This window comes from Hypanus sabinus, unplaced genomic scaffold (genome assembly GCF_030144855.1).
Source record: "Hypanus sabinus isolate sHypSab1 unplaced genomic scaffold, sHypSab1.hap1 scaffold_523, whole genome shotgun sequence".
Lineage (NCBI taxonomy): Eukaryota > Metazoa > Chordata > Chondrichthyes > Myliobatiformes > Dasyatidae > Hypanus > Hypanus sabinus.
In genome coordinates, this window is record NW_026781385.1 from 13,239 (window position 1) to 85,033 (window position 71,795).

General features: G+C 51.0%; 3 protein-coding genes across 4 annotated transcripts; all 3 read right to left on the reverse strand.

The window, feature by feature from the left end:
• Window positions 1–8,599: 8,599 nt before the first annotated feature.
• On the reverse strand, window positions 8,600–37,678 carry LOC132389281 (NACHT, LRR and PYD domains-containing protein 3-like). 2 transcript variants are annotated; one of them, XM_059961777.1, is made up of 11 exons: window positions 37,195–37,678; window positions 27,439–27,606; window positions 23,689–23,780; window positions 21,904–22,070; window positions 16,656–16,827; window positions 16,493–16,558; window positions 12,741–14,496; window positions 11,683–11,769; window positions 11,214–11,384; window positions 10,885–11,052; window positions 8,601–10,720 (listed from the first exon to the last, which is right to left on the reverse strand). In XM_059961777.1, exons 3-11 carry the CDS (start codon window positions 23,696–23,698, stop codon window positions 10,633–10,635), a joined length of 2,685 nt encoding a protein of 894 aa, XP_059817760.1. In that variant the 5' UTR covers window positions 23,699–23,780; window positions 27,439–27,606; window positions 37,195–37,678; the 3' UTR covers window positions 8,601–10,632. The 2 variants fall into 2 exon arrangements, with proteins under 2 accessions (XP_059817761.1, XP_059817760.1); XM_059961778.1 differs by lacking the exons at window positions 21,904–22,070; window positions 23,689–23,780; window positions 27,439–27,606; window positions 37,195–37,678 and having other exon boundaries at window positions 8,600–10,720; window positions 12,741–14,683; window positions 16,656–16,728.
• A 6,194-nt stretch (window positions 37,679–43,872) lies between these two features.
• LOC132389276 (uncharacterized protein DKFZp434B061-like) lies at window positions 43,873–52,498 on the reverse strand. The gene is made up of 2 exons (XM_059961772.1): window positions 52,367–52,498; window positions 43,873–46,437 (listed from the first exon to the last, which is right to left on the reverse strand). Exon 2 carries the CDS (start codon window positions 46,129–46,131, stop codon window positions 44,785–44,787), a length of 1,347 nt encoding a protein of 448 aa, XP_059817755.1. The 5' UTR covers window positions 46,132–46,437; window positions 52,367–52,498; the 3' UTR covers window positions 43,873–44,784.
• LOC132389275 (probable G-protein coupled receptor 25) lies at window positions 49,332–50,345 on the reverse strand. The gene has a single exon (XM_059961771.1). The coding sequence runs from the start codon at window positions 50,343–50,345 to the stop codon at window positions 49,332–49,334; it is 1,014 nt and encodes a 337-aa protein (XP_059817754.1).
• Window positions 52,499–71,795: the final 19,297 nt, after the last annotated feature.

The following is a 71,795-nucleotide window of genomic DNA, read 5'->3' on the forward strand; positions in this document are numbered from 1 at the left end:
GACAGTCAGATAGAGAGGCAGAGAGAGACAGTAAGAGACTGACAGAGGGAGGGAGAGAAGGAGAGAGGGGAAAGTGAGAGAGAGACAGAGAGCGAGAGATAAAAAGAGAGAGGGAGAGAGAGAGAGCGAGAGCGAGCGAGCGAAGAGCATTATTATTCCTTGCCGTCGGTCTTTCTGCTCCTTTTCAAGTGTTTCATGGCCAATTTTCGTATCATCATAATACAGTAGAATGTCCATGAAACATATGGGGGAGAGTTTCTGAATTGCAAAACCTTTTGCATTGGGACAGTTCCACTCTTTTGACCTCAGGAGTCCATGTCCAGTGGCACAAACTGACCTCTTTCTTGGTTCCAGTGAAGAACCATGAGTTCATCTGTGTCTTGACATGTCCTTCGCTGTCCGCGGAGCGTTGCAGTACCGGACGCAAACAGATATTCTCATGATCAAAATCACGTTTATTATCACCGGCATGTGCCGTGATATTTGCTAACTTAGCAGCAGCAGGTCAAAGCAAACCATAACATAGCAAAAGTAGATAAATAAGTAAACTAATTACATTGGGTGTAGAGTGAATTTTAAAAATCTTGCAAAACAGAAATAATATATGATAAAAATGTGAGATAGTAAGCACCTGCTCAATGTCCATTTAGGAATCGGATGACAGAAGGGAAGAAGCTGTTCCTGAATCGCTGAGTGTGTGCTTCAGTCTCCTGTACCTCCTCCCTGATGGTAGCAATGGGAAAAAGGTATGCCCTGGGTTACAGGGATCCTAAATAATGGACGCTGACACTTTCCAAGATGATGTCCTGGGAAGTTTAGAGGCTATTACCCAAGATGGAGCTGCCTAAACTTCCGACACTCTGCAGCTTCTTTCGGTCCTGTGCAGTAGCACCGCATTCCACCCCACCCCCCAACAACCCTCCATACCAAATCTCTTCAAACTAAAAATGATGTATAGTCTCTGTCTTGCCGTCTTCATTGCTGCATCGATAGGTTGGCACCAGGTTAGGTCCTCAGATAAACAGACACCCAGGAACTTGAAACTACTCCTCTCTCCACTTCTGATCCCTCTGTGAGGATCGGTATCTGATCCTATGTCTCGCCGTTCCTGAAGTCCACAATCAGCTCTTTCGTCTCACTGACGTTGAGTGCCAGGTTGTTGCTGAGACGTCACTCCACTAGTTGGTATATCCGTTCCCGTGCGCCCTCTCGTCTCCATCTCGTATTCTACCAACAATGGTTGCATCGTCAGTAAGGTTATAGATGGTATATGAACCACGTCTAACCACACAGTCATGGGTGTACAGAGAGTAGAGCAGTGGGCTGATCACACAGCCCAGAGGTGCACCAAAGTTGATCTTCAGCGTGGAGGAGACATTTTCACCATTCCGCGCAGGTTTTCGTCTTCCAGTTAGGAAGTCGAGGATCCAATTGCAGACGGAGGCACAGAGGCCCGGGTTCTGTAACTTCTTAATCAGGATTGCGGAATGATGGTGTGAATGCTGAGCTATTGTCACCAAACAGCATCCTGCACAGGTGTTTGTATTGTCCAGGTGGTCTAAAGCCGTATGAAGAGCCATTAGGATTGCATCTGACGTTGACCTGTTGTGGCGATAGGCAAATTGCAGTCGGTCCAGGTCATTGCTGAGGCAGGAGTTTTCCCTAGTCATAAGCAACCTCTCAAAGCATTTCATCGCTGTCGATGTGAGTGCTACCGGGCGATAGTCATTAAGGAAGCTCACATTATTCTTCTTAGGCACTGGTATATTTGTTGTTGGTGGTTTTTTTGAAGCAGTGGGAAATTCCACCCGTAGCAGTGAGAGTTTGAAAATGTCCTTGACTACTCCTACCAGTTGGTTGACACAGATTTTCACAACTTACCAGGAATTCCATCAAACCTATCACCTTGCGAGGTTTCACTGTCTTTAAAGACAGCCTAATATCCGCCTCTGAGACGAAGATCACAGAGTCACCGCGTCCAGCAGGGATCTTCACAGCTGTAGTTATATTCTCCCTTTCAATGCGCTCATAGAAGGCGTTGGGTATATTTGGCAGTGAAATGTCGCAGCCATTCGTACTTCCGGGTTTCGCTTTGTAGGAAGTCATGTCTTGCAGACCGTGACGGAGTTGTCGTAATCCGATGTCGCCTCCAACCCCGTTCGAAGTTGTCGCTTCGCCCTCCGCAAATCATACCTGGTTTTCTGGTACAGACCCTGGTCGCCAGATTTTAATGCCACAGATCTAGACTTCAGCAGACGATGTACCAACTGGTTCAGCCATTACCTTTGGTTTAGGAATGTACAGTAAATCTTTGTAGGCACACAGTCATCCACACAGGTTTTAATGAAGTCGCCAACAAATGTACCATACTCATCCAGGTTGGAAAATGAATCGTGGATACAGTCCAGCCCACCGATTCAAAGCCGTCCTCTGGGCGCTCCTGCGCTTCCCTGGTCCAAACGTTCTTGGTCCTCACTACTGGTGTTGCTGTCCTCAGTCTCGGCCAGGGAGCAGAAGTACAGCTAGGTGATAAGACTTCCCGAAGTGAGCGAGTGGGACCGCACGGTAGTTGATGGTGTAAGAGTGGTCCAGTGTGGTTTCCTCTGGTACTGCAAGCGATCTGTTGATGGTAATTCCTTGGTGATTTTTTTTCAGGCTGGCCTGGTTAACATCCCCCAAATCGCTGGTGAAGGCGTTAGGGGGCGCTGTTTCGTGCATGTTGATCCCATTTCTTCTTCCTTATGCCACCGAAAGTCGGGTTCCCACCCATGAAGTTTCTGATTGAAATGTCTGTTCCCTCTCTTCTCTCTGACGACCTGAAAAGTAGTGGAGTTACGGTCATTGGTCGCGAACGAATTCCCAACTGACACAGGAGCGACGTGAAACGTCTCGTCCCCTCACAAGTGATCGAGTGTAACGGTCTGACTTTCAGTATCATCTTCATTTCACTTCTCAAAGCGGTCCTGGATTCACATAACACATTTGACCCGATCTACATTGGTGGCACTTCGGCAGTCTTGGGCAATATTTGGGAGGAATTCTTCAAGTATTGCTACTACTTCTATTATTATGCTATTATAGCGATTATTATTCGTATACCTATCTCCGAATTCCACACGTATTCTCACCTCTACTTCCTGCTGACGACCGGGTGTCCTGGTGTGCTGTCCCTGGTATTATGGATTGCCCTACCCGCGATAATGGATCGCTCGTCATGTTATTGTAGGCCTCTGACTCTAAAACAGGTCACGGATTGTATTTATAGTAATCTATGGCACCTTTTATGAGTTTGCCGTTTAGAGCAACATTTTGGTGAATGATGTTTACCACGTGATTGTGTCCGTGTCGGTAACCAGATGATAAGCTCGGGCACGGGAGGCTGGTCACGAAGGGTCAGTCGCTCGGCATTCACGATGAGGTAGTAAATGGGATCAGACATCGGCTTTGTAGTGGAAGCCGGAGAGTGGAGGGAGATTGTCGCATCTCTGACTGGAGGCCTGTGACTCCTCCAGTGCCGCAGGGAGCAGTGCTGGGTATGTTTTTGTCTCTCGTCTCTGTCACCCATCTGAATGATAATGTGGTTTACTGGAAATCTGCGGGTGACAACCTGATTGGAGGTGTCGTGGACAGCGAGGAAGGCTGTAATGACTTACAGCGGGATCCGCACCAGCTGGAGCAATGAGCTGAAAATGGCTGAAGGAATTTAACGCAGACAAATGCGAGGTGTTGATTTTCGGTCGAACTAACCAGGGGAGGTTGAACGGTCGGGCACTGAGGAGTGCGGTAGAACAAAGGGAGCTGGGAATACAGGTCCATAATCTGTTCAAAGTGGTGTCACAGGTAGATCGGGTCGTAAATAAAGCTTTGGGAACATTGGCCTTCATGTTTCAACGAGTTAAGTACAGGGGATGGAATGTCTCGCTGAAGTATGATACATTTTTGAGGAAATTTACAAGGATGTTGCCGGGTCTGGAGTTCATGCTCTTCCGTTGGTTAACAGCTTCTACTGTCGTGATACTTCCCTCAGTATTCGTCCTTGTGCTTTCATTTAATATCAGTTCCGTGTACTTCTTATCACAATAGTCTATGTTCGTTGGAGTGGTTAATCATGTTTCTGTTGATGAAAATATGTCCTTAGAAGTTCTATCTGACTGTTGTGTGAAGTATTTATATCAACTTCTCTTTATCCTTCTTTCCTCGTTGAAGTTAACGTAAATGGGTTCGAGTGCACATGGCATATTCTAAAATTCCTCATTTCAGTTCTTATTTTCCTTTGTAAAGTTTTCCAGATCGGTTTCAGACCGGGATATTATGTGATATGTGTGTTATACACGTCAATACGTATTATTTTGTTTTTCTAGGCTCAAGCTGATAAAACCAGAGGTCCGGACACACTCATTTCTCAATTGCTCAGAACTATCCGACTATTCTAATGGAGGTCAGTATTGAGCTTTTCTGGAGATTTACTGACATTCTGCTGTGTGAGGATGGTGACGGGTGAGGAGGTTCGGGGAGACGGAGGAGGTGAGGCGTGTGGACAGAGGAGAAAAGATAGTGAAGGAGCTGCACACACTCAGACAGGGGATTGGGAAGTTCCATTCTCTCTGACACAAATACAGTCACCAAGGTAGCACCATGGGAGGGGTCTGAGGTTTCCCATTCTCGCTCCGTTCGCTGGTTCCTCCTGTTCCCAAGCTGCGGTGCGAGTTTCTGCTGCTCTGAATGGAGCCTTTCACGCGTCGCTGTTCCGTGTCCGAATCTCGTCTCCGATTGACACTCATCCTGACACTCACTGTCTCTCGCTGTATCTCACCCTCGCTCGCTCTCTCTTTAACTAGAACTCTCTTTTTTGTTCTTTATCTCTCTCTCTCTCTCTCTCTCTCTCTCTCACTCTCTCTCTCTCTCTCTCTCTCTCTCTCTCTCTCTCTCTCTCTCTCTCTCAATCTCTCTCTCCCTCTCTCTTTAACTATCACTCTTCTTTTTACTCTTACTCTCTGCCTGTGTATCTCTCTCTCCCCCTCTCTCTCTCTCGCTCGTGAGCTCTCTCTCGCTCTCATTCACTGGATTTCTCTGTCTGTCTCTCTCTCTCTCTCTCCCTCACTCGGTTTAACGCATTGCTCTCTCGGACTTACTCTCTCTCTCTCTCTCTCTCTCTCTCTCTCTCTCTCTCTCTCTCTCTCTCTCTCTCTCTCTCTCTCTCTCTCTCTCCCTCCCTCACTCGGTTTAACGCATTGCTCTCTCGGACTTACTCTCTCACTCTCTCCCTCTGGTTTGCTTTCTGATTTTTTTGTGTCTCTCTCCCGTATTTGTCTGCCTGTCTGAATGTCCCTCTCTTTTTTTTTTCTCTTACTGCCTCCAAATCGTTCTCGAAATCAATCCTTCTCTCTCTCTCCTAGCACTTCCTCCCGTGGGAGAGTCTAGGGTTTGGGATTGAGAGAAAGGGACTGCGGCATCAGGAAGAAAGGGGATGGGGGGAGAGACAGAGAGACAGACAGCCAGTGTGTGTGTGTGTGAGAGAGAGAGAGAGAGAGAGAGAGAGAGAGAGAGAGAGAGAGAGAGAGAACCATGGCAGAGTTTTCCAAACCAAGAAAATACAAAACGTAGTTCACCCCATACACTGAAGTGTTCCCCTGCCTACTAGAGGTCAAAAATACTGACAGTGTTGCTAGCTGCACTGTCTGCAACCGTGACTTTTCTATTGCCCATGGTGGGTTAAATCACTGCTGAAGTGAGTTTAACAGGTGTCATTCGTTCAGCAGCATAGCTAACGTTATTTAAACTAACTGGCCAGCTGCGAAGGAGCTACTGTATTGCAGACATCCCAGCTTTCCCGGAAGTACCGGGAGTCTCCTGCAAATTGATGGCGCTACCTCCCTGAAATGTATTTTTGCAGGGTGGGATTAATTGAATTCAACGAGTCCTTCAGTCCTTCTCCGCCGTTCATTTTATCCAAGGCGTCGCTCCCTCCTTGGCCCCGTTTCAACCCGGCCAAACGGGATGTCCTTCAGTCACCACATCTCTCCCTTTTCATCAACAAAATTAACGATGCTGACGGCCGTTTTCAATCGACGTCTCACCTCCTCCCTTCCCGGCTCTCACTTTCAACAAGACATCACAACCAGAAACTGCCCCGTCAGACAGTTTAAGCGAAGGAGCGGCCATTTTATGTCAGAGCAATAGATCATTTTACATCGACCCATTACTCCGTCTCTCTTCTCAATGTGCCACTGATTCCATTTCGGCCATTTTACCCGGTGCGACTCCCCCACTCTGTTGTCTGTCCATCACTCTCTCCCCGTCGGCCATTGTATCAAAGGAATCAGGGACTATTTTAGATCTGGCCGCCACTCCCTCTGACTTGTGGCGTCCATTTTCTCTCGGTGCATCCCTCCCTCCCTCCCTCCCTCCGTGGAAACCATTTTCAAAGCGCGCCTCACTCCCTCCCTATTGACAATGCTATATTGGGGCGTCACTCTCTCCCTGGTATTAATTTTATATTCTGGTTTTAATCCAGAATCCAATATTTAATCAGCACACAACTTTCCCCGCCCCCCCGTGATAATTTTCAGTCGGTGCACAATCCCCACTCTGTTGGTCATTTTAACTCCGCCTGTCACTCCCACTCTCTTGTCGGTGTATCACTCCCTCCCTGCCGGTCACAAGAAACAAGGTGACAACGGCCATCTTAATTCCTCCCATCGCCCCCTCCATGGCGCCCATTGTCACTCAGCCCATCACTTTCTCCCCCGAGACCATTTTCAGTCAACCTTTCACTCCCTCCCTAGTGACCTTCTAAATCCTTCTGTCGTTCACTCCCTATTCACTATTTTCATTCAGGAGCCCCTCGCAGGAAAGACACACTCGACCATCCTCCACTCGATTGCGCAGACTGTTTATCACAAACAATAAATATATCGCAAACAATAGAGACCGATCCGACTTCCTCATCACCGGATCCTGTGCGTCATCACTCCGAGTGTCGTGGAGAGAGGAGGATACAGACACCAGGAAACGTGTGCGGGAATATTCCCGGTGTCGATACAGAGACCCGACACCGTGCGCGGTAAAAACTCTCGGTGTGGAGACAGAGATCGTGAACCTTACCTGGCAAAATTCCCTGTTTGGGACATGGAGACCAGGAACCGTGCCCTGTATAACTTCCGGTCTGTTATGTGGACGCCGGGAACCGGGCGCAATGAATCTCCCGGCGTGGGGACACGGAAAGGGTAAACCTCTCCCACACGCATCCCACTCCCGCTATCTTCAGGAAGACGTGCCGAAGGTTCTTCAGTCCGATCGTATCCACCGTCTCCGCCAGGAGATGAGCATCATCAGTGTAACAAAGTCGTCAACATCCACACCACCCTTGACTGTCCGTGTAACTGATAAACCATCGGCGTTCTCGACAAATTCCATAAAAGCCGCTCCGAGTTCTGTCACGTACAGAATTCAAGCGTCCCGCTAACTAACAGGATCACATTCCCGTTGGAAATAATCTGAAAGGAGTCCTATTGGGAGGCCGATGGTGGGAGTGAATGGGAAGGGCCAGATCCCACTGGGAGACTCCGGACGACAGGAGTGAATGGGAAGCGGTGCAGACGGTGCCAGTAAATGGGAAGGGACGGGGCTCAGTGGGAGTGAAGAGGAAGGGGTTGGGCCCAATGGAAGTTTGGCAATACAAGCGAATGGGTAGGGGTGCGTCTCGTTAGGAATGCGGATGGGTGGAGTGACTGGGAAAGGGTGGTGTCATTGGGAGTACGGATGGTGAGAATGAATGGGAAAGATTGGCATTTGATTGGGATCGCTGTCCGTGTGAGTGGACGGGAAGGGACGAGGTCCTGTGAAGAGTGCGGACCGTGGGAGAGGACCCGAAGTGGTGGAGTCCCGCTTTGAAAAATTATCCACAACTTAGATTTCATCCTGGGCTACTTTTCAACCCTACAAGTCAAATGTGATCGTTAACTGCTATGGTTATTATTCCCGTCTGTACTCCCCTGCCCGTTTGTGCCACCTCCCACCCTCTCCTGGTCTGTGCAAACTGCATCCCTCCCCGTCTCTGTGACCACTTCTACATATATTCATCGTGTGTGCGTGTGTGTGTGTGTGTGTATGTGTGTGTTTGTGCGTGTGGTTTCCGGTTCCAAGGTGAACACAGTGTGAGTCTCCACTCAGTTGATACACTACAGAGACGTTTTTATTTTCCCCGTGTCTGACCCCGGGTGTGTGTGATGCGACAATGTGGAGGGAGCATCACTCTGTGTCTGACCCCGGGATTGTGTGATGGGTCGGTGTGGAGGGAGCTTCACTCTGTGTCTGACCCCGGGAGTGTGTGATGGGATGCTGTGGAGGGAGATTCACCCCGTGCTAACGCCGGTCTTCCATCCACCATCCCTCTCATACTAGGAACCTCAGTAGACTTACGTCTGATATATCAGTCGATGTAACTGTCTGCGGGGGGCGGGAGGGGGACAGTTAGCCAGGAAGTGGGTCGGGTGGAGATGAGATCCTGGGCACCCAGACTCCGGCAGTCCGACCTCCCTCAGTCTGGAGCTGAGAAGCTACTGTGTCAGTGTGAGGAGCTCCGACCCACTGTTGCAGTGCACAGGGTGCGGGGGGCAGCAGAAACCTCAAATAAAACTCGAGTCCGACACCAGGACAGGAAGTTACAGCGGTTTATTGATTTCATCATGACAAATGTAAATTAAGCAATGTTGGCCATTTGAATTCTGTCCATCACTCTCTCCCTGCAGGCCATTATAGCAAAGGAATCTAGGACTATTTCAGGTCGGGCCGCCACGCTCTCTGACCTGTCACCTTCTGGCGTCCATTTTCTCACAGTGCAGCCCTCCCTTCCTCCCTGGTGACGATTTTCAACGTGCGCGTCGATCTCCCCGGGTGATAGTTTTATATTCTGGCTTTAATCCAGAAACCTATTTTTAATCAGCAAATAACTCCCGCTGTCTCCTCCCGGTATCACCCCCGGTGATAACTTTCAGTCCCCACCCTGTCGGTCATTTGAACTCTGCCTGTCACTCCCATTCTCTTGTCAGTGTATAACTCCCTCCCTGTCAGCCCTGAGAAACGTGGTGACCACGGCCATCTTAATTCCGCCCATCGCCCCCTCCCTGGCGCCCATTGTCACTCAGCCCATCACTTTCTCCCCGGAGACCATTTTCAGTCAACCTTTCACTCCCTGTCTAGTGAACATTCTAAATCCTTCTGTCGTTCCCTCCCTATTCACCATTTTCAATCAGGAGCCCCTCGCAGGACAGACACTCTCGACCACCCTCCACTCGATTGTGCAGACTGTTTATCACAAATAATAAATATATCGCAAACAATAGAGACCGATCCGACATCCTCATCACCGGATCCTGTGCGTCATCACTCCGAGTGTCGTGGAGAGAGGAGGATACAGACACCAGGAAACGTGTGCGGTAATATTCCCGGTGTCGATACAGAGACACGACACCGTGTGCGGTAAAACTCTCAGTGTGGAGACAGAGATCGGGAACTGTGCCTGGCAAAATTCCCAGCCACGTTATGAAGAGCGGGGACCGTGCCAAGTATAACTTCCTGTGTGCTATGTGGACACCGGGAACCGGGCGCGATGAATCACCCGGCCTTGGGACACGGAAACCATAAACCTCTCTCACATGGTCCACCAACCCCCGCCATCTTCAGGAAGACGTGCCGAAGGTCCTTCAGTCCGATCCTATCCGCCGTCTCCGCCAGGAGATGACCATCGTCAGTGTAACAAAGCCGTCAACATCCACAGCACCCTCGACGTTCCGTGTAACTAATAAACGTCAAATTTTGTAAACTCCGCACCCAGTTCGGTCAAATACTGAATTCTGGCGTTCTCGCCAATTTCCATAATCCCATTCCCGTTGGAAATAATCTGAATGGAGTCCCACTGGGAGGCAGATAGTGGGGGTAATGGGAAGGGCCAGATCCCACTGGGAGATCGGACGACAGGACTGAATGGGAGTGATCAGACAGTGGGGAGTAAATTGGAAGGGGCGAAGCCCACAGGCAGGCAAACAGTGGGACTGAATGAGAAGGGACGGGGCCCATTGGAAGTATGGACGAATCAAGCGAATGAGTAGGGATGCGTCCCATTAGGAATGCGGATGAGTGGAGTGAATGGGAAGGGGTGGTCTCATTGGGAGTGTCGATAGTGACAATGAATGAGAAAGAGTGAAATTTATTTGGGATCACGGTCCGTGTGAGTGGACGGGAACGGACGGCGTCCTGTGAGGACTGCGGACCGTGGGAGATGACGGGAAGGGGTGGAGTTCCGTTCTCCAAAATTATCCTCAACTTTGATTTCATCCTGGGCTACTTCTCGAGCCTAGAACTCAAATTTGATTGTTAACTGCTATGGTTGTGATTCCCATTTATATCCCCCTGCCCGTTTCTGCCCACTCCCATCCTCTTCCGTGTCTATCCCCAGGAGTATGTGATGGGACGGTGTGGAGGGAGTTTCACTCTGAGTCTGTCCCCGGGAGTATGTGACAGGATGGTGTGAGGTTGCTTCACACTGTGCTTGACCCCGGGAATGTGTGATGGGACGGAGTGGAAGGAGCTTCACCCTGTGTCTGACCCTGTGATGTTAACACATTCTGATGTTCACAGGTGCACGGTCAATCCAGGTCTGGGTTCCTGCAGAGCTCTCAGTTCGTTCCTCCCTTTCTCTCCAAACTGATTCCCCAGCAACCTGAAACAGATGGAGGAATAAAGATGAAATAAACAGTTTTCACAACAGTGTCAGTAACAGGGGACCGGGGTTATTGTTTCAATAGCACTCACAGACAAATATCACCAGGAAATCCACGGATCCGCTGACATTTTATCAGATTGAATGTTAACACAAACACTCACTCTATCCGCTGCAGACTCGGGAGGGTCAGTATGAAGCGGCGGAGGGCAGGGACCCATCGGTCTGTGAGCGAGTTCCATCCCAGGCTCAACTCCCTCAGTGATGGTTTTGTACTGAGAGCAGAGATGAGATCCTCGGCATCAGAATCTGTGAGACTGACTCCCCCCAACCTGGAGATGAGAGAGAGAGAGAGTGAGGGTGAAGGACACAGAGAGACAGGAGACGGTACAAATCCACAGTGTTTATCAATAACACAATTACTGATCACATTAATGTTCAGTGTCAGACACCCAGTGACTGTAAACACAACCTCCCTCAGTCTGGTACTAACCTCAGTTTCTGTATTTTACACTCCGGGTTCCTCAGAGCCGCAGACACCAGTTTCACTCCTGAATCTCCGAGTTTATTATCACTCAGGTTCAGCTCCGTCAGTGATGGGTTTGTACTGAGAGCGGAGGCGAGATCCTCGGCTCCAGAATCTGTGAGACCGACATTCCTCAGCCTGGAGATGAGAGAGAGTGAGGGTGAAGGACACAGAGAGACAGGAGACGGTACAAATCCCCAGTGTTTATCAGTAACACAATTACTGATCACATTAATGTTCAGTGTCAGACACCCAGTGACTGTAAACACAATCTCCCACAGTCTGGAGATGAGAGAGAGTGAGGGTGAAGGACACAGAGAGACAGCACACGGTACAAATCCCCAGTGTTTATCAGTAACACAATTACTGATCACATTAATGTTCAGTGTCAGACACCCAGTGACTGTAAACACAATCTCCCACAGTCTGTACTTACCTCAGTTTCTGTATTTTACACTCTGTGTTCCTCAGAGCTGCAGACACCAGTTTCACTTCTGAATCTCCCAGTTTATTCCAACCAAGGCTAAACAAAAATAAACAAGTTGATGAAGAAAGTGATTCAAACCGTGGGTTTGGGGGAATTTCTCTCACTCGGATATTTCAGGAAACATTAAACCCTTCAGTAAATCACTGATCGGAGTTCACATCACTGTCAATGTCCCTCACTGCCCAGCTCCAGGGTATTCACCGAATGTCAATAATTTAGTGTGCCGGTGTGACCCTGTAAACTCAACATATTCTGTCCAATTTACCGATGGTTAGAAAACTGTTCCTGATGTGTTAGGGTTGAAGTGTGGGAGGAAGTACCATAGTGAGGAAGATTCGTGAATGAGGATATGTCGATGGGAGTCGATAGAAGAGACTCCATCTCTGAATTCCCAGCTCCATAGAAGAGCTGGGAAGACAGAATCAGCAGGACGAAGGGGGATGAGGAGGAGAAGTCCCACAGGAGGATGCTGATGGGAAAAGATAATCCCACAAGATGAGACGATGCAGAAATTGATTGCACAGGAGGGTTGAGTCTGAACGGAGGCCCACAATCGGGAGAGGAGATGCACGCATTGGGGACTGGGTATCTGGCGGTGAGCACAGTCGCACAGGTGGACTGATGGTGATAGTCGCACACGGGGAATGGCAGGGGAGTGCAATCTCACAATGGCATTTCTTTCCTTCTCCCTGGGACGGTCTGCTGACGGTCTCTTGTCCCTCACTGGGAAGGGGGTGTGAATCTCTGACCCACCTGTTGCAGTCAGTGTTGCTCTGGGTGTCAGTAACAGTGAGAAGGAACATTGTCAATGGACGTGTCACAGGCAGCGGGAAACACAGGCAGCCAGTCCTTTGATTTAATACAGTTAAACCAATGGCCACTGTTCACTAGGCATTTGTCAGAATTCTTCACAATCTGATTTATTACAGTTTTATCCCAGTTTCTTTACATTGAAACAACACAATGGAACAGTTTCACAGTTCAGAGTGAGAGATAAATCAAGTTACCTCAACTCCTGGCACTTGTGCAGCCCGGGTCCCAGCCGCTGGATTCCTTCGCAATGAATGAGGCAGTTCTCAAGGTCGAGGTGTTTTATTGTATCACAGAGTCTGATGACATGAGACAGGACTGCACAGTCAATCGGGGTCAGTGTCATTCCACTGAATGAAAGTGTTTCCACAGATCCCAGTGCGGCCTGAGCCAGTCCACTATTCTGAGACTCAAACAGGTAGTGCAATGTGTTCAGAAAGCTCCTTTTACCAGCTTCACTCCATGTGTTTCCAATCTGACGTTTAACCTCCTCCTTCACCCAGTCAATCACCCGGCAGGTTGTTTCATTGGGAAATGGACCCAGAAACTCCTCCAGGCCCCGAGTTGTCATTGGGGAGGTGAGACCAGCAAGAAATCGGAGGAATACCTCAAATCGCCCATCTGTTGTGTTGTGGGCTTCAGTGAGGAATTTCAGGATATCCCCGGGATGTGGATTCAGGAATTGTGCGACTGAAGCTACAAACTCTTGGATGGTGAGGTGTGGGAATGTGTACACCACGCTCCGGGCAGAATCCTGTCTCTCCAAAAGCTCCATCAGGAACCCGGACAGGAACTGGGAAGGCTGCAGATTGTACTTGATCAAATCTACATCTGTAAACACAATTTTCCTTCCGGACACTCCTCTGAAGGCCAACTGACCAACCCTGAGTAACACATCACGGGGGTTCTCAATCTCACGGCCGTGGTTTTTCAGGATGTTGTAAATATAGTAGGAGTACAGTTGGGTGATAGTCTTGGGAACTTGCTGGGGGTCCCTGTCTCTTTGTGTGAAGAAGGGGCCCAGTGCCAGAGCGAGGATCCAGCAGTAGGAGGGGTTGTAGCTCATGGTGTACAGGATCTCGTTCTCCTTCACATGTTTGACAACAGCTGCCGCCACCATTTTATCTTCAAAATGCCTGATGAAATATTTTTTCCGTTCCTCACCAGAAAATCCCAGGATTTCAGCCCAGACACTGATCTCAGCCTTTTCCAATAAATGTAACGCAGTGGGGCGGGTGGTCACCAGCACTGAACACCCTGGGAGCAGCTTGCCCTGGATTAAACTGTACACAATGTCAGACACTTTGCACTTGAATTCAGGATCTGTGCATGTGGGCTGAGGTTCTGTGTTTCTCCGGCTGTCAGCAAAATCAATTCTGTCATTGAATTCATCCAAACCATCAAATATAAACAGCAATCCCTCTGGGTTCTTCCAGACCTCTCTCAGAATATTCCCAAAGTAAGGATACTGATCCAGAATCAGTTCCTTCATGTTTATTCTGCAGTTAATGGTGTTTAAATCGCGGAATTTGAAACTGAAGACAAACTGGAATTGTTGATATATTTTCCCTGTGGCCCAGTCATAAACAATCTTTTGTACCATTGTTGTTTTTCCGATCCCTGGAACGCCGGCCACCGCTGTGGACATCCCAGATTTTTTTTCCATGTTAGGTCTTTTAAATTGTTTAAGAAAACTCCTCTTGAATAACTGATGTATCCGGATTTTTTCCAGCTCTCTGTGGAGATGTTTCTCTCTCAATTCTTCGTGGGCTCTGCCTCTTGCTAACAGCTCATGTTCCACCAGTCTCCGATCTCGAACAGTAGAAATGACCGTGAGCTCAACGTATCGATCAACCAGCTGGAAAACCTTCACCTTCTCCCTCATCAGGATCGTGTTCACTCTCAGTGTTTCAGTTTGTGCCCGCAGAGTCTCCTTGTGTTTCCTTCGAACATCTTAGGACGGAGAGAAATAGGTTGTCTGATGAACATAGACATTCAACGTATTTTCCCGAATAAAAAAAAAGTTGGTACTTTGGTGCCAGGGTCCGAAATGCCTCTGGACAGACAATATGTTGAGCAGCCAGATGTCTTTTCACAAATTGGTACATATGACATTGGGAGAAAAAAAAAGGGAGGAAGTCTGGAAGACAGAAAATAGGGAGATACGAATTAAGCTGAGAAGCTAGAACTCAAATGTGCTTGTCTCAGAATTCTTGCCTGTTTCACACGATAGTAAAGATAGGAATAGAATGAAGTGGCAGTAAATGCGTGGCTGAAGAATTGGGTCATGGGGCAGTGACTCAGATTTCTAGGATAACTGAGACCAATTCTGAGGCAGGTGGGACCTGTACAAAAGAGACATGTTGTACTTGGATCCGAGGGGGGCCAATATTCCTGCGGTAAGATTTACTGGAGCTGTTGGGAGTGTTTTAAACTAATATGGTAGGGGGTTATTTAAATGCTCGTAGCATTCAGAATAAAGTGGAAGAACTCTTGGTGTTGTGGGCATCACTGAGTCGTGGTTGAAAGAAAGCCATAGTTGGGAGCTTAACGTCAAAGAATATACTTTGTGTCAAAAGGGCAGGCAGGACGACATAGGTGGTAGTGTGGCTCTGCTGGTGGAAGATGTAATTGCATCTTTAAAAAGAGGTAACATGGCGTCAGCGAATGTTGAATCTTTGTGGGTGGAGATAAGAAATTGCAAGGGTAAAAAAACTGTGGGAATCATATATAAGCTTCCACATAGTAGCCAAAATGTTGAGATGAGATTGCAAAGGTAGCTTCAAAAGGCATGTAATAAGGATCATGCCACAGGTGTAATTGGGCACTTCAATATGCAAGGGAAGTAGGAAAATCAAGCATACTTAAGGTGTCGGATCGCATGAGAGGCAATTTATTGAATTCCCACGAGATAGCTTTGTAGAGCAGCTTGTGCTTGAGACTACTCGGGGAAAGTCTATATTAGACTGGGTGTTGTGTAATAACCCAGATCTTAACTGGGAGCTTGATGCAAAGGAACCTTAGGAGGCAATGATCATAAAATGATTGGATTCAAATTGCAATTTGAGAGGGAGAAATATAACATACATGTACCAGTATCGCAATGTAATAAAACGCATTACAGAAATGGCACATAAGGTAGCAAACGTGAGTGGAAAGTTGGAAGAATGGAAAACTTTTAAAATCCAACACCAGGCCACTAAGAAAGCTGTAAGAAGGGAAAACATGAAATATGAGGGCAATCAAGACCATAATATAAAACAGAATAACAAACTTTGTTTTCAGTTATATAAAGAGTAAAATGGAGGAAAGAGTTCATATTGGACCACTGGAAAATGACGTTGGCAAGATAGAAAAGTTACTGGCACGGATATCGGAATGACTGACAAGAGATATGGAATGATAGAGACAGCAAGTGAGAATAAAAGTGGCCTTTTCTGGTTGGCTGCCAGTGACTAGCGGTGTTCTGCAGGAGTCATTATTGCGACCGCTGCTTTTCACATTGTACGTCAATGCATTAGATGATGAAATTTATAGCTTTGTGGCAAAGTTTGCGAATGATAGAAAGATAGGTGCAGGAGTAGGTAGTGCTGAGGAAGCTAGGCGATTGCAGCAGGGCGTAGACAAATTGGAAGAATGGGCATAAAGATTGCAGATGGAATACTGTTTTTGGAAATGTCCGATAATACATTTTGGTAAAAAGAACAATAGTGCGGACCATTATCTAAATGGGAAGAAGGTCGAAACATCAAAGTTACAGAGGGATTAGCAAGCTTCCAGAGGTTAATTTACGGTCCGAGTCTGCAGCAAAAAAGGCAAATGTAACGTTGTCATATATTTCAAGGGTAAACGAAGGTAATAGCAAGGAGATAATGCTGAGACTTTATAAGACTGTAGTCAGACTTTCAGCGTGAATTAAAAACATTGACATGTCCGTTCCATCACTTACCTTTCAGATGCTTGGGCACTTCAGATAAACCCCGCTCAGTGTCCATGTAGGCGACCTGGCCTTCACCTGTTCAAACAGATTAACCTGCATGAAGTCTGTTCTGTGTAATACTATAAATTCATCAGCATCTATATTGTAATACACAATGTATTGTTCACCGTACCACGTTCCCGTATTTCATTCAATATTCTGCTCAGCTTCGGTAAATGATGATGTAATTTCACAAAGGATTCCCACATCACCTTCCGGGCCCCGGAGCCCTTCTCCATCACCAGATCCAGGAGGAGTTTGGAAGCGTCTGCTCGGTTCCCCTTCTCGGCGAGCTCAGTCACGCTCTGTAATGAACAACGGGAAATATATTGAGGAGCGGAGGGATGGTTTCAAATCTACCCTGATCATAGACTGACCCAGCATATTCTGCTCTCCACAGATCACTAACAGACATTGAAGTGTTCAAAGCGGGGTAAAGATTTAAAAAGAAAAGCGAGGGGGTCGTTTGGGACATTCCGCGCCACAGATTGCGGGGTACTTATCCACTTGGCAAAGCTTAGGCGGAGCAGACGTAATGTGAGTGATTGAGAGATAGAGCGTGGAGTTGAGACTTTGTGTCAGAGAGGTTTCAGTGAGGAGAGGCAGAGGCTTTAGGTAGATTTTCTATAGTATTTTCGATTCCTTTTCACAGTTAGAACAGTGAGAATACCAGGCAGGATAGTGGAATGTTCTTCATACAGGGTGTGGCAAGGCAGGGAAACCTCCAATGTCCCCGATAACTACACCTTCAGGAATTAACCATATAACCATATAGTTGCATCCACCTGCAGCTTCTTACAGACTGTGTTCGAGAATTGGAGCTGGATGAACCCAGGTTATTTCAAAAAGCTGCGAGGTCGGCTGGCAGTCGATAAAGGGAGGGAGCTGTTACCAAGGCCAGGACACAGGAGGGGAAAAGAGGACAGGCAGCCACTTCAGGAAACCCCACTATAACAGGCATACGGCTTACAGTTGCGGGGTATGACCTAACAGAGGAATGCCACGGCGATTATGTCTCTGGCACTGAGTTTCGTTTTGTGACACAGTAAGGGTGAGAAGAGTGAACTGCACTGACAGGGGAACTCAAGGGTTAGAAGAACAGACAGGAGATTCTATTAACGAGTACAAGATTTCTGTATGGTGTGTTGCGAAGGTCAGGGAGTCCTCGCTTTGACTCTGAAACTTTCTTAAGGGCACGGTGAGCAGCCAGAGGTCGTAGGCCACGTTGGTACCACTGATGTACTAGTGAAGTGTGATGAGGTCCTGCAAAGTTAGCTCATGGAGTTAGATGCTAGGCTGACGGGCAGGAACTCCATGGCCGCGTTCTCAGGATTGCTACCCATAAAACGTGCGAATGAGGCCTGAAATAGGACGGTGTACAGTCTAACGTGTAGCTGATGAAATGGTGCATGACGGCGTGCTTCAGATGCTTGGATGTATGGGCTCTCTTCCAAGGAAGTTGGGGCTTAGAGACACCTGATCGTTTTGCACCTGAACTGGAGGAGAACTGATACCCTTGCGGGAAGGGTTGTTAGAGTTACATGGGGAGGGGGGAGGTGTTAAACTTGAGTTGCAGGGGGATGAAGAACCAACGTGGATAGTGGAGTGGTTGAGTGGGAAAGATGTTGTTAAGCCGACATGCAAAGTCAGGAAACTAAAGGATAAGCATCGTGAAACTTCTTTTCTCCAAAATGCGTATTATTTCAATGCAAGGAGTATTGTAGGAAAGTCAGATCAACCTAGCGCATGGATCAGCTCATTGAATTACAGCATTGTAACCTTTAGCGTGATTTCGTTGGAGGAGGTTCAGGAGTGGCAGCTCAGCATTCCAGGGTTCCTTTGGGTTAGACATGATTCGATAGAGCGAGAGGGATTACAGATGGAGGGCTGGCATAACCAGTCAGAGAAAATGTCCCTGCATTGCTCAGACAGGACAAACTGGATAGCCGGTCCAATGAGACTGCATTGGTGAAACTACGGACTAAGAAAGGTATGACCACATAGTGGGATTATATTATAAAGCACCCAATAGTCAACGGGATTTACAAGAACAAATGTGCAGGGAGATCACAGAAACAAAAAAAAACAGAAGATACTGTGTTTTCATTTATTGACTGGCACTCCGTGTTAAAGCGCTGGATGGGATAGTGTAGGTCAAATGTGTCCAGGGAGTTTCTGTAATCAATATATTCATGTGACAACTGGACAGAGCACATTCTGGAATTCCGATCAGGGTACAAGACAGGGCAAGCGACAGAGGTGTGTTCAGGGGAACGCTTTGGATCTGGTTATCATAATGTCATTAGGTTAAAGATCATTGTGGAAAGGATTGGGTCTTGTCCTCAGGTTAAGATCCTAAATTGGAGAAAGGCAAATTTTAATGGTACCGGAAAAGATCTGACGAAAGCAGATTAGGACAGGTTCTTTAGTGGTACAGATGTGCTTGATAAGTGAGAGGCCTTCAAAACTGATATTTTGAGAGTACAGATTTTTAATCCATAAATGACCACAAGTGGAGAGTTTGTACGTTCCGATGTTTTTTTTTTTTTTTTGTTTTTTTTTGTGATATCACGGCCCTGAGCGCATCGCAAGTATAGGCTTGAAGAATCAAATGAGGTACTTGATGAGTACAAGAAATGCAAGAGCTACTAAAGGAGGAAATCAGGAGGGCCTGATTTATACCCAGGTATAAATTCAAAAATCAAATATGTTTTGAACAAAAATATACCAACGGACTAAATTTGTCCTCTTGAAGTTCAGAGTGGGCCTTTATGCATGAAGCTGGAAAAGGTGGGGGAGATTTTAAATAGATGTTTTTGCATTTACATTTACTTGAGAGACATACAGAGTCTTTAGATTGAGGTGAAACAGCGGTGAGTTCGTGGACTCTGTACAGATTACAGAGGAGGAGGTGTTTGCTGACTAATGCAGAATAGTGTGGATAAATCCCCAGGGTTTTCCTTCGTACCTTGTCTGAGGCTAGTGCAGAGATTGCAGGAGCTCTAGTAAAGATATTTAAAATGCTAGGTGCAGCAGTATTGGAGGGTAACAATGTTGTTCCGCTGTTTGAAAAGGATGCAAGAATAAGCCAGGGAATTATAGGCTGGTGAGCCTAACACAAGTGGTGGTATATTTATTGGCAGGTATTCTAAGGAACTGAATATGAGTACTTGGATGGAGAAGGATTCACTAGGATTCAACACTAATTTTCGCATGGTCAATCCTGTATAACCAATCTTATGGTTTCTCGAGGAAGTTAGCAAGCGAGTAATGAAGGCAAGTGAGTGGATGTTGTCAACATGGACTTCAGCAAGGCGATTGACAAGTCCCTCATGGGAACCTAGTCAATAAGATTAAGTCGCATGGCATTCATGACACGGTAGTAAGTTGGTTTAGATATTGTATTCATGAGAGAAGCTAAGAGAGGTAGTAGAGGTTTGCTTCTCTGACTGGAGGTCTATGACAGGTGGTGTCCTTCAGGGATCGGTACTGGGTCTGGTGTTTTATGTCACATATCTAAACGGTCTGGATGACATGTGATAAACTGGGTCAGTAAATCTGTGAATGACATCAATGTAGTAACAGCGAGGAAGTTTAACAGAGCTTGCAGCTGGACTTGGAAAAGCTGGAAAAACATAGAATGGAGATCAACAGATAGAATTTAATCAAGACAAGTGTGTGGTTTTGCACTATTTGAGGACAAACCACGATAGCACTAAGGCATTGAGTGGTAGAGCATTGAGCAGTGCGGTAAAACCAAGATATCAGGGAATACAGATCAAAAATTGCTTAAAAGTGTCAGGCGTAGATGTCCTGGTAAAACCTTTAGGATATGGGCATTCATAAATCAAAATATTATATACAGAAGTTGAGATAGTCTGTCGGAATTGATGTTACAGGGGCTAATTGGGAGCAATGTGTGCACCAACCGCTCGGAAGGATATCAATAAGATTGAACAAGTGCAGAAAAAGTTATATAAAGGTTTGTCAGGACTTGAGGGCCTGAGATATAGGGGAAGTGTGAATAGGTTAGGTCTGTCTTAGAGTGCAGGAGAACCAGGAGAGATGTGATAGAGGAATAAAAGTGCATAAATGGTATAATGACTGTAGATGCGAACAGGCATGTATTAGTGATGTTGGGTGAGACCGGAATTGGAGGTCTTGGATTAAGGGTGAAAGATGAAAGAAAATTTGAGGGAGAAAATCTTCACTCAGAGGCTGGTGAGAGTATGGAACGAGCTGTCACCGGAACTGGTATACGTGCATTCAATTTGAACATTTAAAATTATTTGGTTAAGTACATGAATGAGACGGGTATGAATGTCTCTAGTCGGTGTGCAGATCAATGTGACCAGGCGTATAATGTGGAGCTGATGGGCCGAAGAGCCTGTTGCTGTACTGTAGAGTTCAATGACTATGGCTAAGTCAAGCTATGACAGGGTCACTGTTGATATTCCCTGTGGTAATCCCCGGCGAACCGCAGCAGAGAACTGGCAGTGAGGAGCAGACAGCAATTGCAATCCTTTTCTGCGTGTCAGAGAGACCAAAGTCAAATGGTGGTAATGCAGAGAAGGAAGTTTGGATTAAAATTGTCAGCTGTCTCGTGTGGAATGTTAGTTCTAGGGATCATGTTTGGCTCTTCACTAAAATTCAATCTGGTGAGCAATAGGTGAATGTGTCCCAGTAACACGAGGACCATTTGAAAGGAGTTTCTTGGTAATTCCGAGTTAACTGCAGATGCTTGGACTACTTTCAATTGTAAGATTTTGCAGTTCCCAGTGTTAACAGTATATGCTGTGATAATTACAAACTCCAAATGGAACAGTCACAAGGAACAGAATGTAACTGAACCGTGAGGCATGTTGGGAGATTTGATCAAATGAATTAGGGTTAGTAGTTGAAAAGTGAGACGATATTCAGTACTGCCTGTGCAATTGACGATGCGGTTGAAGGTAGACTGGAGAAATGAGCTGAGAAATAGTCACTATATATTTGATTAGTGGGAAAACCCGGGGGTAATTAAAATAGTCGGGTGAATGGCCATTAAGTTCGAGTGTTGGGAACATGATGTAATGTCAGACTGAGTGGTGTAAAGTGGTTCTCTGTCCACTTGCAATGTCCGGCAACTGAACGTCACTAAATTCACCTCTCAATCATTGTCTGTACCCTAACCTGTCTAAAAGTGAATGTGTTGAGAAAAATGGACAGAGGCCTATATTGGTTAATAAAGTTTCAGAGTTTCTGCAAACGAAAACTCTTTTCTTCATTTTGACCACAAGCATTACAGGATTTTCACAGCCCAGAGGCGCCGTTACACCGGTTCTGTCGGTCTGTGATAGATTCTGTAGAAGCTACACTCAGCCTATGTTCCAACCACTTACATGATACTCTAGCCCGGTGAGGTGATCCTCGCCCATTAACATGAAGCTGACTCCCTCCACACCCTCCTCAATTGCCTGCTCCAATCGCTCCATGTAGAATCGCGTCAACCGTAGCAGGTGGTGATCCTCACAATTTGACAGGAAGGCGGAGATTGCGGAGTTCAGATCTGTAGTCATTCATAGAAGATAAAATTGTAGATGTACTATGCGGATGCAGACACGATGCCAATTTAAACCAATCCCATCTTCAGGAACATGATCAATATCCCTCCGTTCCCGGCCTACTCATGAGTTCAAAAGCCTCTCAGATGCTGCTGAGTATCTGTTTCCAGTCCCTCCCTCGGCAGCTCATTCCAGACATCGATCACTCTCTGTGGAAAATATGCATCCTAAATCCCCTTTAAACTTTACCCTCTAATCTTAAACCTATTCCTTCTGGGATTTGTGGTGAAACTCATCTGCACCCTCTCCAGACTCTTCACAACATTCTCGTGATGTGGTTACCAGATTTTTGCACAGCATCGAAATCGTCTCTTAACTAACGTTCATCAAGTTACAGCCCAACTTTAACAAACACCTCAGCTCATCGTTAGAACCCTACCAATTGTGTTTCCACTTTCAGATAGCTATGCATATCCATCACAAGGCTCGATCATACATCAATCTTACTAATGGTCCCAGCACTCACTGTGAACATCGCTCGCGACCTTGACCTCTCACAAGTGCAACCTCTCACATTTGCCTGAATTAACTGTACTTGTTGACTCTGTTCATATTTATAATTGGATGCTGAACACTCTGACAACAGTCCCAAATTTACGCAACTCCGCCAAGTCTGTAAGTCAACGAATCAGTCCACCCAGTATATCATTTTCAGCAACACATAGTGTATTATTAATTTATTTACATCACACACGACACATGGTGAAGCAGTGATCCTTGTGGACACTTCTGGTCACAGACCTTCAGCCAGAACACCGCTCCTCCAATCCAGACTCCATTTTATGTGCCCAAGACAACTTTGAAATCAATTTACAAATTCTGTAAGATTCCTCAACCCGAAATGTCGATAGTTAATTTCTCTCTACAGATGCTCCCTGACCTGCTGAGTAACTGCAGCATTTTGTGCGGTGCCCGCTCCACTTATCATTTTGTTTTACTTTAATCCTATTCGCCAAGGACATTTCATTGTTTCGGCAGCCCACCCCACCAACCCCCAGATACCCTGTGTAAAATTTCTCTTGTTTACTGTCTTCTGCACACAGCCCGTTCTCCCACAATATAATGATCTTTAAATTGGCCACAGAAAACAAGACACTGGGAAAATCCTCTCACCTCCATTGTTCAACAACCCAAAAATCGGGAGAGAATTCGCCATTGCCGTTCCCAAAGTGAAAACAACATCTGTTCCTCTCACTGGCTGTCAGAGGCATTTCCCACATCAGAGCGTACCAAATGCTGACAGAAATTCTATTTGTCCCCTCGACTGTTACATTGCCCGCTGTTGTATTCCTGTCTGAGTGTTACCCACTCCCACCTTATTCAGGAGCTCCTTCTCCTTTCACTCAGGTGAAGATCTGTGTGGTGAGGGGAGCGATTCGACTCGTTAGGTCCCTGTGCTGGAGCTGGTGAATTGTTCAATGCTCATGGACGTTTTACCATTTGGAATAATGCTTTCTCTCTGCTCCTTTATCGCCCAAGTTTATCCCTCTGAACTATTGATAATTTGACTACACGTGTACCATAAGGACTGAATTTTAATGAGAAAGAGCCCAGTGAACATACCTGTGTCCATTCTGACTCTGACTGACGTTGGTTGATTGTCTTCTTCTTGTCTTCCGTCCGAGTGGAAGAAAGCCCCACCTGCTGGCAATGACCTGAATTACACAAATAAAGGAGTGAGTCAGTTCCTCTGTCCCTCATAATTTTAAACAAGTTCGTACCGTCACTGCTCACCCTCCTACATTACAGGGAGCAAAAGGAGATTGGAACAAAGACCTCCAACTGAACACAAAGTTCAAGAAGATAGCAAGGAAGAATAAGGAAACTTACTTAAAGGAGCGATGCACTGAAGCTGAAGAAGCCAGCAGAATTGGAAATAAAACAAAACAAGAGATCTGTTACACAAGATTAGAGAAATCAAAGGAACATTTCATGTAAAATGAGCATAGGAAAAGACAAAGAAGGGAAGGACCTCACAGAAGCAAAGGACATCAAAAGGAGTTGGCAGAAACACACAGAAGAATTGCAGAAAGACCCAACAGCGAAGACACCTGCAATGACCCCCTCATCGATGTAGAGCTGGACGTTCTGGAAAGTGAAGTCGACTGGGCGATAGAAAACATTGCCAATAATTAGGCTGCAGGATGTGCCAGGAGTCCAGTTGAATTGTTTAAAATTCTAAAAGATGGTGCTGTAAACGTGTTGCATGCAATTTTCCATCAGCTCTGGGAATCCAAAAAATAACAATGACCTGTAGGCTGGATTAAGATCCATTTTTATTTCAATACCCAAGAAGTGAAATGTAAAGGATTGTTCAAATTACCAAAACTTACTGACAATTTTCACATCCGAGAAAGGTAATGCTAAAGATCACGCAGGCACGACTCCAACAATATATGGAACACGAACAGCCAGATGTACAAGCTGCTTGTAGAAGAGGCAGAGGCACCAGAGTCCATATTGCAAACCTAGGCTGGATAATGGAGAAATCGCAAGAATTCCAGAAAAGTACTTATCAATGTTTTATTGACTACTCTAAAGCCTTCAGCCGTGTGGACCATAATAAACTATGGCAAATCTTTAAAGAAATGGGAATACCGGGACATCTGTTCTGCCTTATGAGAAACTTGTACAATGATCAAGAAGCAACAGTTAGAACTGAGCAGGGAACAACAAACGGGTTCAAGTTTGAGAAAGCAGTATGACCAGGTTGCACACTGTCACCCTGCTTATTTAATCTATATGCTGAACACATCATGATGAATGCCGGTCTAGAGGACACGAGATGTTGGAATCAAATTTACCAGACAAAACTTTAACAATTTCAGATAGGCAGGTGATAATATTCTAATGGCTGAAAGTGAGGAGGATCTGAGGAAGCTTCTAATGAACGTGAAAGAAGAAAGTTGAAAGCTGGCTTCTTGCTCAATATTAACAAAACCAACCAGTCCTGTTAACTCCGTGGTGATAAATGGAAAGCAAGTGGAAGCAGTGACGAATTTTGTCTTCCTCAATACAAAAAATTATATAGATGGTACATGCAGCCACAGAAGTAAACGGCATTTATTTCTGGGGAGGACAGAAATGGGGATTTAGAGAAACTACTGAACAGCACAGACATAACATTGTCTACGATAGACCGTAGAGACGTCTATGGTATTTCCAGTTGAGATGTATGTCTGTGAGAGCTGGATTATTAGTCAGGCTGAATACAAAAAAATCGACGCCTTTGACTTTGGATGCTGGAGGAAAGTGTTAAGAGTTCGTTGGACAGCAAGAAGATCCGAAAAATCAATACTTGGAGAAATACAGCCAGACTGCTCACTAGGAAGCTTGAAAAGCTGAAATATTTTGGCCACATCATGAGAAGACAGGATTCCTTGGAGAACACTCTGTTCGGTAAAACAGAAGGTAAAGGAGAAATTGACAGACTATGACGGATAGATAATATTATTCAGGAAATGCCTATGCCCTTGGGGTATCTTAGAGAGGCAGTTTCCAACAAGGAGGCTTAGTGTGCAGTAACGCTGTTGTATTTGGCTGTGTTCATGGGTTTTCATGTATGTTTTGAACGACAATTAAACGAACATAAGTTGGACAATAATTGCATCATAAATAAGATACTGAATCAATATAAATGTTGTCAGCCAATAACATACTTGTAAATGTTGCATTTTGTCCCTAATGTAGACAAGGAGCAACCATACTCCAAGCATCTGTCCCCACAACACCCACTGGGACAGACTGTTGGCCTAAGGTGCATCTGCTTACTCCGTTGTTTAAACCCAGACTCCTCAAACAAAATGAAGCCACCGGGTCCCTCCAGATAGTAAGATCGTGACTTGCTGTCAAAATCAATCCGACTCCGCACTTGCAGGCAACACTTTATCGGTGTGCACTAAAAATATGCTGAAGTCTTCTCCATCCTTTCTCATTCAGAGGAGATAAAACCCCTGAACTCCCACTTCAATCTGTCGCCCTTAACGCTCCGCCAACTCCTTGTTAAGGAAACCCCTTAATGACGAAGCCCATATCCCCATTGCTGTTATGCTAAATTGGTATTTGGTGTCACCAAGGAGAGCCAAGTAAATGTTACGTCACTTCACGAGAGATACCGGGCACGCGCAGCATGCTGAAATCGTCTCAACGTCAGCCCGAGACTGACGAAGCTCCGCGAGAGGGCGCGCTTGGGTGGTGAGCTGGTGCGCGCGGTAGATGGGGAGACTGTGGACCACAACCCAAATGCATAAGTGGACCACTCGGCCTACCGAACCTGCTGCTGATCTGATTTAAACTTTTTTTACGCATTCTCCCAAGTTCATTCCGATCGCACTTCAACCCCATTCTTTATAAACAAACAGAGCTTTGAATGGAATAAAAGGGTATAATTTCACTGGTCAGTGAGTAGAAAGAGTTCCTAACTCCCGCAATGAACACCGGCAAAAAATAGGAGGGTGAGAGGGTGAGTGGGAGTGGGGTGGGAAGAGGAGGGTAACCTGTTGCTTCTTATCACTACATGATGCTCTGTCCACAGGCAATCCTTCCAAAGTCTCTCTGAACATCGCATCTACCTTAATATCAACTGCTTCATAACCAGACCCAACACGCTGCTTCCCATCCGAAAAGAACTGAGTTTAAACCGACTCCGTCAGCGACAGCAGTCATGGCTTCAAGGACATTCGTTCATCTCAAGAACAGGTATAACCCGTGCCTTTGGTACAGGGTCAAATGGGAACATTGCAAAACCTACTTCTTGTTAATCGCAGATTCATAAGTTCTGACAATTTCTTGGTAGAAAAATGCTTGTTGACTCCAGGCTATGTAAATGTAAATTATTGGTTGGCATTTGCTAGTTAGAACTGAAAGAAATGTGGTGCTGGGACATTTGGCTCCAAGAAGGTTTGCTCTTAGCAGAGGCTTGCATGACAACGAGGGCAAGTATATCATTGCAGCTTGTAATAGACAGAGCAGTCAATGTCATGTTGCTGTAGTTCATGGTAATTCCGCATTTCTGCAATCACTATATCAGGTAGCAGTTGCGGCGTCTTATATTGGGAGGGAATTCTCAACGCTTTTTGAAATTATTATGACGTAATACAGACAAACAAGGAAACATGAGAAGTGAGAAGTTTGAAATGAGCAAACAGCATGAGGGAATATGCATGGCTTCAGAGAGATGGGATGCTGACAGCACAGTAGTACATCTGGAATGGCGCTTCTAGGTTTTTTCAGCCTCCCTCCAGCTATTTCCTATTTTCTTTGGTACAGAAATGTAATGTCTAAAGGACCAGTGTTTGAGTAAATGAGACTCACCAAACTTTCTCCTGACTGAGCCAGTGTTAACTCCGAGTCAGAAGGGTTCCCTCGAGTTGGTGCTTTCAGTCCTCCGGTTGGTTCCTTGTTACTGTTCCCTTGTCTTCAGTTGTGGTTTGCTTTCGGTCACGGGCTTTTCTTCCAATAAACCTCTCACCGCAGGTCCAACTTTAACCAGACAGATAATGATGTATGTAACTATTACAAACGAGATCAAAGCATTAACCTGAAATTTAAATCTTGAACGCATATATCAGGATCCAAGTGAAGAAATCTGGAATTGGAGGAACTCATCAGGCCAGGCAGCATCTGTACGTCGACTCTACTCTCTGCTATTGATGTTTTATGGCCTGCTGAGTTCCTCCAGCTTTTTGTGTGTGTTGCTTGGAATTCCAGCATCTAAATGTTTTCTCTTGTTTGTTATGGGCTACAAAGAAGTCATTGTTCAGTCACGGTATAAAGTTTGTCATAATATATAGGAGTAGAATTGGGTGATTCGGTCATTCTAGTCTATTCCATAATCAATATTGGAGGATTTTCTCTCACCACCGTATTCTTGCTTTCCTGATATAATACTCAACCTATTTAGCAATCCAGAACATGAATATATCCAATGATTGCCTCCAACACTGCATCTGGAGATTTTCACTTGATTGAGATGGGATAAAAAAAAGTCATTGTTCAGTCATGGTATCAGATACAAGTCATAATATATAGTAGAAATAGGTGATCCATACTCAATCATGGAGCATGTTTTTTTTCCAGCACTGTATTCCTGCTTCCCTGCTATAATACTCAATCTATTTAGCAATCCAGAAGATGATATATACCCAACGATAGCCTCCACCACGCTTTGTAGTAACAAATTCCACTGATTAACCAATCTTTGGCTCTCATCTCAGTTTCAAAGTGAAGCTTCTTTATTCTGAGGCTATACACTCAGATCCTAGACCGTCTAATCAAGACACCTTCTCTATTCCCACTGCATCCAGACTTCTTGTCATTCAGTCGGTGTAAATCATCAAGCCCGCCCTATCTTCTCCTACTCCTCCAACCAACCCCCTGAACTCCACTGAACACAGGCCCAGGGCCATCAAATGCTCCACATGCAAAATGCTTATCATTCCTCGGATTATTCTTTGAACCTTGTTAGCAAAAACTGTACTGAATACATTTCCGGGGAAAGAAAAAACAGGACATTTGGTATCAGGATAATGGGAAAAACTGTGGTTTCTTTACTCTTCCATCAATTCTTACTAAACGAGCGCAGGGGCACTGATCCACTCGCAGGAGATTTAAAGTGTTCCAGGGTGAATGTAGTAAAGAGAAACTGGAATTACTAGAAACGCTTAGCAGGTAAGGAACAGCCGTGGGGAGAGGAAAAAAGTTAACAATTCGGTTTCCTGACCTTTCGTCAGAATGAATTCAAACATCATCCAGTTTTTAGCGGAAAATCTTGGATTCTTCTGCACAGAGATGTGGGGACTGAGAGAAAATCTGATAGTGGTTTATAAGAGTATGAAAGACATCGATAGTATGGGAGTATGGGAGTAGACAGGGAGTATGGTTTCGCTGTTTTGAAATGTCCAATACCAGAAGACATGCAATGAACGTGTGAAAGAGTAGATGCAAAGGAAATGTGAGGGTAATTTGTTTTACTCAGAGAGGTGTGGATGCCCGGAATGCTCTGTCTGTTATGGTGGTGGAAGCATATACATTGGAGGCGTTTGAGAGTCGTTTAGACAGGCACATGGGTGTGAGGAACATTGAGAGGAGATGGACATTGTGTAGGTAGGAATCATTAGTTTTGGGAATGGGGGGGTTGATTTGCTTCTCAGCTGGTTTGGCACACCAATGTGCCCGAAGGGCCTGTTCCTGTGATGTACTGTTCCATGTTCTGTTCCATCTTCAGCATCTCGAGTTTCTGTTTGATTCTCACTGGCAGATAGACAGGTGGCAGTGAGGGGGGATTTCCAAATGTGAATTGAATTCTGAAACCCTGTGCTATTTCTACTGGTATAAACACAAAACAGAGTATTTAATCACAGCCTCTCCCTGTGAGGGATAGAATGAGGACTCATTCTCTGCTTTACTTCAAATGGAAATTCAGAACCAAACATCTGAGCACAGAACAGGAATACTCGCTCAACAGCTCATAAACCCAGACAACTTAATCCCTGATGCATTTATCTGGGTCAAAACAAGTGCGGTATCCCGGGATCCAACCTCAGAGGGTCACAGCCCACACCGAGAGCCTCGCACATCTTTTCCAGATCTCACACTGAGAGATTCACGCTACCAATATCCAGCCCCCGGAGACGTCTGCTTCATTGCGGAAGGAGGAACACCCAGCCGCATCTATAAAAGCACCAACGTGGACCAAAGCCCAAACACCACAATTTCCATATTCCTGGAGACCCCATCCCTAGATTGTATCTCAGGCACCAACTCTCTCAGGGCTCTTTGCTGCCGGTTATATGCGGCAGTGTCTCAGCTAATCCCAGTTCAAAAACTTACACTCCAACACCAACCCATGACAGAACTGGAGCCTGATGATCCTTTGTCTGGACGGAGAAACATGGATATTGGGTCCTAAAGAGGGCGCTGATACATTTCAACTTGTCTCGACAGTTAGATTGAGCATATTTGTTCATTATTTTATTGTTGAGGGCGGTGTAGCCCAGGTCAATTAGCAGCCACTTTTCCCGGCGTATAACAGGAACTAAATGTTTTAAATATCAAATTGAAAATATAGCACTGGAAGCACAGTACAGGAGATTTATTTTTGTTCTTTTGATGCACAAAACACTGACTGACTGCAAGATGTTTGACACACAGAATAGAATTGCATAAATGCAATCCCTACAATCATTAGTTGTTTCTTCATTCCAGCACATACATCATCCATCCCGCACAGTGAATGCTCAAAGCCACTCTCTCTCCGCTGAGATTCAGAAACCAGACAGCGATAAACATGTTCAGCTCTTCTTGCAGCTCTGGTGAGCTGTTGCCCTGGCAAAGGAGGAAGTAGCTCGCAAAGATAACCGAAAAAGGAAATAACACATTCAATGCGACATGTTCTGAGTTTCATTATGGCAAAGATGAACAGAACATTCTGCCATTTTGTAACGGTGAAACTAAAATTTCAGCTGTTGTATTTACCTTGTCGAGTTGCATTCAGTAAATTTCCTGATAGTTCCAGCTCTATAGAGCTCTGAGCAGTGCAGACTCTCGTCCAAAATAAAAACACAATGTTGGATACCACCTGTCTGCAACAAATGTGGTTCATGTGTAGAAGTTTCAATTGAGATTCACAGAGCCCTTAGAGCACAGACACAGGACTGTTAGCCCATTCACCCCGTGCCATGTTCGGTGTGGTCCCATCCCCCTGCACCCAGACCACAGCCCTCTATACCTCCCTCTACCCAACCATCTCTCAAAAACCACAATTGAACCTTCATCTCTCACTTCTGCTGGGAACTGCTTCCGCATTCGCACCGCCCTCTGAGTGAAGTAGTTTCCTCTCAGATTCCCCTTAAATGTGTCATTGTTTCCCCTAAATCCATGATCTTACCCAACCTGAGGGGAAAATGCCTACCTGCATTCACCCTATTTGTACCATCATAGATTTCTATATCGCTAGCAGGGGTTCCCAACCTAGGGTCCATGGTTCCTTCCTTTACTTGTAGCTGTATATACCCCATCATTCCCCTGTTCTAACCTGTTCAACCTACCACTATAATTATTTCCTTAAATACCAGCAATGTCCGTGTAATTTTCCTTGCACTCTTCCACGTTTATCGATATCTTTCCTCCAAGTAGCTGACCATAACTGCACACAATTCTGCATACTTTGGAATCACGGTGTCGTTTACAACTTTAGCATTAATATCCTAACCCTTCTTCTTAATAGGCTGCGTGAGATAGAAATGTCAATATATGCCCAAAACTCGCTTGAAGACTCTGGTGTTGCCTTAAAGGAATTGTGAATCTGTAACATCCACGCCAGGACAATCAGGCTTAAACCAGTTATTTTCCCCAAATAGAAAGCCTGATCAACACCTCTACTCACTAACCCACCCTCCACATCCCACCCACTAGTAGTTTAACCTTTCCTGACAGTTCTAGACATTCCTGTGCCTAACGTCACTTTATGGACGTATAATCAATGCCAGTCTCAAATGTCTAGAAACTCCTGTGTCTATCGTCACTTCAGGGACATACGAACAATGTTTTTAAACTATCATACATTATATATTGTGTTTTGTTTATTGTTGTGATTGTCATTTTGTTTTTTTGTTTTTTTTTTTCTGTCTTGCTTTGGATCCAGAGAAACAATTATTTTGTTCTCTTTTACACTTGTGGACTGCAATGTCATTAAACAATTTTGAAGCCACGACCAACAGCCTCCGGAACAATTTCTTCCACCAGGCCATCAGACTGATTAATTCACGCTGCATTGAGTGTACTCTATATTATATGGACTGCTCAATACATTATAAATTATTATAAATTACTTTCATTGCGCATTGCACATTTAGACCGAGACATAACATAAAGATGTTTGCTTCTCATGTATGTGAAGGATTTAAGAAATCAATTCAATTTAATTCAATTCAATTCACACTTACTAATCGTACCTTGTATATTCAGATACAAATCAATGGCATGAATAATGAATTACAGAGGTGTCGACACTGACACACACATCCCACTCGTCACAGGCCTAAAACCATTTTCGATCATCTCCCTCTGCTTCTTGTTCTCGATCCCGGTGTGAATCCACCTCCCCAGCACCCCGTGAATCCCACGTGACCGAACCTTCCCGATCAGCTGCCATGCGGGATCTTATTACAGACTTTACCAAAGTTCAGATGCAACATCACTGCCCAATTTCACCCAACTCCCCAGTTAACTCTTAAATAATCTCCAAAATACTTGACAGGTATGATGTCCTATTGGGCAGTGTGGACGGTGATTTCCCCATAACCAATGTCCAACATCCCGGGATTTCAGCTTCACTGCGGACTGAGGAAATTCCGATCCCTGTTGTCGAGTTACCAACCTGGACCGAAGCCCGTATACTGTCAGTTCCATATCCTCAGAGTCACCGGCCCGATATTATCACTCATACAAAGACGCTTTGGTGCCGGTAATTTGCCGTGACTAAGGTGGAATTGGAATTGGAAACTAATGACCCTCTGCCGGGGCCGGTGCTCAGGCTGGTTCCCCGGTCTGTATAGAGGATGCCGATACACTTCAGACTGTCCCCAGCAGCTAAACCGAGCACATTTGATCGCAATCTTTCTGCTGTGTGGGATCCTGCCTAGCACAGCAGGCTGCCATGTTCCCTGCAGTGCAGCAGGAACAAAACGTAAAATTATGAAGTAGAAAATGCTGGGAACTCAGTACATCAGACTACATCTCTGAAAGGAGAAATGGTGGAAGACCCAGTTCCAGACCTGAGACTGTCCAAGATGCTGCCGGTCTGCTGAGCGTTTCCAGTATTTTCACCTCCTTACTTTAAATTTCCCGCAACTGTAGCATTTTGTCCCTCTTCATTTTAATGCACAGATAGTAACCGATTGCCACCCTAAACTGTAAACGCCACCCCACACCAACTAATTTCTTAGTTCTGAATACATTCTGTTGTAGTACATCCCATACAGTCACTGCTCACAGCATCCTTTCCTCCCACTATGACTCTGTTACATTTGCTCCCGAGACTACTGTCTCTACGCTGAGAGGTGGTGACCACAGAGCGATAAAAAACTGCAACACTTGCTGCAGCTCTGACGGGCTGTTACCATGGAAACAGAGGAAGTGGCTCACCTAAAATAAACAAAACATGAAACAACAATCTGAACTTCAGATGCTTTGAGTTCCATTATGGCAAAGATGAACACTTCAGCCATTTTGTAACGGTGAAACTAAAATTGAAATAGTTGCTTTTACCCTGCCACGTGCTGTTTTCAATTACACCTCTGGTAGTCCTAACTGTCATAAAAACTAATTCTGGAAAAGATGCAAACCAAAATTTCACAATGAAGACAAAGTTTGAAAGATATATATATATATATATATATATATATATACATATATATATATATATATATATCACTGCGGCAATGGGATGCAGTCTGGACAGAGATTGAACAAGATGGTTGATATATATCTTTCAGATGGTGTGATACAGTCTGGACAGAGGTTGAACAAGATGGCTGATATATATCATTGAGGTGGTGGGATACAGACTGGACAGAGGCTGAACAAGATGGTTGATATATATCATTGAGTTGGTGGGATACAGACTGAACAGAGGTTGAACACGATGGTTGATATATCTCATTGAGGTGATGGGATACAGACTGGACAGAGGTTGAACAAGATGGTTGATATATATCATTGAGTTGGTGGGATACAGACTGGACAGAGGTTGAACAAGATGGTTGATATATATCATTGAGATGGTGGGATACAGACTGGACAGAGGTTGAACACGACGGTTGATATATCTCATTGAGGTGAAGGGATACAGACTGAACAGAGGTTGAACAAGATGGTTGATATATATATATATATCACTGGGAGATGGGAGAATGGGATCCAGGGCAATATCTCATGGTCCTCCAGCAATACACAAACCATGAAATAATAGTACGCACTAGTTGACAACGGATACCAATATAACAAAGCCAGAACAAACAATAAGTATTTTGGTGTGTGTTATTTTCTATACTGTACACTTTATCAATGCACCAGAGGAAGTATCCCATCCGGATACTTCACATCTTCATACGACTACTGCTCTTCCTTTAACTGAACGAGAACTGTGGACACAGCGGAGTACATCATAGGAACTGATCTCCCCTCCATGGACTCTGTCTATAATTCCTCAGTAAAGCAGACAACATAATGAAAGATCCCCACAATCCTGGACATTTTCACTTCTCACCCTCCCATCGGTTTGAGGATTAAATGGAACAGAAACATGTCACCGGGCTCAAGGACGGTGTCCATTCTGCTGTTAGAAGCGAACAGCGTGATGAGGATGTTTCCTGTAGAGGGGGTGTCTAGGATCAGAGGACAGATAGAGTGGATGTGGAGAGGATGTTTACTATAGTGGGGGAGTCTCGGACCAGAGGACACAGATCGAGTGGATGTGGAGAGTATGTTTCCTGTGGTGGGGGAGTCTGGGACCAGAGGACACAGATAGCGTGGACGTGGAGAGGATGTTTTCTAAAGTGGGGGAGTCTGGGACCAGAGGACAGAGATACAGTGGATGTGGAAGGATGTTTCCTGTAGTGGGGGAGTCTAGGACCGGAGGACACAGATTGAGTGGATGTGGAGAGGATGTTTCCTATATTGGGGAGTCTAGGACCAGAGGACACAGATAGAGTGGCTGTGGAGAGGATGTTTCCTATAGTGGTTGAGTCTAGGACCAGAGGACACAGATAGAGTGGATGTGGAGAGGATTTATTCTATAGTGGGGGTCTAGGATCAGAGGACACAGAGTGGATGTGGAGAGGATGTTTCCTATAGTGGGGGAGTCTGGGACCAGAGGACACAGATAGAGTGGATGTGGAGAGGATGTTTCCTGTAGTGGGGGAGTCTAGGACCAGAGGACACAGATAGAGTGGATGTGGAGAGGATGTTTCCTATAGTGTGGGAGTCTGGGACCATAGGACACAGATAGAGTGGATGTGTAGAGGATGTTTCCTGTAGTGGGGGAGTCCAGGACCAGAGGACACAGAAAGAGTGGATGTGGAGAGGATGTTTCCTATAGTGGGGGAGTCTAGGACCAGAGGACATAGACAGAGTGGATGTGGAGGGGATGTTTCCTATGGTGGGGAGTCCTCTCCACATGCACTCTATCTGGTCTTTCACCATTCGACAGGTTTCAATGAGGTCACTGAATACAGGACCATCAGGCAAGTGTTCAATCTCAGAATCAGTTTCGTGAAGCTGCTCTTGTCCCTCTCCAGTTTGAACATATCCTTTCTCAGATAAGGGGCCCATAACTGCTCCCAGTACTCACGTGAGGCCTCACCGGTGTTTTATAAAGGTTCAGCATTACATCTGGAGTCATGAGGAGGGAATTAGTTTGATGCATTACCCTGTTGGACACTGTCATTGGGGGCTGACGGGCCCAGTTCACACAGAGACACACACTGAAACACACATAAACACTTGTTCAATGCCCACTCATGTGGACACACAGTCACACTCCCCATACACTGACACCCACCCACTCAAACCTCTGTTCCATACACACACCTCTCTGTAGACAAATCCACACACACTCTCTCACTCACACACACTCTCTTACACACCTCTGTAGACAGATACACACACACACACCTGTCTCGCACACACACACCTGTCTCGCACACACACACACACACACACACACCTCTCACACATTCCTCTCTCTCTCTCTCACACACACACTCTTACACACCTCTCTGGAGACAGATCCACACACACACACTCTCTCTCACACACACCTGTCTGTAGACAGATACACACACACACTTCTCTCTATCACACACCCACCTCTCTCTCTCTCACACACACACCTCTCTCTCTCTCTCACACACACACCTCTCTGTAGACAAATCCACACACACTCTCTCACTCACACACACTCTCTTACACACCTCTGTAGACAGATACACACACACACACCTGTCTCGCACACACACACCTCTCACACATTCCTCTCTCTCTCTCTCACACACACACACTCTTACACACCTCTCTGGAGACAGATCCACACACACACACTCTCTCTCACACACACACACCTCTCTCTCACACACACGCCTCTCTCTCTCTCACACGCCTCTCTCTCACACACACACACCTCTCTCTCTCACACACACCTCTCTCTCTCCCACACCTCTCTCTCTCTCACACACTCTCTCTCACACACACCTCTCTCTCTCTCACACACACTCTCTCTCACACACACACCTCTCTCACACACACACCTCTCTCTCTCACACACACCTCTCTCTCTCACACACACCTCTCTCTCACACACACACACCTCTCTCTCTCTCACACACCTCTCTCACACACACACACCTCTCTCTCTCTCTCACACACACACACCTCTCTCTCTCTCACACACACCTCTCTCTCACACACACACCTCTCTCTCTCTCACACACACCTCTCTCACACACACACACCTCTCTCTCTGTCACACACACACACCTCTCTCTCTCTCACACACCTCTCTCTCTCTCACACACCTCTCTCTCTCTCACACACCTCTCTCTCTCTCTCACACACACCTCTCTCTCTCAAACACACACACCTCTCTCTCTCTCTCTCACACACACACCTCTCTCTCTCTCTCTCTCTCTCACACACACCTCTCTCTCTCTCTGTCTCACACACACACACCTCTCTCTCACACACACACCTCTCTCTCACACACACACCTCTCTCTCTCTCTCTCTCACACACACACCTCTCTCTCTCTCACACACACCTCTCTCTCACACACACACCTCTCTCTCTCTCTCTCTCTCTCTCACACACACCTCTCTCTCTCACACACACACCTCTCTCTCTCTCTCTCTCACACACACACACCTCTCTCTCTCACACACACCTCTCTCTCTCTCTGTCTCACAGACACACAGACGCACGCTCTCTGTAAACACCCCCATCCCCACACACAGACACACGCACCCTCCGGCGGGGAGGGGAGGGGAGGGGAGGGGAGGAAGGCGGCGAGCCTACCTCGGAGCCGATCATGAACCAGTCGTCTCCTTCCTGCAGTTGGAACTTCACCGGCTTCAGGCCGAACGTCTTGCTGGCTGCCATCGATGTGCAGGGAGGGGCGGAGAGGGGCAAGGCACGGAGACGGGGCAGAGAGTGCAGGAGGGACGGGGTGGGGGAACAGAGAGAAGACGGAGGGAGGGAGGGGAGGCGGCGCAGAGGAGACGAGAGGGACGGAGAGAGAGAAAGGCGAAGGAAACGGGCCGGGCCGGGCCGTCCGGCTGCAGAAACGCAGACAATGGAGGCGAGACTCCGCCCTCCCTCCGTCCCTCCAACAATCCCAGCCTGCTCACCGGGCACGGAGGAGGAGGAGAGACCGACACACGCAGGGCGGAGCAGAGCGAGAGAGAAGACGGGCAGACACAGAGCAGAGACAGGCGGATGCCGAAAGAGAGAGAGAGACACGGAAAGACAGGCAGATACAGAGGAGAGAGAGACAGAGAGACACGGAAAGACAGGCAGATACAGAGGAGAGAGAGAGAGAGACACGGAAAGACAGGCAGATACAGAGGAGAGAGAGAGAGAGACACGGAAAGACAGGCAGATACAGAGGAGAGAGAGACAGAGAGACACGGAAAGACAGGCAGATACAGAGGAGAGAGAGACAGAGAGACACGGAAAGACAGGCAGATACAGAGGAGAGAGAGAGAGAGAAACGGAAAGACAGGCAGATACAGAGGAGAGAGAGACAGAGAGACACGGAAAGACAGGCAGATACAGAGGAGAGAGAGAGAGACACGGAAAGACAGGCAGATACAGAGGAGACAGAGAGACACGGAAAGACAGGCAGATACAGAGGAGAGAGAGAGAGAGACACGGAAAGACAGGCAGATACAGAGGAGAGAGAGACAGAGAGACACGGAAAGACAGGCAGATACAGAGGAGAGAGAGAGAGACACGGAAAGACAGGCAGATACAGAGGAGAGAGAGAGACACGGAAAGACAGGCAGATACAGAGGAGAGAGAGAGAGACACGGAAAGACAGGCAGATACAGAGGAGAGAGAGACAGAGAGACACGGAAAGACAGGCAGATACAGAGGAGAGAGAGACAGAGAGACACGGAAAGACAGACAGATACAGAGGAGAGAGAGAGAGACACGGAAAGACAGGCAGATACAGAGGAGAGAGAGAGAGACACGGAAAGACAGGCAGATACAGAGGAGAGAGAGAGAGACACGGAAAGACAGGCAGATACAGAGGAGAGAGAGAGAGACACGGAAAGACACAGGCAGATGCAGAGGAGAGAGAGAGAGACACGGAAAGACAGATACAGAGGAGAGAGAGAGAGACACGGAAAGACAGAGATACAGAGGAGAGAGAGAGAGAGACACGGAAAGACAGATACAGAGGAGAGAGAGAGACACGGAAGGACAGGCAGATACAGAGGAGAGAGAGAGAGACACGGAAAGACAGATACAGAGGAGAGAGAGAGAGACACGGAAAGACAGAGATACAGAGGAGAGAGAGAGACACGGAAAGACACAGACAGATACAGAGGAGAGAGAGAGACACGGAAAGACACAGACAGATACAGAGGAGAGAGAGAGAGACACGGAAAGACAGGCAGATACAGAGGAGAGAGAGAGAGACACGGAAAGACAGGCAGATACAGAGGAGAGAGAGGGGTGAAGAACGAGAGGAAGACGGGGAGCTACAGAGGAGAGAAAGACAGAGAGAGGCAGGCAGATACAGAGGAGGATAGACACGGAAAGACAGGCAGATACCGAGGAGAGAGAGGGGTGAAGAACGAGAGGAAGACGGGGATCTACAGAGGAGAGAAAGACAGAGAGAGGCAGGCAGATACAGAGGAGGATAGACACGGAAAGACAGGCAGATACCGAGGAGAGAGAGGGGTGAAGAACGAGAGGAAGACGGGGAGCTACAGAGGAGAGGGGGGGGGAGAGACCAGGTAGAAAGGGAATGGTAGGGGGGAGTGGCAAGAGGGAAGAACAGGGGAGAGGTGAGAAGGGGAGGTTGAGAGGGCCGTTTGGGAAAGGGGGGTGGCCTGTAGAGGAGGGGAGTTGTCTCTGTGTCGGTGGGAGGGTTCCAGTTCCTACTCCCCCTCCCGATACACCACACCCCGCTCATCCGCCTTGTCACTCGCCCTCCCCAGTTGCAAGGTGAACGGACTATGAACTGGCCTCTTTATTTGACAAAGTGCGACCCAGCCGGCAACCTATTGAGACCCTTTCGCAGACCCAGCGTTACATGACAGTTTCAGATGCAAGAGATCAAAAGGATAGTATTATACCAGCAAAGTATCCAAATTGCTTCCTTTGAATGACGTATAATTTTCACGCCTTCTTCTCCGTGCCTTCTTTCCCCCCCGTCTCTCTCTCCACCCCCACTGACCCCACGCACCCCTCTCCACCCTTCCCTGAACCGTCTCTTTCCCCACATCTCTGCACCTTCGATGCCCCGACTCTCCCCGCGCACGCACAGTCAACCCCGCCAGAGCACGGAAGTAACTCCAGAACAGTCGAACCAAAACTTTGTGAAACACACTGTTTTTAATGCCAAGTTTGCTCTCAAAGCAGGTTTAACAAGTCAGAAAATATATAATGCCAAATAACACAACAGAGATCCCCACTGCTACAAGTGATGGGTACACAGTACTCCCGGTGTGTGGGTCTGACCCAGGGGGATACAGAGACAGGAACCATGCACGGTACTCCCGGGGTGTGTGGGTCTGACCCAGGGGGATTCAGAGACAGTAACCGTGCACGGTGCTCCCGGTGTGTGGGTCTGACCCAGGGGGATTCAGAGACAGTAACCGTGCACGGTGCTCCCGGTGTGTGGGTCTGACCCAGGGGGATTCAGAGACAGTAACCGTGCACGGTGCTCCCGGTGTGTGGGTCTGACCCAGGGGGATTCAGAGACAGTAACCGTGCACGGTGCTCCCGGTGTGTGGGTCTGACCCAGGGGGATTCAGAGACAGTAACCGTGCACGGTGCTCCCGGTGTGTGGGTCTGACCCAGAGGGATACAGAAATGGGAACTGTGCACGGTGCTCCCGGTGTGTGGGTCTGACACAGAGGGATACAGAAATGGGAACTGTGCACGGTGCTCCCGGTATGTGTGGGTCTGACCCAGGCGGATACGGAGACGGGAACTGTGCACGGTGCTCCCAGTGTCTGAGCCAGGGGGATACGGAGACAGGAACTGTGCACGGTGCTCCCAGTGTCTGACCCAGGGGATACGGAGAGGGGAACTGTGCACAGTGCTCCCAGTGTGTGGGTCTGACCCAGGGGGATACGGAGACGGGAACTGTGCACGGTACTCCCGGGGTGTGGGTCTGACCCAGGGGGATACAGAGACGTGAACTGTGCACGGTGCTCCCGGTCTGTGGGTCTGACCCAGGGGGATATGGAGACGGGAACTGTGCACGGTGCTCCCGGTGTGTGGGTCTGACCCGGGGGGATACGGAGACGGGAACTGTGCACGGTGCTCCCGGTGTGTGGGTCTGACCCAGAGGGATACAGAGACGGGAATTGTGCACGGTGCTCCCGGTGTGTGGGTCTGACCCAGGGGGATACGGAGACGGGAACTGTGCACGGTGCTCCCGGTGTGTGGGTCTGACCCAGGGGGATACGGAGACGGGAACTGTGCACGGTGCTCCCAGTGTCTGACCCAGGGGGATACGGAGACGGGAACTGTGCACGGTGCTCCTGGTGTGTGTGGGTCTGACCCAGGGGATACGGAGATGGGAACCGTGCACAGTACTCCCGGGATGTGTGGGTCTGACCCAGAGGAATACAGAAATCGGAACTGTGCACAGTGCTCCCGGTGTTGATCTGACCCAGGGAGGATACAGAGACGAGAACTGTACGCTGCTCCCAGTGTGGGTCTGACCCAGGGGGGATATGGAGACGTGAACTGTGCACGGTGCTCCCGGTGTGAGGGTCTGACCCAGGGGGATACGGAGAAATGAACTGTGCATGGTGCTCCCTGTGTGTGGGTCTGACCCAGAGGGATACAGAAATGGGAACTGTGCACGGTGCTCCTGGTGTGTGTGGGACTGACCCAGAGGGATACAGAAATGGGAACTGTGCACAGTGCTCCCGGTGTTGGTCTGACCCAGGGGGGATGTGGAGACGTGAACTGTGCACGGTGCTCCCGGTGTGAGGGTCTGACCCAGGGGGATATGGAGACGTGAACTGTGCACGGTGCTCCCGCTGTGTGGGTCTGACCCAGAGGGATACAGAAATGGGAACTGTGCACGGTGCTCCCGGTGTGTGTGGGACTGACCCTGGGGGATACAGAGACGGGAACTGTGCACGGTGCTCCCGGTGTGTGGGACTGACCCAGGGGGATACAGAGACGGGAACTGTGCACGGTGCTCCAGGTGTGTGGGTCTGACCCTGGGGGATACGGAGACGGGAACTGTACACGGTGCTCCCGGTGTGTGGGTCTGACCCAGGGGGATACGGAGACGGGAACTGTGGGCGGTGCTCCCGGTGTGTGGGTCTGACCCAGGGGGATACGGAGACGGGAACTGTACACGGTGCTCCCGGTGTGTGTGGGTCTGACCCAGGGGGATACGGAGATGGGAACTGTACACGGTGCTCCCGGTGTGTGTGGGACTGACCCTGGGAGATACGGAGACGGGAACTGTACACGGTGCTCCCGGTGTGTGTGGGACTGACCCTGGGGGATACGGAGACGGGAACTGTACACGGTGCTCCCGGTGTGTGGGTCTGACCCAGAGGGATACGGAGATGGGAACTGTACACGGTGCTCCCGGTGTGTGTGGGTCTGACCCAGGGGGATACGGAGATGGGAACCGTGCATGGTGCTCCCCGTGGGGGTCTGACCTGGACTACCGCGCGCTGACCCCTTTCTCTACCCGTCCTGCCCAAGCCTCCCTCCCTCCCTCCCTCGTCCCTCGCCTCGACGTGGAGGTGTCCCACCGGCGTCTACTTGAAGCGAAGAACTCGTGTCGCTGGCTGCTCCCGCCGCTCTTCGTCCACAGCCGTAGGTCGGAACGCCAGCTCTGCCCCATGCCAAGCTCGTCCTCCCGGGTGCGGCAGGATCTCTTCCCTCCGGCTGGTGTCCCTCCGCTGGCTCGGTGTGGAGACGGGGCAGGATAGAGTCTCGCCCGGATTCTGTCTGGATCAAACGGCATCGGGTCTCCAAGGAGAGAAGGTCCGGTCACAGAGCAGAAAGATCTCAGGTGAAAACTGGGGCGCTCGAGGGGAACGGCAGGTGCGGTTTAACCCGGTCAGGTGCGAGTTTCTGCCCTTCGGGCGGGCAGACGTAAAGGGTTAGGGCACAGTTAATAACTCTTAACACACACAGAAGGCATCTCGGGGGGGTGGGGGTGAGAGTGGCCCCACGGGGAGACGGGGGCAGTAAAGAGGGCGCCAGGCAGGGTTGCCTCCGTCGGACGGGCGCTGAGCCCAGGAGCCGGGAGGTCACGTTACAACCGTATAAAACTCTGGTCGGGCCGGACTGGGAGTACCCCGTTACAGGGACGGGCAGGGGGGCTTTGGAGAGGGTCCACAAGGAGTTCAGAGAGCGTGGAGCGGTTAGACAAACTTGGGTTGTTTTCTCTGGAGAGGCTGAGGGGAGACCTGAGGGAGGTTTGCGAGTTGACAGGAGCTGCAGATAGACAAGTGAGTCTTTCTCTCCAGGATGGAGATGTCCAGCACCAGGGGACAGAAGGTTAGTATGAGAGGGGGAAGGATTAAAGGGGACTTTCGGGGGCAACTCCTGTTTTTTTGGACAGAGAGTGGTGGGAACTGTGCACGGTGCTCCCGGTGTGGGTCTGACCCAGGGGGATACGGATACGGGAACTGTGCACGGTGCTCCCGATGTGTGGGTCTGACCCGGGGGGATACGGAGATGGGAACTGTGCACGGTGCTCCCGGTGTGTGGGTCTGACCCAGGGGGATACGGAGACGGGAACTGTGCACGGTGCTCCGGATGTGTGGGTCTGACCCGGGGGATACAGAGACGGGAACTGTGCACGGGGCTCCCGGTGTGTGGGTCTGACCCTGGGGAATACGGAGATGGGAACTGTACATGGTGCTCCCGGTGTGTGGGTCTGACCCGGGGGGATACAGAGACGGGAACTGTGCACGGTGCTCCAGGTGTGTGGGTCTGACCAAAGGGGATACGGAGACGGGAACTGTGCACGGTGCTCCCGCTGTGTGGGTCTGACCCGGGGGGATACGGAGATGGGAACTGTGCACGGTGCTCCAGGTGTGTGGGTCTGACCCGGGGGATACGGAGACGGGAACTGTGCACGGTGCTCCCGGTGTGTGGGTCTGACCCGGGTGGATATGGAGACGGGAACTGTGCACGGTGCTCCAGGTGTGTGGGTCTGACCCAGGGGGATATGGAGACGTGAACTGTGCACGGTGCTCCCGGTGTGTGGGTCTGACCCAGGGGGATACGGAGACGGGAACTGTGCACGGTGCTACTGGTGTGTGGGTCTGACCCAGGGGGATACGGAGACGGGAACTGTGCATGGTGCTCCCGGTGTGTGTGGGTCTGACCCGGGGGGATAAGGAGATGGGAACCGTGCATGGTGCTCCCGGTGTGTGTGGGTCTGACCCGGGGGGATACGGAGATGGGAACTGTACACGGTGCTCCCGGTGTGTGTGGGTCTGACCCGGGGGATACGGAGATGGGAACCGTGCATGGTGCTCCCCGTGTGTGTGGGTCTGACCCAGGGGGATACGGAGACGTGAACTGTGCACGGTGCTCCCGGTGTGTGGGTCTGACCCAGAGGGATACAGAAATGGGAACTGTACACGGTGCTCCCGGTGTGTGTGGGTCTGACCCAGGGGGATACGGAGATGGGAACCGTGCATGGTGCTCCCCGTGGGGGTCTGACCTGGACTACCACGCGCTGACCCCTTTCTCTACCCGTCCTGCCCAAGCCTCCCTCCCTCCCTCGTCCCTCGCCTCGACGTGGAGGTGTCCCACCGGCGTCTACTTGAAGCGAAGAACTCGTGTCGCTGGCTGCTCCCGCCGCTCTTCGTCCACAGCCGTAGGTCGGAACGCCAGCTCTGCCCCATGCCAAGCTCGTCCTCCCGGGTGCGGCAGGATCTCTTCCCTCCGGCTGGTGTCCCTCCGCTGGCTCGGTGTGGAGACGGGGCAGGATAGAGTCTCGCCCGGATTCTGTCTGGATCAAACGGCATCGGGTCTCCAAGGAGAGAAGGTCCGGTCACAGAGCAGAAAGATCTCAGGTGAAAACTGGGGCGCTCGAGGGGAACGGCAGGTGCGGTTTAACCCGGTCAGGTGCGAGTTTCTGCCCTTCGGGCGGGCAGACGTAAAGGGTTAGGGCACAGTTAATAACTCTTAACACACACAGAAGGCATCTCGGGGGGGTGGGGGTGAGAGTGGCCCCACGGGGAGACGGGGGCAGTAAAGAGGGCGCCAGGCAGGGTTGCCTCCGTCGGACGGGCGCTGAGCCCAGGAGCCGGGAGGTCACGTTACAACCGTATAAAACTCTGGTCGGGCCGGACTGGGAGTACCCCGTTACAGGGACGGGCAGGGGGGCTTTGGAGAGGGTCCACAAGGAGTTCAGAGAGCGTGGAGCGGTTAGACAAACTTGGGTTGTTTTCTCTGGAGAGGCTGAGGGGAGACCTGAGGGAGGTTTGCGAGTTGACAGGAGCTGCAGATAGACAAGTGAGTCTTTCTCTCCAGGGTGGAGATGTCCAGCACCAGGGGACAGAAGGTTAGTATGAGAGGGGGAAGGATTAAAGGGGACTTTCGGGGGCAACTCCTGTTTTTTTGGACAGAGAGTGGTGGGAACTGTGCACGGTGCTCCCGGTGTGGGTCTGACCCAGGGGGATACGGATACGGGAACTGTGCACGGTGCTCCCGATGTGTGGGTCTGACCCGGGGGGATACGGAGATGGGAACTGTGCACGGTGCTCCCGGTGTGTGGGTCTGACCCAGGGGGATACGGAGACGGGAACTGTGCACGGTGCTCCGGATGTGTGGGTCTGACCCGGGGGATACAGAGACGGGAACTGTGCACGGGGCTCCCGGTGTGTGGGTCTGACCCTGGGGAATACGGAGATGGGAACTGTACACGGTGCTACCGGTGTGTGGGTCTGACCCGGGGGGATACAGAGACGGGAACTGTGCACGGTGCTCCAGGTGTGTGGGTCTGACCAAAGGGGATACGGAGACGGGAACTGTGCACGGTGCTCCCGCTGTGTGGGTCTGACCCGGGGGGATACGGAGATGGGAACTGTGCACGGTGCTCCAGGTGTGTGGGTCTGACCCGGGGGATACGGAGACGGGAACTGTGCACGGTGCTCCCGGTGTGTGGGTCTGACCCGGGTGGATATGGAGACGGGAACTGTGCACGGTGCTCCAGGTGTGTGGGTCTGACCCAGGGGGATATGGAGACGTGAACTGTGCACGGTGCTCCCGGTGTGTGGGTCTGACCCAGGGGGATACGGAGACGGGAACTGTGCACGGTGCTACTGGTGTGTGGGTCTGACCCAGGGGGATACGGAGACGGGAACTGTGCATGGTGCTCCCGGTGTGTGTGGGTCTGACCCGGGGGGATACGGAGATGGGAACCGTGCATGGTGCTCCCGGTGTGTGTGGGTCTGACCCGGGGGGATACGGAGATGGGAACTGTACACGGTGCTCCCGGTGTGTGTGGGTCTGACCCGGGGGGATACGGAGATGGGAACCGTGCATGGTGCTCCCCGTGTGTGTGGGTCTGACCCAGGGGGATACGGAGACGTGAACTGTGCACGGTGCTCCCGGTGTGTGGGTCTGACCCAGGGGGATACAGAGATGGGAACTGTACACGGTGCTCCCGGTGTGTGTGGGACTGACCCTGGGGGATACGGAGATGGGAACTGTGCACGGTGCTCCCGCTGTGTGGGTCTGACCCAGGGGGATACGGAGATGGGAACCGTGCATGGTGCTCCCCGTGGGGGTCTGACCTGGACTACCGCGCGCTGACCCCTTTCTCTACCCGTCCTGCCCAAGCCTCCCTCGTCCCTCGCCTCGACGTGGAGGTGTCCCACCGGCGTCTACTTGAAGCGAAGAACTCGTGTCGCTGGCTGCTCCCGCCGCTCTTCGTCCACAGCCGTAGGTCGGAACGCCAGCTCTGCCCCATGCCAAGCTCGTCCTCCCGGGTGCGGCAGGATCTCTTCCCTCCGGCTGGTGTCCCTCCGCTGGCTCGGTGTGGAGACGGGGCAGGATAGAGTCTCGCCCGGATTCTGTCTGGATCAAACGGCATCGGGTCTCCAAGGAGAGAAGGTCCGGTCACAGAGCAGAAAGATCTCAGGTGAAAACTGGGGCGCTCGAGGGGAACGGCAGGTGCGGTTTAACCCGGTCAGGTGCGAGTTTCTGCCCTTCGGGCGGGCAGACGTAAAGGGTTAGGGCACAGTTAATAACTCTTAACACACACAGAAGGCATCTCGGGGGGGTGGGGGTGAGAGTGGCCCCACGGGGAGACGGGGGCAGTAAAGAGGGCGCCAGGCAGGGTTGCCTCCGTCGGACGGGCGCTGAGCCCAGGAGCCGGGAGGTCACGTTACAACCGTATAAAACTCTGGTCGGGCCGGACTGGGAGTACCCCGTTACAGGGACGGGCAGGGGGGCTTTGGAGAGGGTCCACAAGGAGTTCAGAGAGCGTGGAGCGGTTAGACAAACTTGGGTTGTTTTCTCTGGAGAGGCTGAGGGGAGACCTGAGGGAGGTTTGCGAGTTGACAGGAGCTGCAGATAGACAAGTGAGTCTTTCTCTCCAGGGTGGAGATGTCCAGCACCAGGGGACAGAAGGTTAGTATGAGAGGGGGAAGGATTAAAGGGGACTTTCGGGGGCAACTCCTGTTTTTTTGGACAGAGAGTGGTGGGAACTGTGCACGGTGCTCCCGGTGTGGGTCTGACCCAGGGGGATACGGATACGGGAACTGTGCACGGTGCTCCCGATGTGTGGGTCTGACCCGGGGGGATACGGAGATGGGAACTGTGCACGGTGCTCCCGGTGTGTGGGTCTGACCCAGGGGGATACAGAGACGGGAACTGTGCACGGTGCTCCCGGTGTGTGGGTCTGACCCGGGGGGATACAGAGACGGGAACTGTGCACGGTGCTCCCGGTGTGTGGGGTCTGACCCTGGGGAATACGGAGATGGGAACTGTGCACGGTGCTCCAGGTGTGTGGGTCTGACCCAAGGGGATACGGAGACGGGAACTGTGCACGGTGCTCCAGGTGTGTGGGTCTGACCCGGGGGGGATACGGAGATGGGAACTGTGCACGGTGCTCCCGCTGTGTGGGTCTGACCCAGGGGGATACAGAGACGGGAACTGTGCACGGTGCTCCCGGTGTGTGGGTCTGACCTGGGGGGATACAGAGACGGGAACTGTGCACGGTGCTCCAGGTGTGTGGGTCTGACCCGGGGGATACGGAGACGGGAACTGTGCACGGTGCTCCAGGTGTGTGGGTCTGACCCAGGGGGATATGGAGACGTGAACTGTGCACGGTGCTCCCGGTGTGTGGGTCTGACCCAGGGGGATACGGAGACGGGAACTGTGCACGGTGCTACCGGTGTGTGGGTCTGACCCAGGAGGATACGGAGAGGGGAACTGTGCACGGTGCTCCCGGTGTGTGGGTCTGACCCAGGGGGATACGGAGATGGGAACTGTGCACGGTGCTCCAGGTGTGTGGGTCTGACCCGGGGGGGATACGGAGATGGGAACTGTGCACGGTGCTCCAGGTGTGTGGGTCTGACCCGGGGGATACGGAGACGGGAACTGTGCACGGTGCTCCAGGTGTGTGGGTCTGACCCAGGGGGATATGGAGACGTGAACTGTGCACGGTGCTCCCGGTGTGTGGGTCTGACCCAGGGGGATACGGAGACGGGAACTGTGCACGGTGCTCCCGGTGTGTGGGTCTGACCCAGGGGGATACAGAGACGGGAACTGTGCACGGTGCTCCGGTGTGTGGGTCTGACCCAGGGGGATATGGAGACGGGAACTGTGCACGGTGCTACCGGTGTGTGGGTCTGACCCAGGGGGATACGGAGACGGGAACTGTGCACGGTGCTCCCGGTGTGTGGGTCTGACCCAGGGGGGATACGGAGACGGGAACTGTGCACGGTGCTCCCGGTGTGTGGGCCTGACCCAGGGGGATACAGAGACTGGAACTGTGTACGGTGCTCCCGGTGTGTGGGTCTGACCCAGAGGGATACGGAAATGGGAACTGTGCACGGTGCTCCCGGTGTGTGGGTCTGACCCGGGGGGATACGGAGACGGGAACTGTACACGGTGCTCCCGGTGTGTGGGTCTGACCCAGGGGGATATGGAGACGGGAGCTGTGCACGGTGCTCCCGGTGTGTGGGTCTGACCCAGGGGGATACGGAGACGGGAACTGTGCACGGTGCTCCCGGGCTGTGTGGGTCTGACCCAGGGGGATACGGAGATGGGAACTGTGCACGGTGCTCCCGGTGTGTGGGTCTGACCCGGGGGATTCGGGGACGGGAACTGTGCACGGTGCTCCCGGTCTGTGGGTCTGACCCGGGGGGATACGGAGACGGGAACTGTGCACGGTGCTCCAGGTGTGTGGGTCTGACCCAGGGGGATACGGAGATGGGAACTGTGCACGGTGCTCCCGGTGTGTGGGTCTGACCCGGGGGATTCGGGGACGGGAACTGTGCACGGTGCTCCCGGTCTGTGGGTCTGACCCGGGGGGATACGGAGACGGGAACTGTGCACGGTGCTCCCGGTGTGTGGGTCTGACCCAGGGGGATACGGAGACGGGAACTGTGCACGGTGCTCCCGGTGTGTGGGTCTGACCCGGGGGATTCGGGGACGGGAACTGTGCACGGTGCTCCCGGTGTGTGGGTCTGACCCATGGGGATATGGAGACGGGAACTGTGCACGGTGCTCCCGGTGTGTGGGTCTGACCCGGGGGATTCGGGGACGGGAACTGTGCACGGTGCTCCCGGTGTGTGGGTCTGACCCGGGGGGATACGGAGACGGGAACTGTGCACGGTGCTCCAGGTGTGTGGGTCTGACCCAGGGGGATACGGAGACGGGAACTGTGCACGGTGCTCCCGGTGTGTGGGTCTGACCCAGGAGAGGTGTCGAGCCCCCAAACCCGCCCCCTCCCCAGGGGCCCGTCAGCCCAATGTGACGGAGGAGGTGTGGAGGGTGCCCGTGGCCTCGGCCGACCCCCGCCTCGCCAGCAGGCAGCCCAGCGTCCGGCGTGGCCACTCGGCGCACAGCAGGTAGACGGTGGGGTTGGCCACGGCACTGGCGAAGGCTAGGGGGGCCGTCACCTCCTGGGCCCAGCACAGGCTGCAGCTTGGGGCCCCGCCCCGCCAGCGGTTAGCCAGGCCCGCGGCCTGCAGTGCCCGAAAGGGCAGCCAGCAGGCAGCAAATGCAGCCGCCACCGCCCGCACCAGGGCCACCGACCGCCGCATCCTCCGGTCCCTCCGCCGCCTCTGCAGGGGCCCCCCCCTCAGCCGGCGGCCCACCTCCCAGTTGCAGGCCAGGATCAGGCCCAGGGGCAGTGCGAAGGTCCCGGCCCAGTAGGCCAGCGAGAGGCCCGGGGGGAGGGTCCCCGTCTCGGTGCAGTAGGTGGCCCCCTGCTGGCTGGACGGGGCCTCCAGGCCGCGACGCCAGAGCACGGGCATGGCCAGGATCAGGGCTGTGGCCCAGACCCACAGGGCCAGCAGCAGGGCCCGGGAGCGGGGCCGGAGCCGGCCGTGGGTCCCGGGACGGGCGGCGGCTAGCAGCCGCTCCAGGCTGGTCAGGGCCAGCAGCAGGACGCTGGCGTGGGCCCCGGCCGCCGCCAGGTAGGCCCCGGCCCGGCAGGCCTCCTCGCTGAAGCGCCAGCTCCCCTCCCGCCGCCAGGTGTCAGCCCAGAGCGGCAGCGGGAGCACCAGGATCAGGTCGGCCAGGGCCAGGGCTGGCACGAAGGGGCCCGGGGCCGCCCCGGGGCCCCTCTGCCAGGCCTGGGCCCCGGCCACCAGCAGCAGCAGCAGGTTGGCCGGGAGGCCCAGGGCGAAGGTGAGGGAGTAGGCGGTGCACAGGAAGTCCCCGGCCCCCGGGGGCGGTTGGCAGGAGTGGCTCCCATCGTCACCGCCGTTGTAGTAGTAGTAGTCACCGTACTCCTCAGTGGAGTTGGCCATGATGTCTAGGCCTCTCTCTCTCTCTCTGCCTCCCCCCCTCTGTCTCTGTCTGTCTCTTTCTCCTCTTCCACCCTCTCTCCCACCACTCTTTCTCTCAATCCCTCCCCCACTCTCTTCACCAGTCTCTCTCTCTTTCTCTCTCCCCACGTCTCCTTCCTCCCTCGATCTTGCCCACTCTCCTCCCTCACTCTCTCTACTTTAGGCCCGGACACCCTTACTCCCTATTTCTCTCTCTCTCTCTCTCTCTCTCTCTCTCTCTCTCTCTCTCTCTCTCTCTCTCTCTCTCTCTCTCTCTCTTTCTGTCTCTCTCACTCTGTTTTTCTGTCTGTCTCCCCCCACTACCTCTCTCCTTCTCTCTCCCTTTCTCTCCGTCTCTTTATCTCTCTCTCTCTGTCTCACTCTGTCTCTCGGTATCGTCCTTCTCCTCCCCCTGCTCCCTCTCTATCTCTCTCTCTCTCTCTCACTCACTCACTCTGTCTCCGTCTCTCTCTCTCTCTCTCTGACTCTTGGTCGCTCTCTCTTTCTGTCCTTCTCCCCCTCTCTCTCAGTCTCCCTGTCTGTTTTTCTACCCACCACCCTCTCTCCTTCTCTCTCCCTTTCTCTCCGTCTCTTTATCTCTCTCTCTCACTCACTCACTCTGTCTCTCTCCGTCTCTCTCTCTCTGACTCTCGGTCGCTCTCTGCTCTTTCTGTCCTCTCCCTCTCACTCCCTCTCTCCTTGTCTTCCTCTCTTGCTCTCTCTCTCCCCTCCCTCTCTCCCTCCCCGTCTGTCTGTCTTTCTTTTCCTCTTTTCCTCTAACTTTGCTGCGCACTTCCTCTCCCTCACTCTCTCTCTCTCTCTCTCTCCCTCACTCTCTCTCTCTCTCTCCCTCACTCTCTCTCTCTCTCTCCCTGTCTCTCTCTCCCCCTCTCCCTCCCTCCCTCTTCCTCTCCCTCTCTCTTTCTCTCACCCAGAGTAAAGCTGTGAATAACAGTCCAACTCACCTGACCTCACCCAATGACAAAAACAACCTCTTGCCCATCGTTAGTGCAGGGGAGGGGCATAGGGGAGGAAGGGGTTGACGGAGGCGGGGAGGATTGTAGGGGAGGGAGGGGGATGGCGGAAGCGGGGAGAGAGAAGGTGACGGGGAGGGTTGTAGGGGAGGGAGGGGGTGACGGAAGGGAGGGGTGTAGGGGAGGGAGGGGTGCGGAGATGGGGAGGGTGTAGGGGAGGGAGTGGGTGATGGAGAGGGGGGGTGTAGGGGAGGGAGGAGGTGATGGAGATGGGGGGTGTAGGGGAGGGGTGATGGAGACAGGGGGTGTAGGAGAGGGAGGGGGTGACTGAGACGGGGAGGGAGGGGTGACAGAGATGGGGAGGGGTATAGGGGAGGGAGGGGGTGATGGAGGGGGAGGGGTGTAGGGGAGGGAGGGGGTGACAGAGACGGGGAGGGGTGTAGGGGAGGGAGGGGGTGACGGAGACGGGGAGGTGTGTAGGGGAGGGAGGGGGTGATGGAGATGGGGAGGGGTGTGGGGGAGGGAGGGGGTGATGGAGACGGGGAGGGGTGTAGGGGAGGGAGGGGGTGACGGAGACGGGGAGGGGTGTAGGGGAGGGAGGGGGTGACGGAGACGGGGAGGGGTGACGGAGACGGGGAGGGAGGGGGTGATGGAGACAGGGAGGGGCGTGGGGGAGGGAGGGGGTGACGGAGACGGGGAGGGGTGTAGGGGAGGGAGGGGATGACAGGGACGGGGAGGGGTGTAGGGGAGGGAGGGGGTGACGTGGAGGGTGTAGGGGAGTGAGGGGGTGACGGAGACGGGGAGGGGTGTAGGGGAGGGAGGGGATGACGGGGACGGGGAGGGAAGTGGGGGAGGGAGGGGGTGACAGAGACGGGAGGGGTATAGGGGAGGGAGGGTGTGACAGGGAGGATTGAGTGACCGGGGTGGGGCTTACAGAGATGGAGACAGTTAAATGGGGGTCGGTCACTTCGCCACAATATCTCTTCCCCTCCCAAAGAGAATCACTTTCAAAGATAAATCCCGATTTACCGGCGGACTCCAGCTGTCCCTCCTCCAGAATCGCCCCCGAGCGGTCACCAGTCCTTCCCCCTCCGCGGGGGCTGGGTCCCTCCATCACCCGGGTCTGGCGATGTGCCGGAGGGGAGTCGGGGCCCGGTCGAGCTGAGAGTGACCGACCCGGAGCCCGCGGTGCTGGTTGGTGCTTGATGCAAATATCGTGGTTGGGACGCCGAGTGAAAACAGTACCTTTGTGGGTGTTTAGCGTGCTACGCTGTCTCTTGCAGGCTCTCAGGGTCTGCCTCCCTGACCTGCCACTCACCTTCCTGCCTTTAAAAAAAACAATCCTTCCCTGCAAGCGAAACTAGGGCGGGAACCCCTCGGAGAAATCTCTGAACTCACACCCAGGGTGTTTTTTTCAGAAAAACTCCCCGAGCGTGTCTTCACAGATTTAAGGAGGTGCACGGCCTGGGTGTGGAAAGCCAGCTTTGTAAAAGCCCAGTTCGGCCACCCCCGGGGTACCTTTCTCAGCTGTGGGTCACCCCACTCTCAGGAGGCGGTCCAGGCTCGGGAGGGGGGGTGCGGAAGGGGCTCGCCAGCTCAGAACCAGGTCGATTCCTCCCAAGGAGGGAGGCTGAAAGTCCAGCGGCCAGTCTCCCAGCTACCCCGAGCACATTCAGCCAAGGACTCATTCCACCGAGATGCAACACTGAGCGTCATAGGAAGTCATTCCTGCCCGTGGCCATCAAACTTTACAACCCCTCCCTCGGAGTGTCAGACACCCTGAGCCAATAGGCTGGTCCTGGACTTATTTCCACCGGGCATGATTAACTTATTATTATTGAATTATTTATGGTTTTATATTGCTATATTTCTTCACTATTCTTGGTTGGTGTGACTGTAACGAAACCCAATTTCCCTCGGGGTCAATAAAGTATGTCTGTCTGTCTGTCTGTACAACAGGACAGTCAATATAACGTATAAATACAACTGTATCAGTGTGAGTTAATCAGTCTGATGGCCTGGTGGGAGAAGCTGTCCCGGAGCCTGTTGGTCCTGGCTTTTATGCTGCGGTACCGTTTCCCAGATGGTAGCGGCTGGAACAGTTTGTGGTTGGGGCGACTCGGGCCCCCAGTGATCCTTCGGGCCCCTTTTTACACACCTGTCTCTGTAAGTGTCCGGAATCGTGGGAAGTTCACACTACAGATGGGCTGGGCTGTCCGCACCACTCTCTGCAGAGTCCTGCGATGGAGGGAGGTACCATTCCCGTACCGGGCAGTGATGCAGCCGGTCAGGATGCTCTCGATCGTGACCCCCGTAGAAAGTTCTTGGGATCTGAGGGCCCGTCCCAAACTTCCTCAACCGTCTGAGGTGAAAGAGGCGCTGTCGTGTCTTTTTCACCACCTCAGAGCCGGTGTGTACAGACCACGTGAGATCCTCGGTGATGTGGATGCCAAGGAACTTAAAGCTGCTCACCCTCTCAACCCCAGATCCGTTGATGTCGATAGGGGTTAGCCCGTCTCCATTCCTCCTGTCGTCCACAACCAACTCCTTTGTTTTTTTGCGACGTTGAGGATCGGAGAAAGTTGCAAATTCGGCCCGCTCCATCACAAGCAGCAGCCTCCCCGGCACACAGGACATCGTCAAAAGGATACATGGAACATAGAATAGTACAGCACATCACAGGCCCTTTGGCCCACAATGTTGTGCTGACTCTCAAACCCTGCCTCCCATATAAACCCCCACCTTAAATTCCTCCATATACCCGTCTGGTAGTCTCCTAAACTTCACTAGTGGATCTGCCTCCACCACTGACTCAGGCAGTGCATTCCACGCACCAACCACGCTCTGAGTGAAAAACCTTCCTCTAATATCACCCTTGAACTTCCCTCCCCTACCCTAAAGCCATGTCCTCTTGTACTGAGCAGTGGTGCCCTGGGGAAGAGGCGCTGGCTGTCCACTCTGTCTATTCCTCTTAATACAGTATCTCAAAGAGTTGGCGTCCGTCATTAAGGACCCCCAGCACCCAATGGCCTACTCCTGCACCTATTTTCTATGTTTCTGTGTTTCATTGAAAGCATCGTAAAGAAAACTTTCGGTACATTGGCCTTCAGAAATCAAAGTGTGGAGTGCGGGAGACGGGGTGTGGTGCTGAAGTTGGACCAGGCGTGGGTGGGGTCTCACAGTTTCGCTCACCGGCCTACGGGGAAGATGTGAACAAGGTTGAAAGGGTCCAGAGAAAATTTACAAGGATTTTGCCGGGTCCGGAGGACCTGGAGTTATCAGGGATGATCGAAGAGGTCAGGGCTTTATTCCCGGGAATGGAGAAGATTGAGGGGAGATTTGACAGAGGTAGACAGGATTATGAGGGGAACGGAGAGGGTAAATCCAAGCAGGCTTTTCCCGCTGAGGGTGGGTGGGAGGACAACCGGAGGTCAGGGGTCGAGGGTGAAAGGTTGAAGGGGAACGCGAGGGGAGAACTCTCCACTCAGAGGGAGGTGAGGGTGTGGGACGAGCCGCCAGCACAAGTGGCGAACGCGAGCTGGATTTTAGCATCAAGAGAGAGGTTTGGACGGGTGTGCAGATGGGAGCGGGGTGGAGGGCTGTAGTCCTGGTGCTGGTCGATGGGAACTGGCTGATTCAATGGTTCAGCATGGACTAGATGGACCGAAGGGCCGGGTTTTGGTACTGTACTTTTCGACTCTTTTTTTTAGAACGGGGGACGAGTTTCCGACTCTCCATAACAGGCACCGGCGATGCTCCCAGTCAGGGCCCCCTCCGCCAACGGCCGCGGAGGACGGGTCTTCCGGTACACTTAAAGCAGACGTCGCTCGGAATAGTCAGGGTGGGTGGGGAGGGGGGCGAGAGATCTCACTGAAGCCACCGCAGGGCTCGATGGAGTGGATGTGGAGAGGATGTTTCCGGTAGGGAGAGTGAGACGGGTGGTTAGGAGAGAAGTGGACAGAGGGGGGACAGGGGAGAGATATGCAGAGAGAGAGGGGGTTAGGGGAGAGATGTACAGAGAGGGACAGGGGTTCAGGAGGGAGATGTGGAGAGAGAGGGAGAGAGAGAGGGACAGGGGTTCAGGAGGGAGATGTGGAGAGAGAGGGAGAGAGAGAGGGACAGGGGTTCAGGAGGGAGATCAACAGAGAGAGGGGAGAGAGAGGGACAGGGGTTCAGGAGGGAGATGTGGAGAGAGAGGGAGAGAGAGAGGGACAGGGGTTCAGGAGGGAGATGTACAGAGAGAGGGACAGGGGTTCAGGAGGGAGATGTGCAGAGAGAGGGAGAGAGAGAGGGACAGGGGTTCAGGAGGGAGATGTACAGAGAGAGGGGAGAGAGAGAGGGACAGGGGTTCAGGAGGGAGATGTACAGAGAGAGGGACAGGGGTTCAGGAGGGAGATGTACAGAGAGAGGGAGAGAGAGGGACAGGGGTTCAGGAGGGAGATGTACAGAGAGAGGGGGGAGAGAGGGACAGGGGATCAGGAGGGAGATGTACAGAGAGAGAGGGACAGTGGTTCAGGAGGGAGATGTACAGAGAGAGAGGGACAGTGGTTCAGGAGGGAGATGTACAGTGAGAGGGAGAGAGAGAGGGACAGGGGTTCAGGAGGGAGATGTACAGTGAGAGGGAGAGAGAGAGGGACAGGGGTTCAGGAGGGAGATACGCAGAGAGAGGGGGAGAGAGAGAAAGTGATGGGTTCAGGAGGGAGATGTACAGGGAGAGGGAGAGAGAGAGGGACAGGGGTTCAGGAGGGAGATGTACAGAGAGAGGGATAGGGTCTCTGGAGGGAGATGGACAGAGAGAGGGGAGAGAGAGAGGGACATGGGTTCAGGAGGGAAATGTACAGAGAGCGGGAGAGAGAGGGACAGAGGTTCAGGAGGGAGATGTATATTGAGAGGGTTAGAGGTTCAGGAGGGAGATTTACAGAGAGAGGGAGAGAGAGAGGGACAGGGGTTCAGGAGGGAGATGTACAGAGAGAGAGGGACAGGGGTTCAGGAGGGAGATGTACAGAGAGAGGGGAGTGGGACAGGAGTTCAGGAGGGAGATGTACAGAGAGAGGGAGAGAGAGAGGGACAGGGGTTCAGGAGGGAGATGTACAGAGAGAGAGGGAGAGTGACGAGTTCAGGAGGGAGATTTACAGAGAGAGGGGTGAGAGAGGGACAGGGGTTCAGGAGGGAGATGTCCAGAGAGAGGGACAGGGGTTCAGGAGGGAGATGTACAGAGAGAGGGACAGGGGTTCATGAGGGAGATTTACAGAGAGAGGGACAGGGGTTCAGGAGGGAGATGTGCAGAGAGAGGGACAGTGGTTCAGGAGGGAGATGTACAGAGAGAGGGACAGGGGTTCAGGAGGGTGATGTACAGAGAGGGACAGGGTCTCATGAGGGTGATGGACAGACAGGGGAGGGAGACAGGGACAGAGGTTCAGGAGGGAGATGTACAGAGGGAGGGAGAGAGAGAGGGACAGGGGTACAGGAGGGAGATGTACAGAGAGAGGGACAGGGGTTCAGGACGGAGATGTACAGAGAAAGGGGAGAGAGAGTGGGACAGGGGTTCAGGAGGGAGATGTGCAGAGAGAGGGGAGAGAGGGACAGTGGTTCAGGAGGGAGATGTACAGAGAGAGGGACAGGGGTTCAGGAGGGTGATGTACAGAGAGGGACAGGGTCTCATGAGGGTGATGGACAGACAGGGGAGGGAGACAGGGACAGAGGTTCAGGTGGGAGATGTACAGAGGGAGGGAGAGAGAGAGGGACAGGTGTACAGGAGGGAGATGTACAGAGAGAGGGACAGGGGTTCAGGACGGAGATGTACAGAGAAAGGGGAGAGAGAGAGGGACAGGGGTTCAGGAGGGAGATGTACAGAGAGAGTGGAGAGAGAGAGGGACAGGGGTTCAGGAGGGAGATGTACAGAGAGAGGGAGAGAGAGAGGGACAGGTGTTCAGGAGGGAGATGTACAGAGAGAGGGAGAGAGAGTGAGGGACAGGAGTTCAGGAGGGAGATGTACAGAGAGAGGGACAGGGGTTCAGGAGGGAGATGTGCAGAGAGAAGGACAGGGGTTCAGGAGGGAGATGTGCAGAGAGAGGGACAGGGTCTCAGGAGGGAGATGGACAGAGAGGGGAGGGAGACAGGGACACGTTCAGGAGAGAGATGTACAGAGGGAGGGAGAGAGAGGGACACGGGTTCAGGAGGGAGATGTATATTGAGAGGGACAGAGGTTGAGGAGGGAGATTTACAGAGAGAGGGAGAGAGAGAGAGAGTGACGGGTTCAGGAGGGAGATGTACAGAGAGAGAGGGTCAGGGATTCAGGAGGGATATGTACAGAGAAGGAGAGGGAGGGACAGGGGTTCCGGAGGGAGATGTACAGAGAGAGGGGAGAGAGGGACAGGGGTTGAGGAGGGAGATGTGCAGAGAGAGGGAGAGGTGGGGTTACGAAGAGGGAGTGGTTGTGGTGAAGGTGTGATTTCGATCTGACTCACACCGTGCAGGACTGCACGCGACCACAATCATTCCGAAACCACATGGGTCACGGGCCTCTTGGTCTTACACCAGGTGTCGTAACATTTAATATGCCAAACGTCCTCCAGACCCCGGTCGTAGGAAATGAAAGAGAAATATCAGTTTTTAAAAAGTAAACTGCACGGTGGAGTAGATTAAATAGCTCACCGAATGCTCGGTATTGATGAACCTTCAAGCATAAGAAATAGAGAAATAAATAGCCCATTTGGCCCATCGAGTCTGCTCCACCGTTTCACCGTGGCTGACTGACAGTCCGTCTCAGCACCCCCATCTACTCCTGACACCTTCCGGTCACCTTCGACTTCCAGACTCATCACAAACTAGTCAGCCTCCACTTTAAATATAACCAACGACTTGGCCTCCTGGGCTGCCGGTCCTAACAAGATTCCACAACCGCTGGCTAAAGAATTTCCTCTTCGTCGCTGTTTCAAATGAAACATCCCTCTATGCTGAGGCTGGGACCTCTGGTCCTCGACTCCCCCACTACAGGAAACATCTACTCCACATTCACTCAATCTGAGTCCTCTGGTCCTAGACTCCCCCACTACAGGAAACATCTACTCCACATTCACTCAATCTGTGTCCTCTGGTCCTAGACTCCCCCATGACAGGTAACATCCTCTGCACATCCACTCTATCTGTGTCCTCTGGTCCAAGACTACCCCACTACAGGAAACATCCTCTCCACATCCACTCTATCTGTGTCCTCTGGTCCTCGACTCCCCCAGTACAGGAAACATCTACTCCACATTAACTCAATCTGTGTCCTCTGGTCCAAGACTCCCCCACGACAGGTAACATCCTCTCCACATACACTATACCTGTGTCCTCTGGTCCTAGACTCCCCCACTATAGGAAACATCCTCTCTACATCCACTCTATCTGTGTCCTCTGGTCCTCGACTCCCCCATTACAGGAAACATCTACTCCACATTAACTCAATCTGTGTCCTCTGGTCCAAGACTCCCCCACGACAGGTAACATCCTCTCCACATCCACTCTATCTGTGTCCTCTGGTCCTAGACTCCCCCACTATAGGAAACATCCTCTCTACATCCACTCTATCTGTGTCCTCTGGTCCTCGACTCCCCCATTACAGGAAACATCTACTCCACATCCACTCTATCTGTGTCCTCTGGTCCTAGACTCCCCCACTATAGGAAACATCCTCTCTACATCCACTCTATCTGTGTCCTCTGGCCCTCGACTCCCCCATTACAGGAAACATCCACTCCACATTCACTCAATCTGTGTCCTCTGGTCCAAGACTCCCCCACGACAGGTAACATCCTCTGAACATCCACTCTATCTGTGTCCTCTGGTCCTAGACTCAGCCACTACAGGGGACATCCACTCTATCTGTCTCCTCTGGTCCTAGACTCCCCCACTATATGAAAATCCTCTCCACATTCACTCTATCTGTGTCCTCTGGCCATAGACTCCCCCACTATAGGAAACATCCTCTCCACATCCACTCTGTCTGTGTCCTCTGGTCCGAGACACCGCACATCCACTCTATCTGTGTCCTCTGGTCCCAGACTCCCCACTATTGGAATCATCCTCTCCACATCCACTCTATCTGTGTCCTCTGGTCCTAGACTCCCCCACAATGGGAAATTTCCGCTCCACATCCACTCCATCTGTGTCCTCTGGTCCTAGACCCCCCACAACAGGAAACATCCTCTCCACATCCACTCTCTCTGTGTCCTCTGGTCCTAGACTCCCGCACAATGGGAAACTTCCTCTCCACATCTACTCTATCTGTGTCCTCTGGTCCTTGACTCCCCCACTATAGGAAACACCCTCTCCACATCCACTCTATCTGTGTCCTCTCGTCCTAGACTCCCCCACAACAGGAAACATCCTCTCCATATCCACTCTATCTGTGTCCTCTGGTCCTAGACTCCACCACTATAGGAAACATCCTCTTCACATCCACTCTATCTGTGTCCTATGGTTCTAGACTCCCCCACAACAGGAAACATTCTCTCCACATCCACTCTATCTGTGTCCTCTGGTCCTAGACTCCCCCAATACAGGAAACATCCTCTCTACATCCACTCTATCTGTGTCCTCTGGTCCTAGACTCCCCCACCACGGGAAACATCCTCTCCACATCCACTCTATCTGTGTCCTCTGGTCCTAGACTCAACCACTATAGGAAACATCCTCTCCACATCCACTCTATCTGTGTCCTCTGGTCCTAGACTCCCCCACGACAGGTAACATCCTCTAAACATCCACTCTATCTGTGTCCTCTGGTCCTAGACTCAGCCACTACAGGGGACATCCACTCTATCTGTCTCCTCTGGTCCTAGACTCCCCCACTATATGAAAATCCTCTCCACATTCACTCTATCTGTGTCCTCTGGCCATAGACTCCCCCACTATAGGAAACATCCTCTCCACATCCACTCTGTCTGTGTCCTCTGGTCCTAGACACCGCACATCCACTCTATCTGTGTCCTCTGGTCCCAGACTCCCCACTATTGGAATCATCCTCTCCATATCCACTCTATCTGTGTCCTCTGGTCCTAGACTCCCCCACAATGGGAAATTTCCGCTCCACATCCACTCCATCTGTGTCCTCTGGTCCTAGACCCCCCACTACAGGAAACATCCTCTCCACATCCACTCTCTCTGTGTCCTCTGGTCCTAGACTCCCGCACAATGGGAAACTTCCTCTCCACATCTACTCTATCTGTGTCCTCTGGTCCTTGACTCCCCCACTATAGGAAACACCCTCTCCACATCCACTCTATCTGTGTCCTCTCGTCCTAGACTCCCCCACAACAGGAAACATCCTCTCCACATCCACTCGATCTGTGTCCTCGGGTCCTAGACTCCCCCATGACAGGTAACATCCTCTGCACATCCACTCTATCTGTGTCCTCTGGTCCAAGACTACCCCACTACAGGAAACATCCTCTCCACATCCACTCTATCTGTGTCCTCTGGTCCTCGACTCCCCCAGTACAGGAAACATCTACTCCACATTAACTCAATCTGTGTCCTCTGGTCCAAGACTCCCCCACGACAGGTAACATCCTCTCCACATCCACTCTACCTGTGTCCTCTGGTCCTAGACTCCCCCACTATAGGAAACATCCTCTCTACATCCACTCTATCTGTGTCCTCTGGTCCTCGACTCCCCCATTACAGGAAACATCTACTCCACATTAACTCAATCTGTGTCCTCTGGTCCAAGACTCCCCCGCGACAGGTAACATCCTCTCCACATCCACTCTATCTGTGTCCTCTGGTCCTAGACTCCCCCACTATAGGAAACATCCTCTCTACATCCACTCTATCTGTGTCCTCTGGTCCTCGACTCCCCCATTACAGGAAACATCTACTCCACATCCACTCTATCTGTGTCCTCTGGTCCTAGACTCCCCCACTATAGGAAACATCCTCTCTACATCCACTCTATCTGTGTCCTCTGGCCCTCGACTCCCCCATTACAGGAAACATCCACTCCACATTCACTCAATCTGTGTCCTCTGGTCCAAGACTCCCCCACGACAGGTAACATCCTCTGAACATCCACTCTATCTGTGTCCTCTGGTCCTAGACTCAGCCACTACAGGGGACATCCACTCTATCTGTCTCCTCTGGTCCTAGACTCCCCCACTATATGAAAATCCTCTCCACATTCACTCTATCTGTGTCCTCTGGCCATAGACTCCCCCACTATAGGAAACATCCTCTCCACATCCACTCTGTCTGTGTCCTCTGGTCCTAGACACCGCACATCCACTCTATCTGTGTCCTCTGGTCCCAGACTCCCCACTATTGGAATCATCCTCTCCACATCCACTCTATCTGTGTCCTCTGGTCCTAGACTCCCCCACAATGGGAAATTTCCGCTCCACATCCACTCTGTCTGTGTCCTCTGGTCCTAGACACCGCACATCCACTCTATCTGTGTCCTCTGGTCCCAGACTCCCCACTATTGGAATCATCCTCTCCACATCCACTCTATCTGTGTCCTCTGGTCCTAGACTCCCCCACAATGGGAAATTTCCGCTCCACATCCACTCCATCTGTGTCCTCTGGTCCTAGACCCCCCACTACAGGAAACATCCTCTCCACATCTACTCTATCTGTGTCCTCTGGTCCTTGACTCCCCCACTATAGGAAACACCCTCTCCACATCCACTCTATCTGTGTCCTCTCGTCCTAGACTCCCCCACAACAGGAAACATCCTCTCCACATCCACTCGATCTGTGTCCTCTAGTCCTAGACTCCCCCAGTATAGGAAACTTCCTCCTAAACATCCACTCCATCTGTGCCCTCTGGTCCTAGACTCCACCACTATAGGAAACATCCTCTTCACATCCACTCTATCTGTGTCCTCTGGTTCTAGACTCCCCCACAACAGGAAACATTCTCTCCACATCCACTCTATCTGTGTCCTCTGGTCCTAGACTCCCCCAATACAGGAAACATCCTCTCTACATCCACTCTATCTGTGTCCTCTGGTCCTAGACTCCCCCACCACGGGAAACATCCTCTCCACATCCACTCTATCTGTGTCCTCTGGTCCTGGACTCAACCACTATAGGAAACATCCTCTCCACATCCACTCTATCTGTGTCCTCTGGTCCTAGACTCAACCACTATAGGAAACATCCTCTCCACATCCACTCTATCTGTGTCCTCTGGTCCTAGACTACCACACAATGGGAAACTTCCGCTCCACATCCACTCTATCTGTGTCCTCTGGTCCTAGACTCCCCCACAATGGGAAACCTCCTCTCCACATCCACTCTATCTGTGTCCTCTGGTTCTAGACTCCCACAGAACAGGAAACATCCTCTCCACATCCACTCTATCTGTGTCCTCTGGTTCTAGACTCCCCCACAACAGGAAACATCCTCTCCACATCCACTCTAGCAGTGTCCTCTGGTCCTAGACTCTCCCACTACAGGAAACATACTCTCCATATCCACTCTATCTGTGTCCTCTGGTCCTAGACTCCCGCACAATGGGAAACTTCCTCTCCACATCTACTCTATCTGTGTCCTCTGGTCCTTGAATCCCCCACTATAGGAAACACCCTCTCCACATCCACTCTATCTGTGTCCTCTCGTCCTAGACTCCCCCACAACAGGAAACATCCTCTCCACATCCACTCGATCTGTGTCCTCTGGTCCTAGACTCCCCCATGACAGGTAACATCCTCTGCACATCCACTCTATCTGTGTCCTCTGGTCCAAGACTACCCCACTACAGGAAACATCCTCTCCACATCCACTCTATCTGTGTCCTCTGGTCCTCGACTCCCCCAGTACAGGAAACATCTACTCCACATTAACTCAATCTGTGTCCTCTGGTCCAAAACTCCCCCACGACAGGTAACATCCTCTCCACATCCACTCTACCTGTGTCCTCTGGTCCTAGACTCCCCCACTATAGGAAACATCCTCTCTACATCCACTCTATCTGTGTCCTCTGGTCCTCGACTCCCCCATTACAGGAAACATCTACTCCACATTAACTCAATCTGTGTCCTCTGGTCCAAGACTCCCCCACGACAGGTAACATCCTCTCCACATCCACTCTATCTGTGTCCTCTGGTCCTAGACTCCCCCACTATAGGAAACATCCTCTCTACATCCACTCTATCTGTGTCCTCTGGTCCTCGACTCCCCCATTACAGGAAACATCTACTCCACATCCACTCTATCTGTGTCCTCTGGTCCTAGACTCCCCCACTATAGGAAACATCCTCTCTACATCCACTCTATCTGTGTCCTCTGGCCCTCGACTCCCCCATTACAGGAAACATCCACTCCACATTCACTCAATCTGTGTCCTCTGGTCCAAGACTCCCCCACGACAGGTAACATCCTCTGAACATCCACTCTATCTGTGTCCTCTGGTCCTAGACTCAGCCACTACAGGGGACATCCACTCTATCTGTCTCCTCTGGTCCTAGACTCCCCCACTATATGAAAATCCTCTCCACATTCACTCTATCTGTGTCCTCTGGCCATAGACTCCCCCACTATAGGAAACATCCTCTCCACATCCACTCTGTCTGTGTCCTCTGGTCCTAGACACCGCACATCCACTCTATCTGTGTCCTCTGGTCCCAGACTCCCCACTATTGGAATCATCCTCTCCACATCCACTCTATCTGTGTCCTCTGGTCCTAGACTCCCCCACAATGGGAAATTTCCGCTCCACATCCACTCCATCTGTGTCCTCTGGTCCTAGACCCCCCACTACAGGAAACATCCTCTCCACATCCACTCTATCTGTGTCCTCTGGTCCTAGACTCCCCCACAATGGGAAATTTCCGCTCCACATCCACTCCATCTGTGTCCTCTGGTCCTAGACCCCCCACTACAGGAAACATCCTCTCCACATCCACTCTCTCTGTGTCCTCTGGTCCTAGACTCCCGCACAATGGGAAACTTCCTCTCCACATCTACTCGATCTGTGTCCTCTGGTCCTAGACTCCCCCAGTATAGGAAACTTCCTCCTAAACATCCACTCCATCTGTGCCCTCTGGTCCTAGACTCCACCACTATAGGAAACATCCTCTTCACATCCACTCTATCTGTGTCCTCTGGTTCTAGACTCCCCCACAACAGGAAACATTCTCTCCACATCCACTCTATCTGTGTCCTCTGGTCCTAGACTCCCCCAATACAGGAAACATCCTCTCTACATCCAATCTATCTGTGTCCTCTGGTCCTAGACTCCCCCACCACGGGAAACATCCTCTCCACAACCACTCTATCTGTGTCCTCTGGTCCTAGACTCAACCACTATAGGAAACATCCTCTCCACATCCACTCTATCTGTGTCCTCTGGTCCTAGACTCCCCCACTATATGAAAATCCTCTCCACATTCACTCTATCTGTGTCCTCTGGCCATAGACTCCCCCACTATAGGAAACATCCTCTCCACATCCACTCTGTCTGTGTCCTCTGGTCCTAGACACCGCACATCCACTCTATCTGTGTCCTCTGGTCCCAGACTCACCACTATTGGAATCATCCTCTCCACATCCACTCTATCTGTGTCCTCTGGTCCTAGACTCCCCCACAATGGGAAATTTCCGCTCCACATCCACTCCATCTGTGTCCTCTGGTCCTAGACCCCCCACTACAGGAAACATCCTCTCCACATATACTCTATCTGTGTCCTCTGGTCCTTGACTCCCCCACGATAGGAAACACCCTCTCCACATCCACTCTATCTGTGTCCTCTCGTCCTAGACTCCCCCACGACAGGTAACATCCTCTGAACATCCACTCTATCTGTGTCCTCTGGTCCTAGACTCAGCCACTACAGGGGACATCCACTCTATCTGTCTCCTCTGGTCCTAGACTCCCCCACTATATGAAAATCCTCTCCACATTCACTCTATCTGTGTCCTCTGGCCATAGACTCCCCCACTATAGGAAACATCCTCTCCACATCCACTCTGTCTGTGTCCTCTGGTCCTAGACACCGCACATCCACTCTATCTGTGTCCTCTGGTCCCAGACTCCCCACTATTGGAATCATCCTCTCCACATCCACTCTATCTGTGTCCTCTGGTCCTAGACTCCCCCACAATGGGAAATTTCCGCTCCACATCCACTCTGTCTGTGTCCTCTGGTCCTAGACACCGCACATCCACTCTATCTGTGTCCTCTGGTCCCAGACTCCCCACTATTGGAATCATCCTCTCCACATCCACTCTATCTGTGTCCTCTGGTCCTAGACTCCCCCACAATGGGAAATTTCCGCTCCACATCCACTCCATCTGTGTCCTCTGGTCCTAGACCCCCCACTACAGGAAACATCCTCTCCACATCTACTCTATCTGTGTCCTCTGGTCCTTGACTCCCCCACTATAGGAAACACCCTCTCCACATCCACTCTATCTGTGTCCTCTCGTCCTAGACTCCCCCACAACAGGAAACATCCTCTCCACATCCACTCGATCTGTGTCCTCTAGTCCTAGACTCCCCCAGTATAGGAAACTTCCTCCTAAACATCCACTCCATCTGTGCCCTCTGGTCCTAGACTCCACCACTATAGGAAACATCCTCTTCACATCCACTCTATCTGTGTCCTCTGGTTCTAGACTCCCCCACAACAGGAAACATTCTCTCCACATCCACTCTATCTGTGTCCTCTGGTCCTAGACTCCCCCAATACAGGAAACATCCTCTCTACATCCACTCTATCTGTGTCCTCTGGTCCTAGACTCCCCCACCACGGGAAACATCCTCTCCACATCCACTCTATCTGTGTCCTCTGGTCCTGGACTCAACCACTATAGGAAACATCCTCTCCACATCCACTCTATCTGTGTCCTCTGGTCCTAGACTCAACCACTATAGGAAACATCCTCTCCACATCCACTCTATCTGTGTCCTCTGGTCCTAGACTACCACACAATGGGAAACTTCCGCTCCACATCCACTCTATCTGTGTCCTCTGGTCCTAGACTCCCCCACAATGAGAAACCTCCTCTCCACATCCACTCTATCTGTGTCCTCTGGTTCTAGACTCCCACAGAACAGGAAACATCCTCTCCACATCCACTCTATCTGTGTCCTCTGGTTCTAGACTCCCCCACAACAGGAAACATCCTCTCCACATCCACTCTAGCAGTGTCCTCTGGTCCTAGACTCTCCCACTACAGGAAACATACTCTCCATATCCACTCTATCTGTGTCCTCTGGTCCTAGACTCCCGCACAATGGGAAACTTCCTCTCCACATCTACTCTATCTGTGTCCTCTGGTCCTTGAATCCCCCACGATAGGAAACACCCTCTCCACATCCACTCTATCTGTGTCCTCTCGTCCTAGACTCCCCCACAACAGGAAACATCCTCTCCACATCCACTCGATCTGTGTCCTCTGGTCCTAGACTCCCCCATGACAGGTAACATCCTCTGCACATCCACTCTATCTGTGTCCTCTGGTCCAAGACTACCCCACTACAGGAAACATCCTCTCCACATCCACTCTATCTGTGTCCTCTGGTCCTCGACTCCCCCAGTACAGGAAACATCTACTCCACATTAACTCAATCTGTGTCCTCTGGTCCAAAACTCCCCCACGACAGGTAACATCCTCTCCACATCCACTCTACCTGTGTCCTCTGGTCCTAGACTCCCCCACTATAGGAAACATCCTCTCTACATCCACTCTATCTGTGTCCTCTGGTCCTCGACTCCCCCATTACAGGAAACATCTACTCCACATTAACTCAATCTGTGTCCTCTGGTCCAAGACTCCCCCACGACAGGTAACATCCTCTCCACATCCACTCTATCTGTGTCCTCTGGTCCTAGACTCCCCCACTATAGGAAACATCCTCTCTACATCCACTCTATCTGTGTCCTCTGGTCCTCGACTCCCCCATTACAGGAAACATCTACTCCACATCCACTCTATCTGTGTCCTCTGGTCCTAGACTCCCCCACTATAGGAAACATCCTCTCTACATCCACTCTATCTGTGTCCTCTGGCCCTCGACTCCCCCATTACAGGAAACATCCACTCCACATTCACTCAATCTGTGTCCTCTGGTCCAAGACTCCCCCACGACAGGTAACATCCTCTGAACATCCACTCTATCTGTGTCCTCTGGTCCTAGACTCAGCCACTACAGGGGACATCCACTCTATCTGTCTCCTCTGGTCCTAGACTCCCCCACTATATGAAAATCCTCTCCACATTCACTCTATCTGTGTCCTCTGGCCATAGACTCCCCCACTATAGGAAACATCCTCTCCACATCCACTCTGTCTGTGTCCTCTGGTCCTAGACACCGCACATCCACTCTATCTGTGTCCTCTGGTCCCAGACTCCCCACTATTGGAATCATCCTCTCCACATCCACTCTATCTGTGTCCTCTGGTCCTAGACTCCCCCACAATGGGAAATTTCCGCTCCACATCCACTCCATCTGTGTCCTCTGGTCCTAGACCCCCCACTACAGGAAACATCCTCTCCACATCCACTCTATCTGTGTCCTCTGGTCCTAGACTCCCCCACAATGGGAAATTTCCGCTCCACATCCACTCCATCTGTGTCCTCTGGTCCTAGACCCCCCACTACAGGAAACATCCTCTCCACATCCACTCTCTCTGTGTCCTCTGGTCCTAGACTCCCGCACAATGGGAAACTTCCTCTCCACATCTACTCGATCTGTGTCCTCTGGTCCTAGACTCCCCCAGTATAGGAAACTTCCTCCTAAACATCCACTCCATCTGTGCCCTCTGGTCCTAGACTCCACCACTATAGGAAACATCCTCTTCACATCCACTCTATCTGTGTCCTCTGGTTCTAGACTCCCCCACAACAGGAAACATTCTCTCCACATCCACTCTATCTGTGTCCTCTGGTCCTAGACTCCCCCAATACAGGAAACATCCTCTCTACATCCAATCTATCTGTGTCCTCTGGTCCTAGACTCCCCCACCACGGGAAACATCCTCTCCACAACCACTCTATCTGTGTCCTCTGGTCCTAGACTCAACCACTATAGGAAACATCCTCTCCACATCCACTCTATCTGTGTCCTCTGGTCCTAGACTCCCCCACGACAGGTAACATCCTCTGAACATCCACTCTATCTGTGTCCTCTGGTCCTAGACTCAGCCACTACAGGGGACATCCACTCTATCTGTCTCCTCTGGTCCTAGACTCCCCCACTATATGAAAATCCTCTCCACATTCACTCTATCTGTGTCCTCTGGCCATAGACTCCCCCACTATAGGAAACATCCTCTCCACATCCACTCTGTCTGTGTCCTCTGGTCCTAGACACCGCACATCCACTCTATCTGTGTCCTCTGGTCCCAGACTCACCACTATTGGAATCATCCTCTCCACATCCACTCTATCTGTGTCCTCTGGTCCTAGACTCCCCCACAATGGGAAATTTCCGCTCCACATCCACTCCATCTGTGTCCTCTGGTCCTAGACCCCCCACTACAGGAAACATCCTCTCCACATATACTCTATCTGTGTCCTCTGGTCCTTGACTCCCCCACGATAGGAAACACCCTCTCCACATCCACTCTATCTGTGTCCTCTCGTCCTAGACTCCCCCACAACAGGAAACATCCTCTCCACATCCACTCGATCTGTGTCCTCTGGTCCTATACTCCCCCAGTATAGGAAACTTCCTCCTAAACATCCACTCCATCTGTGCCCTCTGGTCCTAGACTCCACCACTATAGGAAACATCCTCTTCACATCCACTCTATCTGTGTCCTCTGGTTCTAGACTCCCCCACAACAGGAAACATTCTCTCCACATCCACTCTATCTGTGTCCTCTGGTCCTAGACTCCCCCAATACAGGAAACATCCTCTCTACATCCACTCTATCTGTGTCCTCTGGTCCTAGACTCCCCCACCACGGGAAACATCCTCTCCACATCCACTCTATCTGTGTCCTCTGGTCCTAGACTCAACCACTATAGGAAACATCCTCTCCACATCCACTCTATCTGTGTCCTCTGGTCCTAGACTCAACCACTATAGGAAACATCCTCTCCACATCCACTCTATCTGTGTCCTCTGGTCCTAGACTACCACACAATGGGAAACTTCCGCTCCACATCCACTCTATCTGTGTCCTCTGGTCCTAGACTCCCCCACAATGGGAAACCTCCTCTCCACATCCACTCTATCTGAGTCCTCTGGTTCTAGACTCCCACAGAACAGGAAACATCCTCTCCACATTCACTCTATCTGTGTCCTCTGGTTCTAGACTCCCCCACAACAGGAAACATCCTCTCCACATCCACTCTAGCAGTCTCCTCTGGTCCTAGACTCTCCCACTACAGGAAACATACTCTCCATATCCACTCTATCTGTGTCCTCTGGTCTGAGACTCCCCCACAATAGGAAACATCCACTCCACATCCACTCTATCAATGTCCACTGGTCCTAGACTCTGCCAATACAGGGGACATCCACTCTATCTGTGGACCTAGACACCCCCACTATAGGAAACATCCTGTTCACATCCACTCTATCCGTGTCCTCTGGTCCGAGACACCCCCACTATAGGAAACATCCTCTCCACATCCACTCCATCTGTGTCCTCTGGTCCTAGACTCCCCCACTATAGGAAACATCCTCTCCAAATCCACTCTATCTGTGTCCTCTGGTTCTAGACTCCCCCACAACAGGAAACATCCTCTCCACATCCACTATATCAGTGTCTTCTGGTCCTAGACTCCCCCACTACAGGAAACATCCTTTCCACATCCACTCTATCTGTGTCCTCTGGTACGAGACTCCCCCACTATAGGAAACATCCTCTCCACATCCACTCTATCAGTGTCCTCTGGTCCTAGACTCACCCACTGTAGGAAATACCCTCTCCACATCCATTCTATCTGTGTCAACTGGCCCTGGACTCAGCCACTACAGGGGACATCCACTCTATCTGTGTCCTCAGGACCTAGACTCCCCCACTATAGGAAACATCCTCTCCTCATCCACTCTATCTGTGACCTCTGGCTCTAGACTCCCCCACTATAGGAAACATCCTCTCCACACCCACTCTATCTGTGTCCTCTGGTCCGAGACTCCGCCACTATAGGAAACATCCTTTCCACATCCAATCTATCTGTGTCCTCTGGTCCTAGACTCCGCCACTATAGGAAACATCCTCTCCACATCCACTCTATCTGTGTCCTCTGGTCCTAGACTCCCACACAATGGGAAACTTCTGCTCCACATTCGCTCAATCTGAGTCCTCTGGTCCTAGACTCCCCCATGACAGGTAACATCCTCTGCACATCCACTCTATCTGTGTCCTCTGGTCCAAGACTACCCCACTACAGGAAACATCCTCTCCACATCCACTCTATCTGTGTCCTCTGGTCCTCGACTCCCCCAGTACAGGAAACATCTACTCCACATTAACTCAATCTGTGTCCTCTGGTCCAAGACTCCCCCACGGCAGGTAACATCCTCTGCACATCCACTCTGTCTGTGTCCTCTGGTCCAAGACTACCCCACTACAGGAAACATCCTCTCCACATCCACTCTATCTGTGTCCTCTGGTCCTCGACTCCCCCAGTACAGGAAACATCTACTCCACATTAACTCGATCTGTGTCCTCTGGTCCTAGACTCCCCCAGTATAGGAAACTTCCTCCTAAACATCCACTCCATCTGTGCCCTCTGGTCCTAGACTCCACCACTATAGGAAACATCCTCTTCACATCCACTCTATCTGTGTCCTCTGGTTCTAGACTCCCCCACAACAGGAAACATTCTCTCCACATCCACTCTATCTGTGTCCTCTGGTCCTAGACTCCCCCAATACAGGAAACATACTCTCTACATCCACTCTATCTGTGTCCTCTGGTCCTAGACTCCCCCACCACGGGAAACATCCTCTCCACATCCACTCTATCTGTGTCCTCTGGTCCTAGACTCAACCACTATAGGAAACATCCTCTCCACATCCACTCTATCTGTGTCCTCTGGTCCTAGACTCAACCACTATAGGAAACATCCTCTCCACATCCACTCTATCTGTGTCCTCTGGTCCTAGACTACCACACAATGGGAAACTTCCGCTCCACATCCACTCTATCTGTGTCCTCTGGTCCTAGACTCCCCCACAATGGGAAACCTCCTCTCCACATCCACTCTATCTGTGTCCTCTGGTTCTAGACTCCCACAGAACAGGAAACATCCTCTCCACATCCACTCTATCTGTGTCCTCTGGTTCTAGACTCCCCCACAACAGGAAACATCCTCTCCACATCCACTCTAGCAGTGTCCTCTGGTCCTAGACTCTCCCACTACAGGAAACATACTCTCCATATCCACTCTATCTGTGTCCTCTGGTCTGAGACTCCCCCACAATAGGAAACATCCACTCCACATCCACTCTATCAATGTCCACTGGTCCTAGACTCTGCCAATACAGGGGACATCCACTCTATCTGTGGAC

Coding starts and splice junctions, on each gene's coding strand:
- LOC132389281 (XM_059961777.1), bottom strand. Junction 16,559..16,655: donor GAATGAAATACGGGAACGTG/GTACGGTGAACA, acceptor CTGTTTGAACAG/GTGAAGGCCAGGTCGCCTAC. Junction 11,053..11,213: donor TGTAAAATACAGAAACTGAG/GTTAGTACCAGA, acceptor TCTCATCTCCAG/GTTGGGGGGAGTCAGTCTCA.
- LOC132389276 (XM_059961772.1), bottom strand. CDS start 46,131: ATGCACGGTTCCCATCTCCGTATCCCCCTGGGTCAGACCCACACAGCG.
- LOC132389275 (XM_059961771.1), bottom strand. CDS start 50,345: ATGGCCAACTCCACTGAGGAGTACGGTGACTACTACTACTACAACGGC.